This window comes from Archocentrus centrarchus, chromosome 11 (assembly GCF_007364275.1).
Source record: "Archocentrus centrarchus isolate MPI-CPG fArcCen1 chromosome 11, fArcCen1, whole genome shotgun sequence".
NCBI lineage: Eukaryota > Metazoa > Chordata > Actinopteri > Cichliformes > Cichlidae > Archocentrus > Archocentrus centrarchus.
Window position 1 is genome coordinate 7,550,558 of NC_044356.1, and position 66,984 is coordinate 7,617,541.

The 66,984-nt window shown below is 41.0% G+C and overlaps 4 protein-coding genes across 7 annotated transcripts in view; all 4 read right to left on the reverse strand.

The window, feature by feature from the left end:
- LOC115788211 (hepatic lectin-like) overlaps nt 1–595 on the reverse strand; it is a 15,722-nt gene extending 15,127 nt beyond the window's left edge. The window contains exon 1 of the mRNA XM_030741159.1: nt 541–595. Coding sequence (XP_030597019.1) covers nt 541–595 — 55 coding nt within the window. The remainder of the gene's footprint in view (nt 1–540) is intronic.
- A 10,276-nt stretch (nt 596–10,871) lies between these two features.
- LOC115788259 (major histocompatibility complex class I-related gene protein-like) lies at nt 10,872–22,755 on the reverse strand. Of its 3 annotated transcripts, none has more exons than XM_030741227.1 (8): nt 22,612–22,755; nt 19,509–19,775; nt 15,412–15,690; nt 15,004–15,306; nt 14,075–14,161; nt 13,341–13,358; nt 13,124–13,195; nt 10,872–10,908 (listed from the first exon to the last, which is right to left on the reverse strand). In XM_030741227.1, the coding sequence occupies exons 1-7, from the start codon at nt 22,664–22,666 to the stop codon at nt 13,149–13,151; spliced, it is 1,056 nt and encodes a 351-aa protein (XP_030597087.1). In that variant the 5' UTR covers nt 22,667–22,755; the 3' UTR covers nt 10,872–10,908; nt 13,124–13,148. The 3 variants fall into 3 exon arrangements, 2 of the variants coding, with proteins under 2 accessions (XP_030597087.1, XP_030597088.1); XR_004020575.1 differs by lacking the exon at nt 10,872–10,908 and adding an exon at nt 14,471–14,520 and having other exon boundaries at nt 13,158–13,195; XM_030741228.1 differs by lacking the exons at nt 10,872–10,908; nt 13,124–13,195; nt 13,341–13,358; nt 14,075–14,161 and adding an exon at nt 14,174–14,520.
- Nucleotides 22,756–35,235: 12,480 nt separating this feature from the next.
- LOC115788212 (hepatic lectin-like) lies at nt 35,236–42,049 on the reverse strand. The gene is made up of 6 exons (XM_030741160.1): nt 42,043–42,049; nt 41,043–41,210; nt 40,749–40,802; nt 40,227–40,378; nt 35,990–36,114; nt 35,236–35,899 (listed from the first exon to the last, which is right to left on the reverse strand). The coding sequence occupies exons 1-6, from the start codon at nt 42,047–42,049 to the stop codon at nt 35,497–35,499; spliced, it is 909 nt and encodes a 302-aa protein (XP_030597020.1). The 3' UTR covers nt 35,236–35,496.
- Nucleotides 42,050–45,129: 3,080 nt separating this feature from the next.
- LOC115788258 (major histocompatibility complex class I-related gene protein-like) lies at nt 45,130–55,224 on the reverse strand. Of its 2 annotated transcripts, XM_030741225.1 has the most exons (8): nt 55,097–55,224; nt 52,555–52,821; nt 50,014–50,292; nt 49,409–49,711; nt 48,593–48,688; nt 45,896–45,913; nt 45,676–45,747; nt 45,130–45,431 (listed from the first exon to the last, which is right to left on the reverse strand). In XM_030741225.1, the coding sequence occupies exons 1-7, from the start codon at nt 55,146–55,148 to the stop codon at nt 45,701–45,703; spliced, it is 1,062 nt and encodes a 353-aa protein (XP_030597085.1). In that variant the 5' UTR covers nt 55,149–55,224; the 3' UTR covers nt 45,130–45,431; nt 45,676–45,700. The 2 variants fall into 2 exon arrangements, with proteins under 2 accessions (XP_030597085.1, XP_030597086.1); XM_030741226.1 differs by lacking the exons at nt 45,130–45,431; nt 45,676–45,747; nt 45,896–45,913; nt 48,593–48,688 and adding an exon at nt 48,705–48,884.
- Nucleotides 55,225–66,984: the final 11,760 nt, after the last annotated feature.

Here is a 66,984-nt window from a genome sequence, read left to right on the forward strand (position 1 = left end):
GTGTCAGTGTCAGGATGCGGTGTTGTTGCTGTGGTGCTCTCCCTCTCTTTCCTTTTCCTCCAGGAGGCAGGCAGCATGGAGTTCCTCCGCCCCTCGAGGGTGGGACTGGTGGTCAGGGCTGTCACCTGTTTCTTGTTTGGTGGCCATCAGCGCAGTATTTAAGGCTCAGCCTGATTCCTCAGTCTCTTCCAGAGTGTCTGTGGTTGTGGGGTAGGAACTCCAGGCCTTCTTGAGGAGTTTTGCTCCTCTGCTCAAGCCTCTGTGTTTGTCTCACACCAATGCTGCTAGGTTCAACTCTGTTTGCATTCACCAGTGTTTTTGGATATTCCCACCTGCCTTACCTTCTGGACCACTAACCACTAACTTCTTTCTGGCAAACAATAACTTATCCTTCTCTCTCTCCTCTCTCCACCTGTGCGTTCCCTCGATGCTTGTTTCCAGTGAACGAACGCCCTACCAGAATCTCCCCTGGGATTCCCCACCACCACCTCTCATTGTGACTTAATTTTCTGACATTGTAAATAAACATTGTGCAGTTACCTCCTCCTGTCTTGTCCCAGTTTGCATTGGGGTCCTTCTTTTTGCCCTCTGCCATTAGCTGTGACAGTCAGATATTAACATTTATTTCACAATATAAAGATTTCAGGACTGTTTTTTTGCAACCCAATTTTTTGAAGCTTGTAAAACTACAGGAAAGTGCTGTCCACAACTGGTGGCTGCACCAACTGAGGCTCACAGATGTCAGGAATAATAATCAAAGCATCAGTATAAGGACTCACAAATGTCAGCAAATTTCTGGAGGGAGACTTCTGTCGGAATGGACGTGAGGAAATGAAGGAAGTGGAAAAACAGGGACAAATATGTTTGCAGCCAAAAAACTGAGCACCAAGAGCGAGGACCAAAAGAAGTCCCAGCTGGCACCGCAGCACATGACCACAAGAGAATTAACACACAGCTACACAAGCATAAATGCGGACATGAGGTCGGACACTTCTGTAAGGTTGTGTACAGAGGCTGCAAAGACCCTGGTCTTGTTAGGAGAGACGACATCCATCCCACTTTGGATGGAGCAGCTCTCATTTCTAGAAATCTGGCCAAATTTATTAACCCTAAAACCTGACTACCCAGGGTTGAGACCAGGAAGCAGAGTTGCAGTCTTACACGCCTCTCTGCAGCTTCTCTCCTCCTGCCATCCCCCCAAAACCCCATCCCCATAGAGTCGGTGCCTGCTCCCAGACCACCAAAAACCAAAGCTAAAATCAGCAAAAAGCTATTTAAGCATAAAAATTCAAAAACAATGAATAATACAGCTTCATCAACTGCACCAAAAAATAAAACAATTAAATGTGGATTGTTAAACATTAGGTCTCTCTCTTCCAAGTCCCTATTAGTAAATGATTTAATAATTGACCAACATTTTGATTTATTCTGCCTTACAGAAACCTGGTTACAGCAGGATGAATATGTTAGTTTAAATGAATCAACACCCCCGAGTCACAGTAACTGTCAGAATGCTCGGAGCACAGGTCGAGGAGGAGGATTAGCAGCAATCTTCAATTCCAGCTTATTAATTAATCAAAGACCCAGACAAAGTTTTAATTCTTTTGAAAGCCTGACTCTTAGTCTTGTCCATCCTAATTGGGAAACTCAAAAACCTGTTTTATTTGTTATTATCTATCGTCCACCTGGTCCTTACTCAGAGTTTCTGTCAGATTTCTCAGACTTTGTATCTGATTTAGTGCTCAGTTCAGATAAAATCATTATAGTGGGTGATTAACATCCATGTAGATGCTGAGAATGACAGCCTCAACACTGCATTTAATCTATTGTTAGATTCAATTGGCTTCTCTCAAAATGTAAAGGAGCCCACCCACCACTTTAATCATACTCTGGATCTTGTCCTGACATATGGCATAGAAACTGAAGACTTAACAATATTCCCTGAAAGCCCCCTCCTGTCTGATCATTTCTTAGTAACATTTACATTTACTTTAATGGATTACACAGCAGTGGGGAATACGTTTTATTACAGTAGAAGTCTTTCTGAAAGTGCTGTAACTAAGTTTAAGGATCTAATTCCTTCATTATTGTGTTCTTCAGTGCCAACACAGTGCAGAGCAGCTACCTAAACTCTGCTCCAGGGTTATTATAGTTAACAAAAATGAACAAAATAACGAAAACTGAAATTGAAAAAAACATTGTCGTTAACTGAAATAAATAAAAACTACAATTAAAAGGAAAAAACAATAACTAACTAAAACTGTATTGTGAGTTTAAAAAACTAACTAAAACTAACTGAAATTATTGTGGATTGATCATTTTTCCGCTCTCCAAGTTTAAGCTGGGAGCGCCGTCGGGCAGCTGTGTGCGTGCGTGTGCACGAGAAAGCGGCAGAGTCGCTCTGAACCAACTGGGTTCAGAGCGGGTCCACGCTGCCGCAACGCTGTGATTAACCTGTTCAGTCCTTGTGCGTTTCCGTCTACTTTATCGGTGAGAGAATAACAATCAGGAATAATAATCAAAGCATCAGTATAAGGACTCACAAATGTCAGCAAATTCCTGGAGGGAGACTGCTGTCGGAATGGACGTGAGGAAATGAAGGAAGTGGAAAAACAGGGACAAATATGTTTGCAGCCAAAAAACTGAGCACAAAGAGCGAGGACCAAAAAAAGTCCCAGCTGGCACCGCAGCACACGACCACAAGGTAATTAACACACACAACACACAGCTACACAAGCATAAATGCGGACATGAGGTCGGACACTTCTGTAGGTTGTGTACAGAGGCTGCAAAGACCCTGCAAGTCTAATCAGCGAGCATCTAACCAAGCTAACAGAAGAAGCTTCAGGTGGTGGAGAACATCAGGATGCAGCTGGATTTGAGCTTTGACTCCTTCAAAGAGTTTGTTTTTGTCAAACACCACATGTAAGTAAGTAAGTAAGTAAAACTTTATTTATATAGCACCGCTTGAGGCAGCTGCCACGAAGTGCTTCACAACAGTAAAACAAAGTACAAAGAAAACTTTAAGCAAATGCAATATTAAAAAGATGAGTTTTTAACTGTCATGTAGGTGTTGTTAATCAACTGCACTGACACTGGAGTTTATTGTAGAAGTTTTCTGAGTTTGGGAGTTCATATTTTTCTTTGTTTCTCCCTGTTGATGTTCATGTGTGTCCTAATTATTACACATTTAGCATGTAGAGCTGCTGTCTTGTGAACTGTTGGTTGTTGAATATATTTCTTTATGGTATCTTTTGTTGAGTTTTTATTACACAGTAGTCACTTTTGCACATTGAATCTTGCACCTGACAAAGTATGAAAATACTAAAACTTATACTGAAACTAACGAAACTAAACTAAAACTAAGCATTAAACCAAAAATAAAAACTAATAAAAACGAGCAAAACCACTCTGAAAACTAATTAAAACTAACTGAATTAGAGAAAAAAAAAGTAAAAACTAACTAAAACTAAACAATAATGTAAAATCCAAAACTATTATAACCCTGACCCTGATTGATTTTAGTTATATTCTTGTTTTCTATCTAGTATATTTATTATTTTGGCACCTGGGGGACAGCTCTAACAAAATGTCATTGTATTATGCAGTGACAATAAAGATATCTTAATAAACTTTATTTTATTCAGTAATAATGAAGCGCTGATATCAGAACAACAAAAACGACTCAAACAGTGAATTTATGTTCAGCTTGTAGTTTGTTATTTATAATATCTGTGCGCATATTGTTTAAATAGAAATGTTCACATACTGGTGAATGATACTGAATACATCACAGAGCAGGAGACTCAGTTTTTATGAAATGACACGTGGCTCAGTATATACAGTCTATACACCACAAAAATGATACATGCAGAAATCTGAACACACACCTGATGTTAAACACACATTAGTGGGCTTTAGTGATGAGTTATGAGAGAATTTTTTAGTTCCTGATGAAAATTAAAATGCTCACCCATTGGACAATAAATGGACAATAAATACAAATTTCTAACAGGGGGGTCAAAGTCATTTAGTTGATGGGCTGCAGGCGGTCCAGTTTAAAATGGACCAATCAGTAAAAACCTCTGCATAATAATGGACATGAGCTTTAGCAATCTGACAACACTCACGCCCTCATTTAATGAGCGACTCATTTACAGAAAGATGAACAGCCTGAGATGTTTTAGGAAATATAAGAGCAACAATATATCCAGTTTTTCCTCATTTATTAAGTTTACTGTTACACTGCAGTCAGTTTACAGTTTACACAAAGTTGATCTATGATGTCACACAATCATCACATACAGAGTTTTTAAAGTAAACAACAATTGTGTTTGGAGTCATTTGACTCCATGTGTTCACTGCTGTTCAGTAATGTCTGCATCACCACAGCACAAACAGCAGCAGTGCTTTTATTGGAAAATAATCACTCATTTCACACTAATTTTCACTTTGTTAAAGTAAAAACACAAAACACAAAGGTCAGGGTGTAAACGCTGGGTGAGGTAACTGATGACTTGTGAGTATTTTTAGTGATTCGAGCAAAACTTTAAGACTTTTCAACATTAATATCTGCAGATTTATTTCACATTTACAAACTGATACAGACACGGATCTGAACACGGACACACACAGAGACATGCTAAACATAGAGACATAGATAAAATACAAACAAAAACGCAGAGACAGACCAAAACACACATTCTTTTCCAGTAAGCCCTCTAGCATGTGGTTTTGTTGTTTCTCTACTATGCAGTTTTAGTTCTGTCTCCTGTGCAGTGTTATTTCAACAACTTCACCTTGTTGTGAAGATTAATGCTGTGATGTGCTACTTTATACTATAGTTCTATTTAAATTGTTATATTTATGGTATGTCTACTGTGCAGCTTATTTAAACTCTTTCCTTCATGAGCCGTGACAGAGTGCCATCCATGAGTACTAAACTGTACATATAGAAACCAAAATAGATAAAATACAAACAAAAACGTAGGTAAGGAAGAGTTATAAGGCTGACATTGTACAAGAGATGAATGCAAATTGCACTGATAAATAATATGTAATATACACTATAAATCAAAATATTCACAGAATCCATAAAACAGCAGAAAGAAGATATAATACTGAAATCTGTGTGTGGGATCTTATGTTCTGACAGGTGTGTTCACCTGTCACAGAAAGAAGAGCTAGTCTACAGTTTTACAGAGAACATTAGGAATGATTTCCTGAAGCGTCTTTATGGCAGTGAGGTTGAACCAGTCTGAGGAAGAAGGAGCTCTGCTGCCTCTGCAGTGTGGAGTGGAGTGGGTGAGACTGGTTGTTCATGATGGAGAACAGTTTGTTCAGGGACCTCATGTCCCTCACTGATGCCTCCAAATTCTGACCAATGATGGTTCCAGCTGTGAATCAGTTTGTTGATCCTGCTGGCATCTCTGGCACTGACCCCCAGCAGACAACAGCAAATTAGACCCACAACCACAGACTGGTAGGAGATCTCCAACATCTTGCTGCACACATTAAAGGACCTGAGCTTCCTGATCCTGAACCCAGTTTAACTCACACATTGGCTCATTTTTATTTAAACCTTTATTTATTTACCTTTATGGGTGGCAGTGACGCAGTGGGTAGGTGCTCACCTCGCAGCCGGAGGGTCGCTGGTTTAAGTCCCCATCTGAGCGCATGCTGTCTTTGTGTCCCTGGCACAAATTGGCAGCCACGCTTCTGTCGGACAGCCCCAGGGCAGCTGTGGCCACATTAGTAGCTTACCACCACCAAGCATGACTGAGGTGTGAATGAATAGTGCATGAAATTGTAAAGTGTCTTTGAGTACCATGAAAAGCACTATATAAGTCCAAGGCATTATTATTATTATTATTATTATTATTATTATTATTATTATTATTTTACCGGGTAAAATGTTTGAGAACCACTTCTCATTTGCAAATATGACCTGGCAAAGAGGCCCCAATAGAATCAGGTCCACTACATATAGATACACATAAACATAAACATTTAATATCTGGGCAGTATTCATGAAATCGTAGCTAAGTGCAGATTCTATAATGATCACAAAAGACAGAAATCTGGATTATTTGGGACTTTATTGAAAAGTGTGAAAAAGAGAGAAACAGCAGCTTTACTGATTTTCATTCATCAAACCAACAGCAGAAGCAATCTGAGCATCACTGATTAATTTATTAATGTTTACAGAGGAGTCAGAAAAAGCCTGAACTACGAGCAGATACACATTCATCAGTGTGTTAAAAACAACACACACAACACTTCAGGTAATATGTAATATACACTGTTGGAGCTATTTGTGGGTTATTTTGCTTTTTGGATTAAAGTGTTGAGTTTATTTTTGCTAAGGTTAAGTTTATTTTTTTTTCTTCTGGTAAATTTGGGTTGACTTTTTGGGTTTATGGCTAAGCAGGTGTACACTTAATTTACTTAAGTAGGTCAAGTGGGAGGGGTCAGCAGGCACCGGGTCATATGTTTTTTTACCAGGCGACAGAGAGGCTGCAGACCAAAGTGCTTATGTCTGTAAGTTTGCTGCGTAATGATAAACTGACCCAAATGCACTTTTGTATGGACATTGTGTTATTTTTAAGACTTTTTGACCTGCGTAATATCCAGTCCTGAGGTGCCTCAGTGGCCATTTGATTTGTTGGATTTTGATGTGGACAAATGGCCACTACAATCGGTGCGCCGCCTGCAAATGGTCCAAAATGCGGCAGTTCGTCTTTTAACTGGTACAACAAAACATGAACATATTACCCCGGTTTTACCATCCCTTCATTGGCTTCCTGTCCGTTTTAGAATAGATTTTAAGATTTTATTGCTCACTTTTAAACCTCTAAATGGACTAGCACCTTCGTATCTGTCCGAGCTAATCCATGAACACAAACCTCTAAGGGCTCTGAGGTCATCTAATCAACTATTCTTGCAAAGACCAAAAACTAGGCTGAAACTGAGAGGTGATCAAGTGTTTGCAGCGGCAGCACTAAACCTATGGAATAATCTTCCTTTCCATATTCGCTCAGCCCAGATGGTAGACTCGTTTAAATCCTTATTAAAGACACATCTGTTTTCCTTAGCATTTGGCTGCAATGTAACATCCTATTGACTTCTGATTGTGTTGTTTTAATTTATTTATTTATTATTGCCTTTTTACCCTGTTTATCTCTGTGCAGCACTTTGGTCAACCTTTGTTGTTTTTAAATGTGCTATATAAATAAATCTGTGACTTGATTATTCCTACTTCTGTTTATTTGCAACTAAACTGCTTTCTACACTGTAATAAATGCATATTGTGTGTCTAAAAGTTGTAGGAAGATTTGAGGCCTGTTTGAATTGCTCTTATTTGTGTTCAGGGCCCCAGAAGCTCAGCTACCCCACCACCACCACACCACCACAGCAGTCTGCTGTGGCCAAGCAGGCCCTCTCAGATCACTCTCAGAGCATACTCATCTTCTGCTGTGGCCCAGTGTTGAACCTGTTGCTCATTCAAATTCATGCTTAGGGGTCTCAGCTCATAAAACTGCTGTTTTTGGGTTCATGTATAGGACACCAGTCATCCTTTTTGCCCATTTTTCAATTTATACTGGTAATAGGGATAAATCTGTCCAGTAGGTTACCTTGCTTATGTAGCACAGCCAAAGATTTTGGAAATGCAAATCAAGAAAGTGTAAATCTGTCTATGCAACAAGTCTAGGGGCAAATTGGGCCCCACTTTCTCCCTCATATCTGGTCAGTGTAAGTGTGGGCAGCTGTAAATCCTTCTTAAGGAGTACCATAGGATGGTCACAAGGAGGTTGTTTCTGACAATTATTGTGATGAATTTTTCTTACTGTCTTGTTGATGTACTGAAGATGCTCCGGGATGTTTGTGCTCTTTTAGACAGTATGAGAAGATTAATGAGACCCCGTAATGAATGCTTACAAAGTGCAGACTCAGCACAAATCTTAGACAAAGAAAGGGAAAGCGTATAAATACCACGGTTAGAAGAGGAGAGAAGAGAAGATGCAGCCACTGTCTTTGTCTATGTTGTCCATTTTTCCAGCAACTACTAAGGCACAACCTCCCGGGAGGGCTTTCTGCTTTTACTTTTGGTCCTCTGTGTTTTTTGTGTTTGTATGTTTCTAAGTACTAGTAACTTTTTGCAACAGAGCTTGCTCATTGCCATGGATCATTTGGACAGTTTGATTTTATTTGGACTCATACTTAATCTCAGCACGGGCTCTCCTTGGTCAGAGGGTGTGATGAGGAAGCCGGGGCGTGATCAACAGGTTCTTCTTTTCTGTTACTCTGTGTGTGTATCTCAGTCTTCACTATGCTACTGTCTGTGTCTTTTTAACTATTTGTGTGCTACTAAGATGTCTAATAAACAGCCTGCATTGGAACCCGCTCAACCCTGTGATTTGTTGGTAAATATGGTTTTACTGGGTTTTAATTTGCAGTCAAAAAGGAACGTGGAGACCCCTAAAATGTATCCTACAGTGATATCTTCTGATTCTTTAGTTTATTAAATTTCTCAATTTTCTTAATTAAAGTGTTTCAGGTGTCTTCCTGACTGTCTTACTGGCTGTGGCTCAGGAGGCAGAGCAGGTCACCTACCAATCGGAAGGTTGGCAGTTTAATTCCTGGCTGCTCTGGGCTGCATACCAAAGTATCCTTGGGCAAGATACTGAACCCAAGTGCTCTCTGACACAAGTGTTGGAGTGTGAATGTTAGACAATAAAAGCACTTAGTTTAGATACTCATGGAGTGCTTGTATGAATGGGTAAATGTAAACGTGTTGTATGAGTGCTTTGCGTGCTCAGCAGGGTTAGAATAGTTTTGGATTTTACATTATAGTTTAATTTATTTAGTTTTCAGAGCGATTTTGTTCATTTTTATTATTTTTTATTTTTGGTTTGATGCTTAGTTTGATTTAGTTTCAGTATTAGTATTTTCATACCTAATCAGGTGCAAGATTCAAGGTGCAAAAGTGACTATTGTTTAATGAAAACTCAACAAAAAGACAAAAGATATCGTTTAAAGAAATATATTCAACAACCAACTGTTCACAGACAGCAGCACTACATGCTAAATGTGTGTAATATTAAGGACACTCACGAACATCAACAGGGAGAAACAAAGAAAAACATGAACTTCAAAACTCAATAAATTCTACAATAAACTCCCAATAAAGTTCAGTGTCAGTGCAGTAGATTAACAACACCTACATGTGGTGTTTGACAAAAACAAACTCTTTGAAGGAGTCAAAGGTCAAATCCAGCTGCATCCTGATGTTCTCACCACCTGATGCTGCTTCTGTTTTGGAGCTAGCTTGGTCAGATGCTCGCTAATTAGACTTGCAGGGTCTTTGCGGCCTCTGTACACAACGAAGTGTCCGACCTCATGTCTGCATTTATGCTTGTGTAGCTGGATTGTGTGTACCTTGTGGTAAGGTACCAAAGAGCTATTCTAATAAACCTTTGACATGATGTGCAGTGTGGAAATTTGTGGAAACTGAAAAGAATAAGTGGCTACATCAACAACTACAAGAGATGAACACAATCAGAGAGTCCTTTAAATACAAGAAAAAAATCCAGCAAATTTTACATTAAAAACTCTTTTTTCAGTTTTCAGTAAGAAGCACTGATCGACCTCTACAAAAAAACACATTCATTATTCTACCTGCCAGGAGACCCTTCCCACAGGAGATATTTGGACATGTAGTAGAATATATACATGCATATTCATGATGGGGGGGTTACTGTCATGAGTCAATAAGACACATGATGAACCCCAGTCTTCATTATGAACTGTTACTCATTGGCAGGATCAGTACGTTTCATAATGATCACAGTAGGACAGAAGTTTGGATTATTGGGGACTTTATTGAAAAGCAAAGAAACAGCAGTGCAGCTTTACTGATATTCATACATCAAACCAACAGCAGACCTGACCTGAGCATCACTGATTCATTTAATGTTCACAGAGAAAAACCCTGAAAAGACTACGAGCAACTACCCGTTCTTAAGCGTTTTGCCGGTTCATTGGGAACAGCACGAGCACTGACACACGAACCGGCTCCTCGGCAGTGGGAAAGTAGCAGTTGTGCTCCTTTGGACACACACATACCGATGGGTAACAAGTATTTTATGTCATTACTTCATGTATATTTTCTGTGAATTCAACAAACTCATAATAGAAACAAATGTGATTCCAAAGCGTTGCTGATGGATCCAATCAGCTTCCATCGTTTCCTGTTTCCTCCGGAGGACTCTGCTCTCTGAGAGTCGAGTCGGTCTCAGAGCACAAAGTTCATCATCACGTTTACAAAGTTTAACAAGTTATGAGGAAAATCTCAGATTATTTCTAATTAGAAATAATCTTCAGATTAGAAATAATCTCAGATTATTTCTAATCTGAGATTTTCAGATTGTTGCTGAGCTGCAGCTTCAAGAACTAAATGATCAGCAGCTGAATATCTATGAAGAGGAGAAAGCACGAATCACTACCTCTGTTTATGGATGTCCACATTTTTTTTATTATTGATGCATTGATTTATGAGGAAACCCCACACCAAGAACACTAAACTGTAAATATAGTGGATCTGTTTAAGATGATAAGATAATCTTTATTAGTAATGATCACTCACACAGGTTTAACTCTGTAGCTATAAAAATATTTTCATTATTGTTTAAAGTTGATTTTTTTTTTCCAGGTGTGCGCAGACATGATCCAGATATGATGTATTGTTAAACATTTGGGACTCAAACTTATTTCCCTTAAATATTGATTAATAATAATCATCTGCAACCAGATTTCCCAAAGTTCCATCATTTCCTGAATATTCGGTGATGTTCCAGTTTATGGAGAACGAGGGCTCCGCCTCGTGTTTCAGTGCATTTATCCATAAACCTGAAGAGAGAAAACATGATGTTTGCATTGTTCAGCTGCACAAACAACACAATTACATCATCATTAAAATATTCCAGTTCAGTCGAGGATTTAATTTATTTGATTAAACTGGTTTAATAAAAACATGCGAGACTCTCTGAATACAGGATATGGACACCTTTCCAGGATCAAATTCAAGCACCTTTTAAGCACTTTTAAAGGTCCATTTCAAGGTTTCCAGTACAATAAGGGTTCAATTCACAATTATCAACACTCTTTTTCAGTCCCCCCATCTCCCCCTAAAAAAAAAAAAGTGTACAAAGAAATTTGATCTTTTTTTTCATGACATTTAATTTCTCCTGGTTTCTATTTTAATGTAACAGGAAGTATTAAAAACACACTCCTGCTGTTGAAAAACTCTGGAAATCTTGGTATCAATATGCTCTTTCCTGTGTATTAAAAACATTGTACTGCACTGTATGTACGCAAAATGTACACACCACCACAGTGCAGTGGAGCATTTTGTCATCTGAAAGAGCCGGTCTGTTGCCAAAATGTGATGGTATTTACCAAAAAAATGATTGCTGGTATTGTTCATTTTTCACTCATTTTGAGTCATAAAGAAACATTCCTGTTGTCTCTATGACTTTTCAGACCTCCAGTGACTTTTTTCCCAAAAAGCGACTGTCAACAAATTTCATGACTTTTCCCGGTGTCATCAGGGACTGTTGGAGGGTTTTGGAGATAGGCTGATGTTGTGCAAAAAGTGATTTCTGATATTTGCCAAAAAAATGATTGGTTGTATTTAAATTACTGTAGATTCATTTTTGGCCTAAAATCTGTGAAACATATCTTAAACATCTCTCTCATGAATGATATTATATCATTTTGAGCAAGAAACAACACTCCTGTCACAGGTAGAAGCTGCAATCACTTCTTGGCAAAGTGACTTTCATATTTCATATATTCTTTATTAATGAGGGAAAAAGCTATCAGTGACATTAAAATGTCTTTTTTTCCTGAGAGATCTGGCTGAGAGGGGCTGCAGAAATTGCAACCAATATAACATTTAAGGTATATATAAAAAGTGGAAAACAGGGATTTTCCAAACAGGGCAAGGCAAAGGACCTGATCATCTGGCTTCTTTTCCTCGCCTGTGGAACGGATATGGGAGAAGATGCAGAGGGAGACCTGCACAGGTGAGCTGACAGTGCATCACTGCTCACACAGCAGGAGACGACTGCAGCAAAGTCCTGAGGACAGAACCTGCCATAATCACCGCAACACACACAGTGAACTTTATAAGAGGCAAGGCTGGAAATCCAGCAGCAGTTTCAGAGGAACAGCTTCTGAATTTGGTGACGGGCCTTATACACAGGTGCAAAGAGCTACTGAGGACATCTGTCAGTTCATGAAAAACTAAGTAAAAAACTCAGCAGGGCTCCGGGATGAAAGGTGGCTGTGTGAGTCGGCTTACTCTTGACTAATATATATATATATATATATTATATATATATATATATATATATATATATAAACATAATGGTTTAATCCCATGCCCCCTTGTGTGATTGGCTACATGGTGTGCCCATCAGTTTCTCCCATCCTCAGGTTTGTGAACAGAGCTAATGAGAAATCAGTGAGCTGGCTCTTTTGAGAATGACACATCAGTGCTCCTCTGTGTAAAGTTTCCTCATGAGAGCATGAACCTGCAGCATCGTGCAGCTGCTAAATTTACTCGAATTATGTTTTTTTTCCTCGCGTGACTTTTGACCTAAATATTATTCCATATTCATCTTATCCATAATTGGAATTTGCAGTTTTACAGTGAACACTCATTAAAACTGCAAACATGTCTTCAGGGAAGGGGCGGGGTCACAAACAGACTGACAGGTCACAGCAGACGTGCAGGCTGTGCATTAAAAATGATAATTTTAGACTTTCTGACTCATCTTATTTCTCCGTTTCATAAGCGAACTATTTAATCAGATAGTTATTTTTTATAAGCGGTTACATTTTCAAGCACTACATTCTAACTTCAAGCATTTTTCAAACCTTGAAAAGACAATAATAAAATCCAAACATTTTCAAGGATTTCAGCACCTGTATGAACATTGCTAATAGGGTTTAAACTTATATCAAAGCACTTCCCTCTGGTTGTGTATAAAAGGAGAGTTTACAACAGTCACAATATTGTACATGAGTTTTAAAAAATCAAAACTCTGCAGTGTCTCACTGAGTGCAGAGGAGCTGTTGGTCCTTCAGCCTGTAGGAAGCATTTGTTCCTGAACTTCAGGGTTCTCCACAGCTGCAGGTCACAAACACACAGTTAGAGCACATCCTGCTCTGAGTTACCTTTACAGGTAACACAGGCCTGAGGAGACTTTAGGTTCAAACACACAAACAATATTTCATGTAGAGACATCAGAGGAAACAGATGAAGTTGAACTTACGAGGCGGGGAACATTTGTCTGAAATAAAAAGAAAGAAATGCATAAACTTTTCTTTTCATAAATGATAAAAGTCATGAAACATAATTTAATAATTTAATTTTCAGAGTGGATAAAAAAACACTGATGTGTTCATGGATTCATGAAACGTGTTACATGTTAATCTGACTGAGTCAATATTAATTAATCAGATTCAAACTGTTTTATAATCAGCTGACTGACAAAATCATCTTTGTTCATAAGGAAACACATTAGGAAAAGTTCTGAAACAAAAACCTGCTGCAGAGGAGAAACTTTTTTTAAAGCAACTGAAACGATTTCTGAGGAGGAACCTCGAGCTCCAACTTTCTGCTGTGTGTGTGTGTGTGTGTGTGTGCGTGTGTGTTCTAATAACTGAGATGTTGTTTTGTTTCCTGACTCACAAACTGAGGCTCAGCTTAGAAAGAAGTTCTGACAAACACAACAGTGATTATTGGTTATTGGTTTTAATATTGTGAGGATGTAAAAATGAGCTCTGATCATTTTGTGTTTGAAGATTGTTCTTTGTGACTGAAAGAGTTCAAATATGATCTCTAATATAACCTGAAACTATTTGATTTATTTCTGTTACTAATTTAGTTCCACCTGTAAATAATAACTAATGAATTATTATTACTTATAATTACTATTATAATAATTCCCATCATTATTATTTGTTTGCAGTGTACAAACAGATCCAGGTAGTTCTGCTCTCTCACCTGTTTTCTTTTTGTAAATAATGAATCCGATCACAGCAAGAACGACCACAGCAACAACCACAGGGACGATAATGGCGAGGGAACCTCCTGCAGATCAACAGAAAACAATCGATCAGCTTCTTTATAGATACAAATGTTTGTTCCACTCATTTCTGTTTTCATCCCAACAATAAAAGTTCTGAGATATTTAAATTCATTTCAACACTTCACCAAAAAATGAATCTGATCTGTTAAAACATCCAGAACATGTGCACTAATATATAATTCTGTCTTCTTCCAAAACTCTCCATTACTTACATGAATTATTATCATTAACACACAGGAACATGGCTGAATGTGATGAAAAAAAAACAAATTTTTGTCTCTAGAGCACTAAAACACCGTCCATCCACTCACTTCTGCTTGTCCTGTTCAGGGTCACAGGGGGGGCGAGAGGCAGGGTACACCTGTACAGGTCACAGGGCCAACACAGACAGACAGACAACCATTCACATCTATGGGCAATTTAGAGTGACCAACTAACCTAACCCCAGTAACTGCATGTCTTTGGACTGTGGGAGGAAACCCACGCAGACACAGGGAGAACATGCAAGCTCCACACAGAGGGGCCCGGGCCACGGTGGAATCGAACCCAGTCCTTCTAGATGTCATTCTAGCTGTGAGGCAGCAGTGCTAACCACCGTGCCACCCAGCACTGAAACACAATAAAATAAAATAAATAAAGCTAGACTCAAATCTAACATTTGAAATAAAACTAATGTGTGTTCTGATCAGCAAAGAAAAAGTGTGGTGGAAACTTTGGGAAACATTATTAAACTGATGTCAATGATTCTGACAGAAACTAAAGGAAAACCTGTGAGCTGCAGGAGCGTTACAGGAAACTGTAAAATTCTGTTTGCCATGTTTGTCTCCTCTGATTTCAGTCTCACCTTCATTGCTCCTGATTCCTGCTTTGTCCAGTTTGGTGGTGATGTCCTCGTTCACACCTAAGAGCTGAAACACACAGCTGTACCTGTCCCAGTCCTCAGATCCAACTGCTGAAAGGTTCAGATCAACACTCATCTGGAAGGTCCCGTCATGGTTGGGGAAGATCTCTCCTTTGTGCACACCTTCATGAAGCTCCTCCTCATCTTTCTTCCAGAACATCTCGGCTCTGTGAGGATAGAAACCTGTAGAGTGGCAGGTGATGGGAGAGGAGGAAGACCTCTGGAGGAGAGACACTGAGGGAAGGACTGAGGAATAAAGTAAATCAGAAACTGAGAAATATGATTTATTATTATTATCACCCTAACTCTGCTCATATGAACTCAATTGAATTGAATTGAATTGAATTGAACCTGTTCTCATCAGAGAGCTCCTCCCATAGTTCAGGAGCTTCTTGCCCCACTCAGGACAGATATGGGTGAGGTAGATCTTCCTCTGTGCAGTGATAACCTTGTTACTCTCCCAGCTGTGTTTGGTGTTGACAGCCTGCTGATTAGAAGCGATCCACGTCTCTCTCTTCAAGTCAAATGATATGAAGTCCTCTCCATCATAACCAAACTGCTCATAGCCGTTCAGTTCATTATTCTCTTCTTCCCACTCACAGCCGGACGTCAGCTGAAAAGTGTGAGCACCTGATAGAGATAGAGAAGACTCTGCAGTGAACCAGAGACAGCCTGCAGATTAGGAGCGATGAACATCTGTGTCTCCAGGTCAAATGATATGAAGTCCTCTCCATCATAACCAATCTGCCAATATCCAGCTTATCAGTCTCTTCATCCCACTCACAGCTGTACATCTGCTGGTTAATGTGAACACCTGACAGAGAAACAGAGACTCTGCAGTGAACCACAGACAGCCTGCAGCAGTGTTACTGACACAGACACACACAGAGGAGCTGCATTAGCTGCTGCTGTCGGCTCAGTGGAAGGTTTTTACAGCCAATCATGATCAATAATGCAGATTTTAGAGAGACTGCAGGTCAGGTCAGATGTCTGAAGCTGCAGTTTGATTAATAACTCCTCAGATATCACAGACTTTGTTTTAGAAAACATCTCAGCTGACGACAGCATCTGTGTTTGGTGTTCAGGTCAGAGGTCACACCGACAGGTGTCAGGTCTGCTGCTGCAGCATATCTAATACCCTCCACCCTCCATGTTCCTCCCCGTCTCTTGCTACTCATGTCTGCAGTCAGTTCCTGTTGGAGTTTCAGGGAAAAAGGAGCTGAAGCAACCTGAGGAGTTCCAGCAGGGGGCAGCATCAGCAGCTGTGTGAGGTGCAGCAGGTCTGTGGGAGCAGGAAGCAGATCCACTGGTTTCCTGTCCTCACAGGTATCAGTGCAGCGCACCTTGTATTGGTATCCATATTTATGGTTCCTGTGGGAGCTGCAGCCTCTGTGGGTCTGTATGCGTTATAATAACAGTGATGATCATAACAGGTGATTCTGCTCACAGTGATCGGCTCTGCTGGGACTGCAGTCTGTGAGAATCACGCAGACGATGTTCAAGCTTCATGTTTGGTCCCTCAGCTCGTTACTGAACTTATTTGATTCTGTCCATCAGTTTTTCTGATCACCTGCTCACATCAGGAGCTTTCAGGAATTCTCACTGTACTCACACACTTCTGTCAATAAAGCTTTGATTGGACCATAAAGAAAAGATTGATTGACGTGTCCAGCGGGGACACAAACAGGAGCCTTGGAGGAAGTGATGCAATGCTTCCTTACTTCCTGTTCTGTGTTAGAAACTCTGTAAATGTTTCAGTATCGTCTCAGCGAGCCGGGGGAAGCGAGGGGGAAGCGGAGGAGGAGATGCAGCTTTGGTGGAGCTGCTGATCTGGGTGGGTGTGGTATGAAGCATGCACAGAACTGAACTCCTTCACAAGTCCCACCCCCCTGTAAAATAATGGTATGATCCTTCTGACATCATTAATGAGACGGTGACATCATCAGGGTGATGTCAGCAGGTTGTGAGCTTCTCTCAGAGACATTTGTGTTATTTTTGTGCCCCTGTGGCTCTCAGGTTCTCTCAGTTAAAAAGTTTTTGTGGTTATGAAGCACAAAAATGTCTAAACTGAATGATGTGTGCAGCCCTGCAACCAGGGTTATTCTAGTTAACGAAAACGAACGAAATAACGAAAACTGAAACTGAAAAAACATTGTCGTTAACTGAAATAAATGAAAACTAAAATCAAAAGGAAAAAACGATAACTAACTAAAACTGTATTGTGAGTTTAAAAAACTAACTAAAATTATAGATAAAATTACCTTCCTTTTCTTGTTTGTCATTTTATTTAAAAGCCTTGTGGGCTGATCTTTTTCCGCTCTCCCAGTTGAAGCTGGGAGTGCCGTCGGGCAGCTGTGTGCCTGCCTGCTGCGCTCACCGAGCTGGTCCTCAAAGTAATGTCAGCGGTCTGCCGAGAAAGCGGCAGAGTCCCGTATGGCGTTTCTTTGAGTCCGATAATACAGATAGAAGAGTGTCTTGTTGTGAATGATGAAAAATGTATGGAACACATCTCAGTGAGAAAAAACAGCAACGTCAAAGTCCACCTGAGAAGCCACGCAAGGCAGCTACGGAAACCGACGTGATCTGGCGTTCACCTCCGAAGAAATGTGACTACTCCTCGCTGCCACTCAGCTGCAACGTTGTGATGAACCTGTTCCGTCCTTGTGCGTTTCCGGCCACTTTATCAGTGAGAGAATAACAATCAGGAACAATCAATATAAGGAATCGAGGGAATGAAGAAAGTGAAAAAACAGGGACAAATATGTTTGCAGCCAAAAAACTGAGCACAAAGAGCGAAGACCAAAAGAAGTCCCAGCCAGCACCGCATATAAAACACCAGCACACGACCGTAAGGCAACGAACACACACACAATCCAGCTACACAAGCAGAAATGCGAAATGAGGTCGGCCACATATGCAGCATCTAACCAAGCTAGCTCCAAAACAGAAGCTGTTGTTAATCTGCTGCACTGACGCTGAACTTTATTGTAGTTTATTGTAGAATTTATTGAGTTTGGGGAGTTCATGTTTTTGTTTCTCCCTGTTGATGTTCATGTGTGTCCTTAATATTACACACATTACACACACAGTAGTGCTGCTGTCTGTGAACAGTTAGTTGTTGAATATATTTCTTTAAACGGGATCTTTGGTTGAGTTTTTATTACAGAAGAGTTACTCTTGTACCTTGAATCTTGCACCTGACAAAGTATGAAAAACTAAAACTAATACTGAAACTAACGAAACTAAACTAAAACTAAGCATTAAACCAAAAATAAAAACTAATAAAAACGACCAAAACCGCTCTGAAAACTAATTAAAACTAACTGAATTAGAGAAAAAAAAGTAAAAACTAACTAAAACTAAACGATAATGTAAAATCCAAAACTATTATAACCCTGCCTGCAACACATGAACAACAGCTCAGCACAAACTCTGCACTGCGACACATTTCCTGACAGACACACACAGAGTTCAGACCAGAGGAAACGTGAAGACACTGATGGAAACTTTACCAGCAACACTTTGACTTATTCATCACGTCTCAGGTTCATCAGCCTGTTATCACTGATCCCTGATAGATGCAGATTTTTACAGTCTCCATCAATGTGTGTCCAAGTGAATCTGAAATATTATTGAGCCAAATGTTATTAAACTGTGACATCGCAGCACATCTGCAGTGAAATGATGATAAATGATTTCATCATCAGCTGCACTGGATCTTTTTTTATAACCTGTGATTATTTGTAAGGATGTTTAAACTGAGGTCACAGGAATGTGACCAGAAACTTCCTGTAAACATAAATACTCTGATTACACGTTTCAGAAATATCACAAAAAAATAACTTTAAACATTCAGATGGAAAAAGTGTTTCTGTAAATGTCCCATCGAAAAGCTTTGAAGTTTAATCTTGTGTGACCTTTGTGACGCACAAACAGCTGATTGTGAGTGTGTGTGTTTGAGCTGCTGAGCCATAATTAATGTTCAGCATCTTCAGACGGAGGTCATGCGCAGCTGCAGCGTCAGGATCATCATTCATTTATTTTAGTTAGAGAAACTTTATTAAAGGCAGGAAAATATTAGCAGCTGATCTGAGTGTGATGAACGTTTATAGTTTATAGATTCATTTTCATTAAACTGCCAAATTTTCATTTTCATTAAACTGTAAAAATGCACCGAGTAGGTTTTTTATTCTTCTGAATCTTTATTTTATTAACAAATTTCAGGCTGGCGACCTGTTCAGGGTGCACCCTGCCTCTCGCCCTATGACAAATTCTATAAAACTATGACCTTTAAATATGATTTATTTAATTTAAATTACATCATTACATATAAACGTGTAATAATGTAAATCTGTGATCTGAATAAAACTTTGAATGTGAATCTGATTAATACTGACAAATAAAACATGTAAAGAGGAAGAATCAGAGAAAATGAAACAGAAACAAACCTCCAGTTTGGTTGAAGCGACGCTTTAAAGTGTCAATGCTGGCTTTGAAAAACTGCTGGGTACCCAGAAAATTTCCAGTGTTGCTCTCCAAGTACTGTAGATCCTCTGCTGTGACTTTATTCATCCAGTCCTGTTTGGGCTCCACTTTCTGCGTGTCGCTGTCATAGTAAAACATCTGAACATCATCAACCAGCCCAATAACCACAAACTCTGGGAAGTTTGGTACTTGAGAGGATCCAGTGAAGAAATACTTCATAGAGTGGGTCACTGTGGGAACAGTTAATGTGAGATCAGATTTATATTTTTAATGAACAATAAAAAAAACTAGAACTCATTAAAGACATCTTATAATAATCCTGCTGTCCCCTCAATAAATCCCAAATAGATTTATGAGTAAATACTCTGCTTCATATTCTGATGATTTTTCCTTAAAGTTTTAATTCTGTATTTAACAGAATCAGTTTTTATAAAAATATTTTCAGTTCAGTTTTCATCATTAATGCTTTCACTCTCCTCATCAGGACTTTTTATTGCTTCTGTGGGTTATTAATTCATAATTGTGTTTGAATATGAAGCAGATCCAGTTTCTTTGTTCTGACTCAGCCTCACGTCTGTTTTCTTTTCAATCTTTGATATTATTGATTATATTAACTGATTTACTTCCTTTAATGTGACATCCAGCTTTTGGTTATGGAGCCTTTTTCTAAACCAGCCGTCAAAAAATGAATGATAAAAAATCCAGACCATCATTTTCATGTAAACATGAAGGACTGTTGTTAAAGGTTTTTGTCCCAGAAATCTGTGACGGATCAAATTATCGATGAAACCAGAGCAGATGTGAAAATATTACTTTAACCAAATATTGATTTTATTTTGTGATCAGGTTTGAGGCTGAGTTTGACAAAATACCAATCAAAGTATTTTACTGAGGGTGCTATGAAGGATCATTTGTTCTTTCAGTTCTCAACACACACAGACACGAGCTATTTTCTTGGGGGTGCTATGACTTTTCCAGGGGGAGCTATAGCACCCCCTAGCGCCCGCCTGGCGCCACCACTGCACGGCTGAATCATTTTTTTATAACATCACAGAGCGGGAGACTCCAGGCTGATGGGAACTTTATACAGAGTCTATAGAACAAAAATTAAATATCCAAAATCTGAACAAACCCTTTATGTTAAACATACCTCAGTGCATTTCAGTTTTAATGTGAAATTAAAATGTTTAAAATAATAGTTTTGGTCATAAAGTTAACAAAAACTGATCTGAGTTTATCTGTTGGATCTTTTGGAGACAAAAATGCGTCAAAAACAATTTAAAGAGTGAAAATGCAGAAAATATCACAGCTGTGGGCAGGATCGATTTTAATCTGTGCTTTATTTATTTATTTCTTACCTAAACTTTATTTTTTGTCTACACTTCAGTGCTGATTATTAAAAATTAAATATATATACAGACGTGATTTAATTGTGCAAAATGATGGATTCATCCAAGGGTGTGACTTTGGGTCCAACATTGGGGGGGTTAAGGTCTCTGCCTATTTATTTTTTTATTAAATTATTTATTTTTCTAAAAAGATTCAGGAGATTTTGGGTTTAGAAATACACTGTAATGCTTTTACTATGTATTTATTTAACTTTCTTTGTATTTACTCTGCACCTTCAACAATTAAGAAAAGGCTTACATTTTTCACATTTATTCCAACAGTAACAAATATCTTTCATGAACCTGTTTTGTTTTACTACCAATTTTGCAGCCCCTCATTCCACTTTTAAAGAAACTGTTTTAATTTGTTCAAATATAATAAATAAAATATTTTACAGCAGTCTGTTCTCCACTGAGCATGTGAGAGTTTAATGCAATCTTTACTATTAAACACGTTCTGCAGAGAAAAAGGTTTTAACTTGATGTGTTTAAAACTCTCATCTTCAGTCCTGTTATCAGTACTAATATTAGTTATTATTAATTAAATACATAAAATGTTATGTGTGTATTCACTTGAGTAAAACTGCAGTGTATCACAAAAGTGAGTACACCCCTCACATGTCTGCAGATATGTAAGTATATCTTTTCATGGGACAACACTGACAAAATGACACTTTGACACAATGAAAAGTAGTCTGTGTGCAGCTTATAACAGTGTAAATTTACTCTTCCCTCAAAATAACTCAATATACAGCCATTAATGTCTAAACCAGCCACAACAAAAGTGAGTACACCCCTAAGAGACTACACCCGTAAATGTCCAAATTGAGCACTGCTTGTCATTTCCCCTCCAAAATGTCATGTGACTCGTTAGTGTTACCAGGTCTCAGGTGTGCATAGGGAGCAGGTGTGTATATCCTTGTGTAATGAGTTTAGTTTATTACATATTACAGGTATTTTACTGTGCCGCGTGTGCACAAATAACCACTTTTATCTTCTTTTTCTTTTGACTCATTGTCAGATTGGGAGGAGCAGGTCTAACGGAGCTAAAATACCTGAACCGGTATTCATAGTGTGTCTGATGCACAGCGGCATAGTTATTAAATCATTTACCTCATTTTGATTTTTCTGCTTTTTACACAGGGGTGTTGTCGACCAACAATGAAAAATTGTTGGTTGTCCGCTTTTTGTCCTCTTTTCATTTTTTCTAACTGCACCCCCTCCCCAGCAGCTGTTTCCACAAGCAAACGATGAACGCGGCTGCTTGGTAGAGAAAGCGGGTTGGGTGATACCAAGTTTTTGTGATGAGAGGGGGGGGGGTTAAATTACCAAATGATTAAACATGCTAGTATTTTACCCAAAATTGATTATGAATAAAGAAAATTAACATGTTATTCATGAAAGATGTTTTTGTAAATCGAAATGATGTGACTTTATTGGGGGGGGGGGGTTATAGTGATTGGATCAGATTATTGGGGGTGGGTGGTCATAACCCCCCTATCCCCCCCACAAATTACGCACATGGATTCACCTAATCTATTCGGATCCAATACAGATAAATATTTAGCGCACTGCAGCTCTCTGAGGATCAAACATCCATCTGGTTTTATTTCAAATGGTACAAATTTAACAATAACACAGAAACATAAAAAGACCAAAGCATAAACTCCAAATTGACCTGCTGCCGCCTCCTGTATTCCCAGGATCATCAGGATCATCAGGACCTTCATCATGACCTCCGGGATCAGAACCTTTAACACTCAAACGCTTGGCTGTCCACAAAAACTGACTCTCCGCTTCCAGCTCAGAGATCAAACCTGAAATAGGAGAGCCAGGAGTGACGTCACCATCACCCTCTATCAGAGCCTATAGGAATTTAGCCTGAGAGCAAACATCACCTAAATCTGGGTTAAACTCACACAGTGAGGTTATTAACGAAAGTGAAATTAAAAGGTCCTCAGTTGAACCCGTTTTTTTTTTTTTTTTTTTGGGGGGGGGGCGGCGTCCGGTGTGGATGATGAAGAATATCAAATATGACTTCACTGAGTTTCACTTAGTTTCTGCTGTGGGGCTCCGTCCAGTGGAGTGATTAATATGTGCACTCATACAGTTTTATCATTAAGTCATATTGATCCTGTGTTTATCTGTGAGTATTTTCAGGTACAGTTTCAGTACAGGCCTGATACCTTTTGGTATAATGAACTCTTTACTGACCCTGAGAGGTCAAACACACTGTAACCTTGGAAACACCAAGAAATAATTAAATAAATGAATAAACAAATAAAACAGCAAAAGCCCACAAACCACAGCAGAAGTGATTTAGGAGACACAATAATGTGACGGAGCAGGTTAAAAGTAAAGGACTAATACAGTGGCGGCGTCGGGGGGGCTAGGGAGTGCTATAGCTCTCCCTGGAAAAGTCATAACACCCCCGTAGCCCCCCCCAAGAAAATAGCTTGCGTCTGTTGGGAACTGAAGGAACAAATGGTCCTTCATAGCACCCTCACCAAAATGCTTAGTTCCCCCTTAGCACCTGCAGAAAAATATTTCTGGAGCCGCCACTGGACTAATATCAAACATGTCTCTCATAAATGTATCCAGAGTTGATATGAATCATGTGATTAGAACACATTATTTGGCATCTTTATCTCCCTCACAGCTGCTGAATCACTTCTGCTGTGTTCTGTGTGCTTATGTAGCTTTATTTATTTATTCATTTATTTATTTCCTGGTGTTTCCTAGGTTACAGTGTTTGACCTCTCAGGGAAACCATATTTAACCCCTCTGTGTGATCCTCTAAAATGTAATGAAACCCAGAGAAATAAAAGTAAACAGAAAGGGTTGATCAAACACAAACTTTAGATCCCAGCAGCTCGATGCTGCAGGTCAGATGATGACGTGCTGATATGAATGTTGCAGAAACTGTTTCATAATTTGCTTTGGTCAGTTTATATTTGACTTCTCACATTTGAATCAGTTTGTTACACAGTTTAAAACTGATGCACAGCATCGCTGTGTCTCTCAGATCTCATGCTAACACTGGGGTTTGAACTTCCTGCTTGTTGAATACCTGAATTTACAGAGAAACAGTGTGACAGCGCCCCTGCTGACCTGTAAAGTGAGTTTAAACTGTTCAACAGTGAAAAAGGCAGAATTTGGATAGTTATTAAATATTATTAAATATGATCTATATTGCTCAAAAACAATTTTCACTTGCACTGACAGTAATTTTTCTAAATTTCCTAAAACATTTGCAAACCAACTTTTCTAAGAAGAATGAGAAATCAGAGACATGAGTCACTGAGCTGAAGATTTTACATGTTTAAAAAACATGTGAGAGGATGTTAAACTAACGTTAATCATTAAACTGCAGTCACGTCACATTTATTACAGCTAACAGCCTCACTGCTCCAGAGACCTGTAAAAAAAATCATAATTTTAATTCTGTTATTATTGCTCAAACTGAGACAAAGAAGTCTCAGCAGATTCAGTTCAATTCAATTCAGTTTTACTTATTTAGTGCCAAATAACAACAAACAGTCACCTCAAGGTGCTTTGTATTGTGGGTAAAGAATCTACAATAATACAGAGATAATTACTAACCTGGAGGTTGCTGGTTTGAATCCCTGTTTAAATGCTGGCATCTGTGTTTTTGTACATGATGACTGAAAATTAAGAATAATAAACAACTTGGTGCCCTGCTGCACACCGGTGACCTGTCCAGGGAGCCCTAGGTTTAATTAATTATTAACTGATTAGATTAAGTCCATATGAAGCAGCTGTGTGATGCTAAAAATGCTAAAGAAGAGGAATCAGTGCAGGAATCTGCACATGTAAATCAAACTGTACTCAGAAGAGAAACAACATAAAATTAAAAATAAATAAAAATCTTTGATTGTGTGAAACGCTCACAGACAGAAAAAAGTTTCATCAGAGAAAATTCTGAGTTTCTTTGGATCATTTGTGCAAACTCATCAAATTTTAAGGATGTTGGTAAAAAAGTATCATGGTGTGGTGAACAGCAAGGACGCATGTAGACTGAATATTTATTTAATACTAATAAACGTCTTGTATTTCTATATGAAATCAGCTGAACTGGGATAATGTGACAGCACACAAGAGCAGAGATGATCCCATCATGACTGTTCAGATCCTCCTCTTCACTCTTCCTCTAGAGCATCATGGCTCTCTGAAGGTGGAAGCATCAGCGCTGTGACCCAGCTATCAAAGACCTTCTGCAGGGTCATCCACCTTCACTCTTTTCCCACGTTCATGTCACTTTCCTTTCCAATAAAGGCAACAATGCCCAGAATAAATGCTTACACAACACATTTATCCTTGAAGCAGACAGGCTGCAGCAGCAGGAGACCACACAGGCTGCTGCTCTCATCATCATCATCATCATCATCATCATCAGAACAGGAAACTGAGGCTACAGTTCACACAGGCTCACCAGAACTGGACAACAGAAGACCGACTTGTTCTGCGAATCTCAATTTCTGCTGCAACATTTGGATGGAAGGATCTGACTTTGGGGTGAACAGCATGAAAACATGGATCTGTCCTGCCGTGTATCATTGGTTCAGGATGCTGCTGGTGTGATGGTGTAGGTCAGGGGCAGGGCTGGACTGGTAATCGGGCGTACCGGGCATTTGCCCGGTGAGCCGACCGTCCTCAGGGGCCGATGCTGTTGGGGTTTTTTTTCTTCCCTCTTTTTTTTTTTTTTTTTTTAGAGACCGGCCCCACAATTTAGAAGGTTGGCCCATCTTCAGTAAAGACAGTGGATGGAACCAATCAGGATATAGGATGAAAGCGGCCCCACCCTTTCTCTGCATGGTGCCCTGTAACTCCCGCTAGTAGTTTCAGTGTTGAATGCGTGTGTTAAAGGAGAGGGAACATGGAGAAACCGAAGAGGCAGAAAGGAGGTGCAGAGAAGTTACGTGCGACGAAATTGAAGAGTGTCACTGTAGATGCTACAAAAAGTGTAAAGATCACAGACATGTTCACTGCTGTAGCCTCCATGTCCAGTGGCGGCTCCAGAAATATTTTTCTGCAGGTGCTAAGGGGGGACTAAGCATTTTACTGAGGGTGCTATGAAGGATCATTTGTTCTTTCAGTTCTCAACACAAGCTATTTTCTTGGGGGTGCTACGGGGGTGGTATGACTTTTCCAGGGGGAGATATAGCACCCCCTAGTGCACCCCCCCCCCCCCCCCCCCCCCGGCGCCACCACTGTCCACATTCTCTGTAACAGCAATGCTCCAGCAACAGCAGGATGTAGGGAGAGCCGGCCAGAGGCATAGGCGACATATGTGGCTGACCACCAGGGGGCCCCCAAGGTCACCCACATTTGTCATGAAACCTTTTTGGTTTGTTTTAAATTTTTACAAATGCCAAGTTCCTAAAAGAAAGAAGAGACTATTCTAACTGTCCAGATTTGTACACTTGTAACAACACTAATTTAATGAGTAGGCTACACGCTAATATTTCTGTCTCAGGCTGATGCTGAAAAGCTAATTCATGCATTTATTACTTCTGAGTTGGACTATAGTAATTCATTATTATCAGGCTGTCCTAAAAGCTCTGAAAAGCCTTCAGCTGATCCAAAATGCTGCAGCTAGAGTGCTGACAGGGACTAGAAAGAGAGAGCAGATTTCTCACATATTGGCTTCTCTTCATTGTCTCATAGTTCTCAGACTGCTGGCTTACTTGTGCTTCCTCAGATACTTAAGAGTAGAATGGGAGGCAGAGCCTTCAGCTTTCAGGCCCCTCTTCTGTGGAACCAGCTCCTAGTTTGGATTCAGGAGACAGACACCCTCTCTATCTTTAAGATTAGGATGACTGTTGGGTTTATTCTGTAATTATTGTAGGGTCTTTACCTTACAGTATAAAGTGCCTTGAGGTGCCTGTTTGTTGTGAGTTTGTGCTGTATAAATAAAATTGAATTGAAAAGGCTGAAACAGTAATGCATCCTAAAAGAATTAATAATCAACTTTAACCCTCCAGCATTAATAACGGTTAAGTTCAGGGGACAAGGAAATGGTATGAAGGGGGCCCCAAATCAAATCTTGCTTCAAGGCTTGGGCCCCTCTGCTGTAGGTGAAGACAGCAGCAGCAGCAGGAAGAGGAGCAGCCAGAGATGAAGTCTTTGGAAACCGAGGGACAGAGTGAGCGGGACAGTGTAGTACATGAGCAGGTAGTAACATTAGGATAATACAGGGACTTTGAGCTGATGGAGGTAACTGTCATGTCCTGGGCCGTTTGCCCAGCATTTTGTGTTTATAAGTTTATTTCCTAAGTTTGTCCTCCCAGTATGTTTGATGTCTTGTTCCCAGTGTTGTGTGTGTCTCTCTGTATTCTGTGTCAGGTTGGCGTCTCTGTTCCCTTGTCATACTTCCTGTTTTATTTTGATATCCATCTGGCCCCTGTCTGTCGTATTCAGTTTTGCTTCCCCCTGGTCTCGTCTTGGTTATCAGTGTCACCTGTGTTCCCACCTGTTTCCTCTTCCCTCATCAGCCCTTCTGTGTATTTAAGTCCTGCGTTTTCTCTGCCTGTTGTCGCGTCGTTGACGTTATTGTGCCTGTGTGTGATGTTTCTGCTTCAGTGTTCCCTCGCTGTGTGTCTCCCTGCTCCTCCTCGGGTTTTGGTTTAGCTTCTTCCCAGTATAGGTTTGTTTTTGTATTCTGTCATTTCCCAATAAATCACTTTAAGTTCACCCTCTCCTGAGTCCTGCATTTTGGGGTCTACCCGCTCCAGCCACACAGCCAACCATGACAGTAACGTTAGCTCTATTACATAAGAATGATGAGCAATGGCGATTGATTAGTATCAATATTATTGGTATTTGCATACTTCCCAAAATCTGGCAGCCACGGCACTTTAATCTGATAAAATAGCAAACGGTCAAGGCCGAGAAGTGTTGGATGAGCAGCAAATGTCCATTTTAGCCTACATCATATCATTTTAGATATTTAGGTTTAAGGCGTGTTGAAAGGCTGCACAGTAGTTTGAATCTGTAGCTTCTGTGCTGGTTAAACATGTTTTAAAAACACTCAAACGGGTGAAATAACAGATTTTAAAAAAATAAGTAAAAGCTTTTAATTTAAACATTACTAAAGTAAGTGTAAAAAAAGGGTAAAAGTATTATTAGCAAAAGGTATGCCCACATTGAATAAGAGTAAGACAGTGTCAAATGGTTTTAAGACATAGTTGCGGGCCGGTCTAAGCCAAAAATGCCAGGGCTGATTTTTTTTGTCCCAGACCATGAACTGCAGCTCTTTAAGACTGAGCTCTTTTTGAATAACATGTAACTGTTAATGTTTCTGTATTTGTGAGTCTGAAAGCTGATCGGACCAACAGGAAACACTGACACAGTTTCAGAGGTGACTTCCTCATTTTGTCATTTTCTGTGACGCATTTTAAAGTCTTAAAAAAATTATTTTTTTCTGTCTCTGCATTTTTGTCCTCCTGAATAAACTTAAATAAGATTTTATCCATCCATCCATTCTCTTCCGCTTATCCGGGGCCGGGTCACGGGGGCAGGACCCTAAGCAGAGAAGCCCAGGGAAGCCTGGGCTTCTCTGCTTAGGCCCGGTGTTTCAGATCTTAAACTGTATATTTTGCAAATTTGCTGAGTATCGATACAATAAAACACTGCATGCTGTTTCAAGCTACTTCTTAAATTATATTCAGATTCATGTTAATTTGTACTGAAAGCAGCTCAGTACAGACCGGAGAGTCTGATTCAGCTTCCTGTTCATTCATGTTCTCAGCTTCATCACAGCTCTGTGGACAGCTCGTCCTGCTGAATCTTCAGGAGTTAGTCCACCTGTCTCTGAATCCCAAAAAAACCTGAAAGCAGACTCACTGTAAACGTGTCCTCGTTCTTCTCTTCAACAGGAACTTTTTCATGATTCATGAAATGTAAAAAAAAAACAAAAAAACCTTCCTGTTCAGTTAAAGGATAGGGAGGAATTCCTCATGCTTGATGTAATTTATTTCTACTTACAAAAAAGGATAAAAATATTTTATTTTAAACTGGTGTATTTATTTTATTCCATATTCATTGATGTCATGTTGAATATTGTATTCATGTGCGTTTGTGCTGTGATACATTTAATTTTCAGACCTTCAGTGTGTTGCAGAAACTGATTCTTGAGCAGTGAAATAAAAGAAAAGCAAAAAGAGTCACGACGTCCGCTGAAACACAGACGTGAATAATCTTTATCTACGCTGTCTATCTCCATGGAAACATGTTACAGTACTGAAACTGAGACATAAACAAGTCGGAGCAGAATATTCATAATAAAAACAACGTGGCTCGTAAATCAGACTTTTGTATTTACAGATTTAAAGGTTTGATCGCTGCTGTATCCAGTCTTTGTTAGTTTGTTACATTAGGACCATGTACAGGTGCAGAGATGGGACCTCCTCCCTCTGTTTCACTGCCAGCCTGCTTCACATTTACAGCTTTAAAGAGATCAGGCGCGATGCTGGGATTAGCCCCTGATCATATCATCATACATACACTGCATACATACACTATTATTAACAATATAATAATAGTTAACAAATGACTTTTAATACTGTGAGTTTGATGCACAAACTTTCTTCTTTTTGTGAAAATGAATGAATGGAATATGATGCTTAATTCAGGGTCGCTTCAGATCTTCACTTCACTGCAGAGGTGGGAAGTAACCAAGTGCGAATACTTCATTACTGCACTTAATTAAATTTTTCAGGTATCTGTACTTTACTTGAGTATTTATTTTTCTGACTACTTTTTACTTTTACTCCCTACATTTTTACACAAATATCTGTACTTTCTACTTCTTACATTTTCAAACAGACTCGTTACTTTATGTTTCAGACGTCTGAGAAAAGTTTGCATTTCCAGTCACTGAACTGTCAAATGACCTGAGCCTAAACACAGGAACACATGAGGCAATCCCACTGGAGTATCCTCCATCATGCTTATTGCATGCAAACAGGTTAAAGAGGCAAAACCATATAATTTATGTATCATTTATAGCGCTATAATCAGGGGTTACAGGGGGCCACAGTACTTCAGCATTTTAGCTAGCACTGCTGAAGAGGAACTTAAAATACTGCAGTTTAATGCATGATAAACAGGTCAGCTTGTTTACAGTAAAGCTCTGTGTTGGTGCACAGAGGCTGTGTTCATGGTCAGAGTTACAGGTTACATCAGTGCAGCAGAGATGAGTTTGAATCCAAGCTGCTGATGCTGAGATTCATTCACTGAATCCAACATTTATACAACCTGATACTTTTACTTTATTACTTTGAGTGCATTTCAGAGCCTTTTTTTACTTTTACTTAAGTAAAAAAGTTGAACCAGTACTTCAACTTTTACCAAAGTAGGTTTTAACACAAGTACTTGTACTTTAACTTAAGTACCGAATGTCTGTATTTTTGCCACCTCTGCTTAAATGTGGCGTAAAGAGACGATGAAGCCCAAAATTAAAAACTGAACAAACTAAAGAAGGAACATCAGCTCCTCACTGATATGAACACAGGATAAAAATTAACATTAGTTCATATTCTTGAGTGATCATTTTTGATACTGTTTAGAGAACAAATGCACACAAGTAGACCGTAACGAGCCTGTATTATTAGAGCTGTTTGCATGTTTGCTAATGTTTCTGGTAAAGTAGGTTTTGAATCTGCACTGATTTATGTCTTAAATACAGGCCTGCAGCAGGAGCATTACCAGGTCACCTGAGGTCACCTCTGTGTGAGTGGGCTGCAACGTCATCACATTAAAACCTGTTTGTGATCCAACCAGAACCATCTCACAAGTTAGCAAAATATAATATTAGAAGATGGTGACAGAAAATAACAGTGATAAGCAACATTAATACCACTTTCAGTGTACTGTAGTTATTTTAGAGGTGCTTGAGCACACCTAAAAATGGTCTAAACTCACTTATGGTCTATGAATATGCACTCGCTCACACACACACACACACACACACGCACACTGAAAAAAGTATTTGCCTCCTGTACAGGTCAGAGAACACCGCTGTACTCTACAGGAAAGGCCAGAGCAGACTCTCCCTGCTCAGCATTCTGCATTCTTTTGTGACCTCCTGATGGGTTGTTGATGCACTCTCGGAGTAATTGTGGTGGCCGGCCGCTCCTGGGAAGGTTCACCACTGTTCCAAGTTTTCTCCATCTGTGGATAACGGCTCTCACTGTGGTTCCCTGGAATCCTGAAGCTGCAGCCTTTTCCAGACTCATGGATGCCACTGCCTTTATTACTCATCTGTGTCTTCTTCAAGATGGCGCCGGTGAGGTCAGCAGCCGTCGTACCTGCTCCTACGCTTTGTTTGTATATATTAGGTTTAGCTCTAATTCTGGACTTTATAATTCCGCCTGCTCTGTGTCATATCACGTATGACAGACAGACTCTTTTTAATATCAGAATACAGCACTCTGGCTGTACTCTGACACCTTTTTCTCCCCACCCGACTTGGCCTCGGGAGATACTGCGTTTCCAGTGGGCCAGCTCAAACAAAGGACCCAGGTCACGGACAAGGCCCCGAGGGAAAAGAGCCGGCGTAAGAGAGAGGCTGAGGCGCAGAACGCACCAAACGCCACTGCCGAGCATCCTGTTGGCTAATGTCCAGTCACTGGATAACAAGCTGGACGGACTCAGGGCCAGGATACAGTTTCAGAGGGACATAAGGGACTGCAACATCATCTGTCTCACGGAGACATGGCTGACCCCCCTCATACCGGACCACGCCGTACAGCCGTCGGAGTTCTTCAGTGTTCATCGCACGGACAGAACGAGTGAGTCTGGAAAATCAAGAGGAGGAGGTGTGTGCCTAATGATTAATAACAACTGGTGTGACAGTAGGAATGTTGTCCCCCTGAAACAATCATGTTCACCTAACCTGGAGCTCCTAACCCTGAAATGCCGTCCCCACTACCTGCCCCGCGAGTTCACTTCGGTCATCTTCAGCGCCGTCTATATTCCACCTCAGGCGGCCACACACACTGCACTATCCGAGCTACATGAGGCTATTTCCACCTATCAGGCTAACCAGCGTGATGCGGCTCTCATCATAGCCGGGGACTTTAACACTGCAAACTTGAAAAAGGTGATACCGGAATTGATTCAACACATCGACTGCCCCACCAGAGGAGAGAGGACCCTAGACCACTGCTACTCTCCATTCAAAGAGGGCTACAAAGCAAAGCCTCTTCCGCCTTTTGGGAAGTCTGACCACACCTCTGTCCTTCTCATGCCGAAATACAAACAACGGCTCAGGCAGGAACCCCCTGCTGTGAGAGAAGTGACACGGTGGTCTGATCAAACAGAGGCCGCTCTGCAGGGTGCGTTGGATTCAACCGACTGGGACATGTTTCGCAGTAGCGCGGGCGGAGACATCGAGGAGTTTACGGAAACTGTTGTGGGATTTATTGGGAAAGTTGTTGAAGACACTTCACTTAGGAGGACCATCAGGACTTTTCCCAACCAGAAGCCGTGGGTGGATAAATCTGTCCGCGACGCCCTGAGGTCCCGCACCGTTGCCTACAACTCCGGCCTCGCCTCTGGGAACATGGAGGACTACAAGGTTGCATCATACAACGTCCGCAGAGCGGTGAAAGAGGCTAAACATCGCTACGGCCGCAGACTGGAACAGCAACTACAACAGTCTGACCCCAGGGGACTGTGGCAGGGACTACGCACCATCACGGACTACAAAGCACCACACACACACCCGGTGAGTGCCGACGCTTCTCTGGCTGATGAACTCAACATCTTCTTTGCGCGCTTTGAGTCGGGAAGCCGACAGCCCGCTGTGCTCCCGGCCGGAGGGGCGGAGACACTCACTGTGACGGAGCACGACGTGAGGAGGGCGTTTAGACGTGTAAACACCAGGAAAGCGGCTGGACCAGACGGTATTAGTGGACGTGTCCTTAAGACCTGCGCTGACCAGCTGGCACCTGTGTTTACACTGATATTCAACCTCTCACTGAAACTGTGTGTGATTCCCACCTGCTTTAAAAAGTCCATCATAGTCCCTGTCCCAAAGAAACCACACCCCAGCAGCCCCAATGACTTCAGGCCCATAGCACTCACCTCTGTGGTGATGAAGTGTTTTGAGAGACTCATCAAGACATTCATCACCTCCTCACTGCCCACCACCCTCGACCTACTACAGTTTGCATACCGGCCAGACAGATCCACAGATGACGCCATATCCTTCCTTCTCCACAAGACCCTTTCACACATAGACACTGGTAAGGGGAACTATGTGAGAGTGCTGTTTGTAGATTACAGCTCAGCATTCAACACCATAGTTCCCTCCAGGCTGGTCTCTAAGCTGCTGGACCTGGGCCTGGGCCCATCCCTGTGCAGGTGGGTTCACAGCTTCCTGACCAGCAGACCACAGGTGGTACGAGTGGGTCACCTCACCTCATCCTCCCTCACCCTCAACACTGGATCCCCCCAAGGCTGTGTGCTCAGCCCTCTGCTGTACTCACTGTACACCCATGACTGCGAGGCCACGTCAGAGTCCAACGTCATCATCAAGTTTGCTGACGACACTGCTGTTGTGGGACTAATCTCTCACAATGAGGAGACAGCCTACAGGAGAGAGGTCTCCCGCCTGGAGAACTGGTGCCAGGAGAACCACCTCCTGCTCAACGTCAGCAAAACAAAGGAACTGATCGTGGACTTCAGCAGGAAGCAACAGAGGGACTACCATCCACTTGTCATCAGTGGTGCTGAGGTGGAAAGAGTGGACACTTTCAAATACCGGGGAGTGACCATCTCACAGGACCTGTCCTGGACTCATCACATAAACATCACTGTGAAGAAGGCCAGACAGCGTCTCTACCTCCTCAGGCGGCTGAGAGACTTCAAGCTCCCACTCAAGGTGCTCAGGAACTTTTACACCTGCACCATCGAGAGCATCATGCGTGGGAGCATCACCACCTGGATGGGAAACTGCACCAAGCAGGACTTCATGGCCCTAAAAAGGGTGGTTCGTTCAGCTGAACGGACCATCAGAACCACCCTCCCCAACCTGCAGGACATTTACACCAAGCAGTGCAGGCTGAGGGCCATGAAGATCCTAAAACAGCCCAGCCACCCCGGACACTCTCTCTTCTCCCTGCTCCCATCAGGCCGGCGTTACCGCTGCCTGAGGGCTAAGACTGAAAGGTTGAAGAAGAGTTTTTACCCACAAGCCATCCGTCTGCTCAACTCTGAGCCCTAACTGGACCATTATTGCACAATGTAAATATTATAATCTATAATTCCATGTAAAAGTGTGTATAGTGTATAGTATATAGAGTATAGTGTGAATTACTTTTTTTTTTTTTTTATTCTTCTTATTTATATGTGTGTGTATATATGGTTGCAGGTACAAAATACATTTCACTGTGCATTGTACTGTGTATAACTGTGCATGTGACAAATAAACACTATCTTAATCTTAATCTTAATCTTAATCTTAATCTTTAGATGGCATGATGTGTTACACCCACACTCTTTCACACTTAGACTCACCCACACACACACACTTCAGTGGGTGGCTGCTTGCTGTCACCACTGGATCCTCTTTGTGAAACATGTTCTCACAGCTAAGCTTAGATATGTTTGCTCTAATTTTCCCTGACATAACTGAGAACATTTATGTTTATTTAACAGTTCTAACAGTTCTGCTTAGCATCAGACCAATCAGGTGTATCCAGTTATTGAACACTGTAACTGTCACTTCCTCTTTTTATTCACACTGACATCTATCACTTAACCTTTCCTGCTTCCTTTCGTTTTCGTGTGTTATTGTCTTTTTCTGTGTTATGGGTTATTTTCCCATAACATGAGCCCTTGTGTATTTATGTCCAAGTCTAAGATGAGCTCAAGTTTTAAGTGAGTTTAGGTTTCTGCTGCTGGTAGTGATGGTGTGATGAGGCCCTGTGAATGTGTCAAATCTTTCCGGCCAGCTGATTCACCGAAAGCCTGGAAGCCCCTTTTAACGGCTCATTTAGGAGTGCTGACATTTGATGATGTTCAGCATTCCTGCTGTTATGTTACATGTTAGCTGGCAGATCTTTTAGCATAATTGTGCAAATATGAGGTATTGTAAAACCAGATTAAATCAATCTATGTTGATTGTGGTATATCTCAGTATCAATAGATCAGTTGTGGTATATCACTAAAGTATTGCATATGGTCTGTGTGTGGTGTGTGTGGATAAAGAGTTACAGGAAGTGCTTGGATGGAGGTGGAAGTACTTTATTGATTTTTATTCACAGATGAAAAAAATTGACAGTGTTGGATCAGGTGATTCCTTCTTTTTGTAATAAGCCTGAGAAAACACTCACAGAGGACTGAAGAAGCAGTGAAGCTGAAGTTCTAACGTGTACAGGTGAGGATCCAGGTGCTTCTCATTATGCCGCTATAACAGTGGATCACACTCACATCAGCTCATCCACAACACTTCCTCTATTTCTTTTTCAGCAACTTGAATCACATAATCAGGCAGTCACCTGATTTCAGAAAATGGGGACTTGTTTCACTTTTGTCACGTTACGTTCTGAAAAACGATGTGGGCCTTGACCCAGGCTTGATCTGGACACGCCCAGGAGGCTCGACACAGGCCTCGGGACTTTAGTATCAGATGTAACATCTCTAGCTGCTGGCACCTGACCTGCTCTGTTAATGCCCATCGCACCAAAAGGGCTGAAGCCTGGGTTTGGCTCTGGCCACCTGAATCCTGCATTTGGGATCCCCCGCCTGCCTGCCGCAGAGATACTTGACAGTTCTCCTGCTTTCTCACAAACACTTCTGAGCAGAATGTATCAAACCAACACTTCAGATCTTCAGCTCCACCTTTTTCTCCCATCCTCACACAGTCCTCTCCATCAGGATGTTCCCCTTTTGTCCCTCTCCAGTCATCTGGCTCACCTTTGCTCCAAAACGTCAAACTAAGAGATGAAGAACAGAAAGAACTGGTTCAGTAAAAACTGGAAACTTTGATTCTGGAAATGAATAAAGATATTTTACAACAATCAAACCTTTCAGTCAGTGGTGTGTTGTCCACCCACATCCATCTGCCCTCTGCTGCTGAGTCTGTCAGTCCGATCCAGAACTTGTCCTCAGCTTCATTCATTAAGCCTCTCAGTTTTCCATCCAGAAACCTCTGAACAGAAACAGATGATGAAAATGACCTTGTTAGACTTTTCTGTGCTGACATAAGATAAGATAAGATAAGATAAGATAAGATAAGATAAGATAAGATAGTGTTTATTTGTCACATGCACAGTTATACACAGTACAATGCACAGTGAAATGTATTTTGTACCTGCAACCTTATATACACACACATATAAATAAGAAGAATAAAAATAAAAAAAAGTAATTCACACTATACACTATACTCTATATACTATACACTATACACACTTTTTAAATTATAATATTTACACTGTGCAATAATGGTCCAGTTAGGGCTCAGAGTTGAGCAGATGGATGGCTTGTGGGTAAAAACTCTTCTTCAACCTTTCAGTCTTAGCCCTCAGGCAGCGGTAACGCCGGCCTGATGGGAGCAGGGAGAAGAGAGAGTGTCCGGGGTGGCTGGGCTGTTTTAGGATCTTCATGGCCCTCAGCCTGCACTGCTTGGTGTAAATGTCCTGCAGGTTGGGGAGGGTGGTTCTGATGGTCCGTTCAGCTGAACGAACCACCCTTTTTAGGGCCATGAAGTCCTGCTTGGTGCAGTTTCCCATCCAGGTGGTGATGCTCCCACGCATGATGCTCTCGATGGTGCAGGTGTAAAAGTTCCTGAGCGGGCTGCTCTCGGGCGCTTGGGGCCTCGGGGGCCGCATGCCTGGCTCGTGCTGGGGGTGCCGGCCTGCCGGGGGGGGTGGGCTGCCCGTCGTCTCTGGCTCTCTGGACTCTAGCCCCTGGATTGTGGGGGTTCCGTCTGTAGCCTCCCTCCTTCCTCTTCTGGGGAGTGTACGCGGTTGCCATCGGGATGTGTGGCCCCAAGTCTTCTGAGCTCCTGTGCTGTGGATGGCCTGGGTCCCCGGGGTCCTTCCCTATCTGCCTCTGGATCGCGGGGGGCATGGTTGCAGTTTCTCGCCCTCATTATCGAATACATTGCATGACAAAGGCGCATACACACACATTACTACAAACAATAAACTTGTGTGTGTGTGTTTGTGTGTGTGTGTATATGTAGGTACATATGGGTGTGTGTATGGATGTGTGTGTGTGTGTGTGTGTGTGTGTGAGTATATCAACCCCTTTTATTTTTTTTATTTTTTTATTTTTTTCTATCTCCTTTCTTCCTTTTCTCCCCCCCCCCCCCCCCTTTTTCTCCCCCCCACCTCTTGTTCTTGCCCCTTCCTTGTTGCCTGTCAGACTTGGCATGAATAACTAAATAAAAAGATAAATAAATAAAAATAAAATTGCAAACATTAACAAGAAGAGCCTATAGGAAACATATAGAGCTGTTCTTGTCAAAGCAAATATGTTTGGTACATCAGTGCATTCGGATCATCATTCCAATTGTGAAAGATGCCAGACATGACAGGCTAAAAAAAAAAAAAAAAAAAAAAAAAAAGTTCCTGAGCACCTTGAGTGGGAGCTTGAAGTCTCTCAGCCGCCTGAGGAGGTAGAGACGCTGTCTGGCCTTCTTCACAGTGATGTTTATGTGATGAGTCCAGGACAGGTCCTGTGAGATGGTCACTCCCAGGTATTTGAAGGTGTCCACTCTTTCCACCTCAGCACCACTGATGACAAGTGGATGGTAGTCCCTCTGCTGCTTCCTGCTGAAGTCCACAATCAGTTCCTTTGTTTTGCTGACGTTGAGCAGGAGGTGGTTCTCCTGGCACCAGTTCTCCAGGCGGGAGACCTCTCTCCTGTAGGCTGTCTCCTCATTGTGGGAGATTAGTCCCACAACAGCAGTGTCGTCAGCAAACTTGATGATGACGTTGGACTCTGACGTGGCCTCGCAGTCATGGGTGTACAGTGAGTACAGCAGAGGGCTGAGCACACAGCCTTGGGGGGATCCAGTGTTGAGGGTGAGGGAGGATGAGGTGAGGTGACCCACTCGTACCACCTGTGGTCTGCTGGTCAGGAAGCTGTGAACCCACCTGCACAGGGATGGGCCCAGGCCCAGGTCCAGCAGCTTAGAGACCAGCCTGGAGGGAACTATGGTGTTGAATGCTGAGCTGTAATCTACAAACAGCACTCTCACATAGTTCCCCTTACCGGTGTCTATGTGTGAAAGGGTCTTGTGGAGGAGGAAGGATATGGCGTCATCTGTGGATCTGTCTGGCCGGTATGCAAACTGTAGTGGGTCGAGGGTGGTGGGCAGTGAGGAGGTGATGAATGTCTTGATGAGTCTCTCAAAACACTTCATCACCACAGAGGTGAGCGCTATGGGCCTGAAGTCATTGGGGCTGCTGGGGTGTGGTTTCTTTGGGACAGGGACTATGATGGACTTTTTAAAGCAGGTGGGAATCACACACAGTTTCAGTGAGAGGTTGAATATCAGTGTAAACACAGGTGCCAGCTGGTCAGCGCAGGTCTTAAGGACACGTCCGCTAATACCGTCTGGTCCAGCCACTTTCCTGGTGTTTACACGTCTAAACGCCCTCCTCACGTCGTGCTCCGTCACAGTGAGTGTCTCCGCCCCTCCGGCCGGGAGCGCAGCGGGCTGTCGGCTTCCCGACTCAAAGCGCGCAAAGAAGATGTTGAGTTCATCAGCCAGAGAAGCGTCGGCACTCACCGGGTGTGTGTGTGGTGCTTTGTAGTCCGTGATGGTGCGTAGTCCCTGCCACAGTCCCCTGGGGTCAGACTGTTGTAGTTGCTGTTCCAGTCTGCGGCCGTAGCGATGTTTTGCCTCTTTCACCGCTCTGCGGACGTTGTATGATGCAACCTTGTAGTCCTCCATGTTCCCAGAGGCGAGGCCGGAGTTGTAGGCAACGGTGCGGGACCTCAGGGCGTCGCGGACAGATTTATCCACCCACGGCTTCTGGTTGGGAAAAGTCCTGATGGTCCTCCTAAGTGAAGTGTCTTCAACAACTTTCCCAATAAATCCCACAACAGTTTCCGTAAACTCCTCGATGTCTCCGCCCGCGCTGCTGCGAAACATGTCCCAGTCGGTTGAATCCAACGCACCCTGCAGAGCGGCCTCTGTTTGATCAGACCACCGTGTCACTTCTCTCACAGCAGGGGGTTCCTGCCTGAGCCGTTGTTTGTATTTCGGCATGAGAAGGACAGAGGTGTGGTCAGACTTCCCAAAAGGCGGAAGAGGCTTTGCTTTGTAGCCCTCTTTGAATGGAGAGTAGCAGTGGTCTAGGGTCCTCTCTCCTCTGGTGGGGCAGTCGATGTGTTGAATCAATTCCGGTATCAGCTTTTTCAAGTTTGCACTGTTAAAGTCCCCGGCTACGATGAGAGCCGCATCACGCTGGTTAGCCTGATAGGTGGAAATCGCCTCATGTAGCTCGGATAGTGCAGTGTTTGTGTCCGCCTGAGGTGGAATATAGACGGCGCTGAAGATGACCGACGTCAACTCGCGGGGCAGGTAGTGGGGACGGCATTTCAGGGTTAGGAGCTCCGGGTTAGGGGAACATGATTGTTTCAGGGGGACAACATTCCTACTGTCACACCAGTTGTTATTAATCATTAGGCACACACCTCCTCCTCTTGATTTTCCAGACTCACTCGTTCTGTCCGTGCGATGAACACTGAAGAACTCCGACGGCTGTACGGCGTGGTCCGGTATGAGGGGGGTCAGCCATGTCTCCGTGAGACAGATGATGTTGCAGTCCCTTATGTCCCTCTGAAACTGTATCCTGGCCCTGAGTCCGTCCAGCTTGTTATCCAGTGACTGGACATTAGCCAACAGGATGCTCGGCAGTGGCGTTTGGTGCGCTCTGCGCCTCAGCCTCTCTCTTACGCCGGCTCTTTTCCCTCGGGGCCTTGTCCGTGACCTGGGTCCTTTGTTTGAGCTGGCCCACTGGAAACGCAGTATCTCCTGGGGCCAAGTCGGGTCGGGAGAAAAAGGTGTCAGAATACAGCCAGAGTGCTGTATTCTGATATTAAAAAGAGTCTGTCTGTCATACGTGATATGACACAGAGCAGGCGGAATTATAAAGTCCAAAATTAGAGCTAAACCTAATATATACAAACAAAGCGTAGGAGCAGGTACGACGGCTGCCGACCTCACCGGCGCCATCTTGGATGATGAAACATAAAGATGTGATCAAACATGTGAGAACATGAAGCTGCAGCAGTGTTTCATACCTGCTCCTCCCTGCTGTCTATCTTAACCAGGTCTCCTCCTTCAGCTCTACATTCAGCTCTGCTCTGGTTCCAGGAGGATTTACTGATGGAGAAATGATAGCACTTTCCTCCATGATGCTCCCAGCCTGCTTTACATCTATCACAGGGTCCATCTTTGAAGAGATTACAGCAAAGCCTTCAGTCAGATTGAAGAAATCACTCTTCACGTTTGTGTGATCTGCAGGCAGCAGGAGGCTAACTTATATGTTTTATTGTAGGACATGTAGGCTGCTGCATGCTTCTGTTTCTGTTATTAAAATAAAGAAAATGATCCATCATCACTTTGTGTTTCATTAGGATTCTCACTTTTATAATCTAAGTAGAAAAAAATGACAAAAACCTTTCATTCTTTTAAAAACTATTGATTAAAATCAGTGAACAAGGTGGGAAATTAATGTGAAGTCAATGTTTAAATTACAGTGTAGAGGGTCAGTGAATCAGTGAACCCAAGTTTAAGTCTGTAACATAAAGTTTGAACCTTACTTCTGAGCTCTTCTTGTTTCTTGAGCTCTTCTTTGTTCCTCAGGTTTTCAGACACTGATCAGAACACAGAAACAAACAAATCTCTGAGTAACATTTATGGCGTTTCACTGAAACAGGACAAAGAGTTTCTGGATTCATTCAGATTTTTCTGGATTTTACAAAAGTGCTGAAAAAAGGTCAAAAAGTCAGTTTGAGAAAAACACATAAAAATAATTCTTTTACGTTTTTATTTTAATAAAACATCATTTTGTTTCCTGTTGACTTTTAATCAGAAAAAGCATTGCACCCACTCACCGGTAACACCAAGAGCAGCAACAGCAGCAGCCAGGAGAGCACCGAGGACCAGCAGGCCCACTCTCTCCCAGGTGACCTTTGACCTTCTGCTCAATGACTTGACTTGTTGGGACCCCTCTGAACAGTTAGCAGAGACAGGGATGTCACAGAGATGTGAAGTAAGCTCCGCTAACAACACTTAATAAATAATCATATAAATATTTTGGGGCTTCAGATGCAGATTTTTTAGATGAACTTTAAATATAGTTATATATGCTTCAGTTTATTTTTTATAATTAAATCAGTCTGAAAATCAGGCTAACATGACGCCCCTCCTTCAAATTATCTATACACTCAGTTACTTGGTACTTTAATTAAAGTAAAGCAGTACTTGACTTAATTACTCCCCAGAAAAAGAAATGATTTGTTCTTTTTTTCTGTTGCTGCATATTTACAGCATTAGGAGGAGACACTGGTCTCCTAATGTTCTCATGCTTCATGTTTGTTTAGGATGCTGTAAATATTTGTAATCACACTGATAACCCAAAGAAAGGGAGAAGAAACTCCTGACATGGTTAAAGTTGTAAAGAGACATATTTGACCCTAAACTATGATTTTATTACTCTTAGTGACCAAACATCCACCTGTCTCCTTATATGGTCTTCATCTGGAACCTGTTAATTACAGAGAAAATGACTTTAACCCAAACTGTAACTGACACTGAAGGTGACCTGAAACAAAGCAAGGAGCCAAAATGTTCCTTAAATGACGACTTGAGGCAAGTCGAGCCCAATTTTTACAACCTCATACAGAAATAAGTTTTAGTCTCTGTTGCTCATTTCAGTAGAGTTTAATTTTTCTATGAGGGCTAAGCTGCTTTTATCAGCGCTTGTTAACACCAGAGGATGCTGTTGCATCAGCAGTTTCTCTGGAAAGTCGATGTTTGGAGCTGTTTGCTTGGTAACCAGAAGTGTCATCTTCAGGAAGCTCGTTTCTGCCAAAGAAAAAATATTTTTCTGACCTTTCATAAGTCAAAATTTGGGGATTTCATCTGTTTGGTTTCATCTCATGAACTCAAACTTCTGAGAAAATAACTTGAAATTTGATCTAAAATGGATGTCAAAATAATATTTATTTATTTCAGTATTGGAAACGAGCTTCCATAACATCTACCTTCATATCAGAGTGGATGGACCTGCTTATCTAAGCAGCTGGTTCCACGTTAGCTGGTAACACCTCAGCCTTTAAATATGGTCACACCTGTTTTATTGTTTGTCTGCCTGTTTAATTTTAAGAAAGAAAGAAAGAAAGAAAGAAAGAAAGAAAGAAAGAAAGAAGGTTGAAATGCAGAACTTGAAAACATGGAGTCTACAGACCACATGCTGACTTCATTAAATCCCAGAGTTCAGTAGTTCCCTAAACGCCTCACAGATTATTAGAAAGGCTCATAAACTTTTAGCTGAGGATTATTGAAGCTTAAACTTCCTGCCGCCCTTCCTCTTCAGCTGCATGCTCACCAAGTGTGAAGTAGATATTTTTAAGAAGTGCAAAGGAAATGACTCTGAAAAGAGTCCTGCAACAAATTTAGACCTAATGAAGAGTAAAATGTGCTCATGCATTACAGTCGCTGTAATTGCTGAAATGGAAACATGAAGCTTTGCGCCTCAGAAAACAAAGAATAGAGAAAGTGAGAGGTCTGCAGCGCCGACTCCCAGAGCTACAAACTGTCTTCAGCAGTGAAGCCCGTCTGAAGCAGCAGCAGTGTGTGAGGAACGCTAACACGGGCGAGGAAGTGTTACTGATTTGAGAACAGCGTTAAGAGTGAAGAGAACTCCTGATGTGATGGAGAAAATCTGTCAGTGCGACTCTTTTTTTTTTTTTGAAAATTAACTTATTACTTTTTTGGTCATACAAAAAGGAATAGGAACACACAACTGAACATTTAAGCAAACCAAACAAAGCACATCTGTATAGATTATAAACCTCAATAAAAAAATAAACAGGCATAATTGACAGTTACAAAAAACCTACATATCCTGGCACGGTGAAGTTCACAAAGTTGCTAAAGGCTACAATTTCTCGCCTTTAATGTATTTCAGAAGAGAGTCCCATGTCTGATCAAACTCTGGTCCTCTATCTTCATTATACAGTCTTAATCTCTGCAATATGTTGAACATTTCTCCCGTCCACAGATCAAACGTCGGGACTGAATTCTGCTTCCACATACGTAAAATTTATTTTTTTGCTATCACCATCCCAAAAAGAAGAGCACTTTTCTCGTACTTATTAATTAAAGAAAGAGCATTAACATCTCCCAAAATTGCTACCAGAGGGTTTGGCAACACATTTTTCCCAAAAGAATCAGAAAAACATTGAAATATAGATTTCCGCTATGGTTGAATGTTTTTGCAAAGCCAAAAGGAATGTGCTAGATTACCAGTCATAGATTTACAACGGATACATAATTGCGAGACATCTGGAAAGAGTTTATGTAGCTTTTCTTGTGAAAAGTAAAGTCTGTGGATCATTTTAAATTGTATGAGATTATGTCTGGCATTAACAGAACATTTATGAATATTTCTTAAACATTCTTCCCATATTCCATCACTCAATTCTATGTTAAGCTCATCTGCCCAGGACTGTTTCTGATTCTCAGTGTTATATAAAACATTGTTATGGATGTTTGGCTGTTCCTGATCCAACACACCTGAATCACATATAGAAGTCATTAGCAGGACTCTGGAGAACTTGACTGCATACTGAGGAGGTAATTCAGCCATTTGATTCAGGTGTGTTGGATCAGGGACACATCTAAAACCTGCAGGACACTGGACCTCGAGGCCTGGAGTTGCCCACCCCTGGTTTAGACTCTTTGGCTGCAGTTGATCTTTCAGAGTTAACTTCAATAGTTACTTCCTTCAAACCAGCAACATGTTTATTAGATCCCATTCCTACTAGACTGTTCAAAGACGTCTTTCTAATTATTGATGCTTCAATCTTAAAAATGATCAATCAGTCTTTATTAGTTGGCTATGTACCACAGACCTTCAAGGTGGCTGTAATTAAACCTCTACTTAAAAAGCCATCACTGACCCAGCTGTCTTAGCTAATTATAGGCCAATCTCCAACCTTCCTTTTCTCTCAAAGATTCTTGAAAGAGTAGTTGTAAAACAGCTAACTGATCATCTGCAGAGGAACGGTTTATTTGAAGAGTTTCAGTCAGGTTTCAGAATTCATCACAGTACAGAAACAGTATTAGTGAAGGTTACAAATGATCTTCTTTGAGCCTCTGACAGTGGACTCATCTCTGTTCTTGTCCTGTTGGACCTCAGTGCAGCTTTGATACTGTTGACCATAACATTTTATTACAGAGATTAGAGCATACTATAGGTATTAAAGGTACTGCACTGCAGTGGTTTGAATCATATTTATCTCATAGACTCCAATTTGTTCATGTAAATGGGGAGTCTTCTTCACACACTAAGGTTAATTATGGAGTTCCACAGGGTTCTGTGCTAGGACCAATTCTATTTACATTATACATGCTTCCCTTAGGCAGTATTATTAGAAAGCACTGCATCAGTTTTCATTGTTATGCAGGTGATACTCAGCTTTACCTATCAATGAAGCCAGATGACACACATTAATTAGTTAAACTGCAGGAATGTCTTAAAGACATTAAGGCCTGGATGACCTCTAATTTCCTGCTCTAAACATGGTGTCAAACCAGATATTTACTCTGGATGGCATTACTTTGGCCTCCAGTAACACTGTGAGAAATCTTGGGGTCATTTTTGACCAGGATATGTCCTTCAATGCACATATTAAACAAATATGTAGGACCGCTTTTTTGTATTTGTGCAATGTTTCTAAAATTAGAAACATCCTTTCTCAGAGTGATGCTGAAAAGCCTTCAGCTTTTCAGCCTTCAGCTTTCAGGCCCCTCTTCTGTGGAACCAGCTTCCAGATTGGATTCAGGAGACAGAAACCCTCTCTATTTTTAAGATTAGGCTTAAAACTTTCCTTTATGATCAAGCTTATAGTTAGGGCTGGATCAGGTGACCCTAAACCCTCCCTTAGTTATGCTGCTAGGACTAGGCTGCTGGGGGGTTCCCACATTAGATTGTTTCTTTTCATTCACCTTATTTACTTTGTTTATACTCCACTCTGCATTTAACCATTAATTGTTATTAATCTCTTATTTTATGTTATTAATTTTTTTTCTCCACACGGGCACAGAAATGATCCAGTTATGATGTTTTTGTTAAACATTTGTGACTCATGTTCAAAGTTAAATATTGATTAATAATCATCTACGACCAGATTCCCTAAAGTTCCATCATTTCATGAATAATCCATGAGGTTCCAATTTAGGCTCCGCCTCTTGTTTGAGTGCATTTATCCATAAACCTGAAGAGAGAAAAACAATGAATGTTTGCATTGTTCAGCTGCACAAACAACATATTTACATCATCATTAAAATATTCCAGTTCAGTCGGGTATCTGCCTCACATGCTTCTGCAGGACACTGACACATATGATTTAAACTTTATCACTCTGGTTATGTATAAAAGGGAGAGTTTGCTGCAGTCACAATATCTTCCATGAGTTTTAAAATGAAATATTAAACATGATAAACTCTGCAGTGACTCACTGAGTGCAGAGGAGCTGTTGGTCCTTCAGGCTGTAGGAACCATTTGTTCCTGAACTTCAGGGTTCTCCACAGCTGCAGGTCAGAAACACACAGTTAGAGCACATCCTGCTCTGAGCGCACACTTTAACAGGTAACACAGGCCTGAGGAGACTTTAGGTTCAAACACACAAACAATATTTCATGTAGAGACATCAAAGGAAACAGATGAAGTTGAACTTACAAGGCGGGGAACGTTTGTCTGAAATAAAATGAGAGAAATACATAATTTTAGCAGTTCAATTATAAATTTCACACATTATTTCATTTTACACATGATACAAGTCATGAAACACAATTTAATAGTTTAATTTTGCAATCTGGATAAAAACATGAACTTAATGTACCACTGACAACAGACTCACTAACATGTTCATAGCTGTTACACACAAATGTGACATTAAAGTCAGATTGATAAAACGTGTGTTCTGGTTAATCTCACTCTCACCACTGAGAGTAAATATTAATGAATCAAGTTTTTATAATCAGCTGACTGACAAAACACATTTTTGTTTATAAGGAAACAAATTTAGGAAAAGTTCGGAAACACAAACCTGCTGCAAGTGTGTGTGTGTGTGTGTGTGTGTGTGTGTGTGTGTGTGTGTGTGTAGAGCTGAGTTGGTGGTTGTTTTGCTTTCTGACTCACAAACTGAGGCTCAGATTAGAAATAAATAAGTTATGACAAACAGCTCCAATAATTAATGAATGTGGTTTTAATATTCTGAGGGTTTCAATCTGAGCTCTGATCATTTTGTGAAGTTTTGTTTGTGTCATGTTCTGGGTTTCCGACAGTGTTTTTGAGTCATGGATTTTTTGAGGTTCTGTTCTGTCAGTCTATTATCACTGGTTTTGCTTTTTGTTTTGTTTTTTAAGTATTGTTTATCATGGCACTAGTTAATTCCTCTCTTGTGTTTTCATATGCTTGCCTCCCAGTGTTAAGTTTGCATTTGTTTCCCTGTTTGTTCACTTCCTGTTTTATTTCTTCCTGTTATCCAGTTTTCCTCTTGTGTGTATCCCTGTATTTATTCTTCAGTTTTCCCTTTGCCCCTTGTCACGTGTTCCCTCCTGGCTGTGTTTCTTCTGGTGTATGTTGTACTGTTTACTATTTCCATCCATCCATCCATTCTCTTCTGCTTATCCAGGGCCAGTTCACGGGGGCCTAAGCAGAGAAGCCCAGGCTTCCCTCTCCCCAGCCACCTCCACCAGCTCATCCAGAGGGACCCCAAGGCGTTCCCAGGCCAGCTGAGAGATGTAATCTCTCCAGCTTGTCCTGGGTCTACCCCGGGGCCTCCTCCTGGTGGGACATGCCCAGAACACCTCACCCAAGAGCCACCCAGGAGGCATCCTAATCAGATGCTCGACCCACCAAACTGGCTCCTTTCGATATGGAGGAGAAGCGGCTCATCATCTGCAAAGAGCAGAGATGATATTCTGAGGCCACCGAGGAAGAAGCCTTCCACCACCTGGCTGTGCCTAGAAATTCTGTCCATAAAAATTATGAACAGAATCGGTGACAAAGGGCAGTCCTGATGGCGTCCAACACCCACAGGAAACGGATCAGACTTATTACCGGCTATACGGACCAAGCTCTCACTGCGGTTGTACAGGGACTGAACGGCCCACAACAACGGGCCAGACACCCCATACTCCCGCAGGACCTCCCACAGGATACCCCGAGGGACACGGTCGAATGCCTTCTCCAAGTCCACAAAACACATGTAGACTGGTTGGCCAAACTCCCACGCACACTCAAATATCCTTGAGAGGATAAAGAGCTGGTCCAGCATTCCACAACCAGGACAAAAACCGCATTGTTCCTCCTGGATCTGAAGTTCAACTAACACGGTGGACCCTCCTTTCCAGCACCCTGGCATAGACCTTACCGGGGAGGCTGAGGAGTGTGATCCCCAGAAAGTTGGAGCACACCCTCTGGTCCCTTCTTAAACACCACCCCAGTCTGCCAATCCAGTGGCATTGCCCCAGATCTCCACACGATGTTGCAGAGGCATGTCAACCAAGACAGCCCTACAACATCCAGAGCCTTCAGGAACTCAGGGTGAATCTCGTCCACCCCAGGGGCCCTGCCACCAAGGAGTTGTTTAACCACCTCAACTTTCTAGTTATTACCTCCGCCAAGGAGGTTATGTTTTCGGTCGCATTGGTTTGTTTGTCTGTTTGTCAGCAGGATTACTCCAAAAGTTATCAACGGATTTTGATGAAATTTTGTGGAGTGGTTGGAAATGACAAGAGGAAGAAGTGATTGAATTTTGGCGGTGATCCAGATCACCATCTGGATGCAGAAATTTTTTTAATGATTCTTCACTATTGCGGGATAGGCGGTTATTGTTGTCTGGGAAAGATGAAGATTATTTCACAGTATTTAGATACACGTATTACAGCGTCAGTGACACTATGGCCTTGGCGGAGGTTTGCGCTCTCTGAGTGCTTCTAGTTTATCTATTTATTTATTGTTTGTTTCACTTATAAATTTATTTATATATATTTTTTATTGTATTTATGTATTTATATTTTATTTGTATATTCTCTATTTTATTTTCAATTTAGTATTTATTTTCATGAGATTGTAGAAGTGCACTAGATTTCAGGTTTGTTGTTCTTTAAGGGCAACAAATGCAGATTGTTTCCAATGTCAGTGAGTAATCATGTTAAATAATCATGATTATGATTTTGTTCCATAATCGAGCAGCCCTGCTACACTGTTTTTGGCTATTTGATTTATTTCTCTGTTGTTACTAATTTAGCTCTATGTGAATTATTTATTTTCCTTTGTGAACTGTAAACAATGACTGTGATGAATTATTACCATCATTATTATTTGTTTGCAGTGTACAAACAGATCCAGGTAGTTCTGCTCTCTCACCTGTTCTCTTTTTGTAAATAATGAATCCGATCACAGCGACGGCAGCGAGAACGACAACAGCAACAACCACAGCAATGATCACAGAGAGGGAACCTCCTGCAGATCAATAGAAAACAATCGATCAGCTGCTTTAGTCACTAATGTTTGAACCACTAATTTCTCTTTTTCATCCCTACAACAAAAGTTCTGACATCCATCCTCCACTTATCCTGTTCAGGGTCCCGGGGCCTATCCGAGTTGTCGTGGGGCGAGAGGCAGGTACACCTGTACAGGTCACCAGCCTGTTGCAGGGCTAACACAGAGAGACAGACAACCATTCATACCTATGGGCAATTTAGAGTGACCAACAAACCTAACCCCACTAACTGCATGTCTTTGGACTGTGGGAGGAAACCCACACAGACACAAGGTGGTAGCTGGACCCGGCCAAGGTGGAATCGAACCTAGTCCTTCTAGATGTGAGGCAACAGCGCTAACCACCACACCGCTGCCTCCAGGTTAAACATGAAGAAAAAAAAAATTTGTCTCTAGAGCACTAAAACACATTAATAAAATAAATCTGTTAGTTCAAATCTAACATTTCAAAGAAAACTAACGTGTGCTCTGGTCAGCAAAGAAAAACTGAGGGGAAAACTTTGGGACACATTATTGATCTAAACTGATGCAGGCTTTAAAATGATGCTGACAGAAACTCACAGACACACCAAGGAAACAGGATTTATCATCCAGCACATAAAAACCTGTGAGCTGCAGGAGCGTTACAGGAAACTGTAAAAGTCTGTTTCCCATGTTTGTCTCCTCTGATCTCAGTCTCACCTTCATTGCTCCTGATTTCTGCTTTGTCCAGTTTGGTGGTGATGTCCTTGTTCACACCTGAGAGCTGAAACACACAGCTGTACCTGTCCCAGTTTTCAGATCCAACTGCTGAAAGGTCCAGATCAACACTCATCTGGAAGGTCCCATCATGGTTGGGGAGGATCTCTCCTTTGTGCACACCTTCATGAAGCTCCTCTCCATCTTTCTTCCAGACCAGCTCAGCTCTGTGAGGATAGAAACCTGTAGAGTGGCAGGTGATGGGAGAGGAGGAAGACCTCTGGAGGAGAGACACTGAGGGAAGAACTGAGGAATAAAAAGAAACACGGTTTATGGTTTCTTCATTCTTCTTCTTATTATTATTATTAACAGCAGAGTAATTTCTTTGTGATATGATGCAGTTTGTGAGCCTCAGATTAATAGAAATGCTGTGAAGTGTAGTTAAAACAGTGAGTTATAAAGTGATGATAACACTGTGACACACATGCAGGAACCGAGGAAACCAGACTGATGAGGTGGAAAAAGAGTCAGACACATTTTAATGTGGCAGTAAATCAGAAATATGATTTATTATTATTATCACTCTAACTCTGCTCATATGAACTCACCTGTTCTCATCAGAGAGCTCCTCCCATAGTTCAGGAGCACCTTGAGCATCTCAGGAAAGATCTGGGTGAGGAAGGTCTTCGCCTCTGCATTGCCAGCTTTGTCACTGTCCAACTTGGTTTTTATGATGACAGCCTGCTGATTAGAAGCGATCCACGTCTCTGTCTTCAGGTCAAATGATATGAAGTCCTCTCCATCATAACCGACCTGAATAAATCCATTCAGCTCATCAGTCTCTTCATCCCAGTCACAGCCAGAGATCTCCTGATAAGAGTGAACACCTGACAGAGAAACAGAGACTCTGCAGTGAACCACTGACAGCCTGCAGCAGTGTTACTGACACAGACACACACAGAGGAGCTGCATTAGCTGCTGCTGTCGGCTCAGTGGAAGGTTTTTACAGCCAATCAGGATCAATAATGCAGATTTTAGAGAGACTGCAGGAAACACAGTTCATGTTCTCTCTTTTTTTTTAGCCTGTCATGTCTGGCAGGTTTTGCAGCCAGAATTGTGATCTGAATGTTGTTCCAGACATATTTACTCTTCCAAGATGAGCTCTATAGATTCTCTATAGGCTCCTCTAATTAATGTTTGTCCTTTTATTTATTTGTGTTATTTTCCCATACATATACATGTGTCCTTGTAATGCCAGAGTCGACAGGCTGAGAGAGAAGAGAAGAAAAAAGAGAGAAAGGGGAGAAAATAGGAAAATGAGAGCAGAGCACAAGCAAATAAACCACAACAGTTCATCAACTGCTGCAGTTATAAAAGAAGAAAAGACAAAAAACAAATTCTGGAAAAATACATTTATGAGTAAAAACAAAAGAGAAACAAAGCATGACTGCACAAACCAACAATCCTGCTCTGCTGTGCCTGCATGAGTAAGTGTGTGTGTGTGTCTGTGTGTGTCTGTGTCCATGTCATGACATGTTCTTACTAACGAGGGCAGAAAGCTGCAGCTCCGCCCACCAGAAGCCCGAGACAGATAGAGAAAGATCCAGGACACCCGGACTGTCCACAACCCATCAAGAGCTCTGAAGACCCACGGCCACAGCCACATGCCCACCCCAGCAGAGGGGAGAGGGAGGTCCCAGATGAAGCCCCCCCATCCTCCAAACCTGTGCAGCCGGTTATCAGTCCAGCTCCTGTGAGGAGCTACACAGCAGCCTGTGCTGAGCTTCTTCTAGAAGCTTCAGTCCAGGATTAATGAGCAGATCCAGCTGCTCAGCCAGGACAGAGTCCTGTTCAGCAGGGAGTTACTGCCACTGGTCCCAGTAACCCAGAGACCAGCAGGACCAGTATGGACTCTGAGTCCTCATCTGATCTGCAGGTCTGCAGGATTTATTTAGACATTAAACTCATCTTTAATTATTCAGTGACTTTTTTCAAATTCAGTCAATAGATTAAAAAAATCAGAGTCCTGAAACTTGAACCAGCAGAAATCACTGCTGCCTCACAGACAGGAGTTTGCATGTTCTACCCGTGTCTGCGTGAGTTTCCTCCCACAGTCCAAAGACATGCAGTGAGTGGGGTTAAGTTAGTTGGCCACTCTAAATTGCCCATAGTTGTAAATGGTTGTTTGTCTCTCTGTGTTAGCCCTGTGACAGGTTGGCCACCTGTACAGGTGTACCTGCCTCTCGCCCTATGACAGCTGGGATATGCTCCCCCACCCCACCCCACCCCACCCCCGTTTGAACATGGAAGAAAATGGATGGAAAAGATATAAACCTAATTCAATCATCAGAGTTGTTGATGATTATTGATTTATTACTTCAACATGAGTCCTATATGTGTGTTTATTTGGGCACAGACACACTGTGTTCATACAAAGTTAATCTGATCTGTAGTTACTGCATATTTCAGACTCACAATCAAAGATAAATGAAGATTTTGAGTTAAAATAATCAAAGTGAATTTAATTTTTACCATAATTCATTTTGCAGTATTTGTAACCAGTTTATGTGCAGCTGTACTGCAGCCTTCAGGATTATCATTCATTTATTTTACTGTAGTTACAGAAACTATTAAGGCAGCAAAATATTAGCAGCTAATCTCAGTGAGACGAACGTTTCACTTTATAGTTTATAGATTAATTTCCATTAAACTGTCAGACTGTGATACATATTGTATAAAAAAGTAGGTTTTTTATACATTTGAATCTTTGTTTTTATTAATAAACAAATTTCAGTTCACAGTTTTTCTAATGCAAACTAGTTCTTATTGTTCCTGAAGATTTTCTGAAGATTGTTTTTGGTTCATTAATGAAAAAAATAATCATCAAAGTTTCAAACAGGAACCTGTAAATATCATTGATTTATCTTATTTTGATCAACTTTCAGTCAGCTGACAGATTATATCAGTACATATAAACATGTTTATGAGGTGTTCCAGACTGTAGTTCTACTTTACAGTCATTCTGAATTATTCTGGTAATAATCTAAATCTGTGATCTGAATGAAACTCTTTAATGTGAATCTGTTTCCTACTGAAACATAAAAACACATTAACAGGAAGAATCAGAGAGAAATGAAACAGTAACAAACCTTCAGTGTGGTTGAAGAGCTGCTTTACACCTTCAAAGCCTGCTTTTAACTCCTGCTGGTGAACCAGAGCAAATGCAGTCCGACCCTCCCACTCCTGTGGATGATCTTCTTTGAGTTTGACCGCCCAGTCCTGTGTGGGCTCTGCTTTCTGCGTGTCCCTGTCATAGTGACCTATCTGAACATCATCAACCATCCCAACACCCACAAACTCTGGGAGGTTTGGGACTCCAGAGGATGCAGTTGATAAAAACTTCAGAGAGTGGATCACTGTGGGAACAGTTAATGTGACATCACAGATTTATATTTTTAATGAACACAATAAAAAAAAACTAGAGCACATTAAAGTCATCTTATAATAATCCTGCTGTCCCTTCAATAAATACAAATAGATTTATGAGTAATGTTCTGCTCCAGAATTTATTCTGATTATTGATGATTTTTCTTTAAAACTGTTATTGTGAATTTAACAGAATCAGTTATGAACCTGGTTTTCACAGAAAGCTGTTGTTTGGTTTAGTTTCAGTTTTCTTCATTATGTTTACAGTCTATGATTTTCATTTTATTCTCAGAGTTCAACAAATACACTTCTTTCCTTCTTCTGTCACACTCCTGCATGTTACACTATAAACTAGATTTATTCATTCTGAGCTTTTGAATCAGGTGTGCTGTGACTTCTATAGTGGGTTGTTTTCTTTTCTATAACCATCTTTGATATTAAATATTAATTGATTTCATTTTTTTAATGTGAGTGTCCAGGTTTTGGTGTTGGAGGGTTTTTGTTTCAGATTTTCAGTAACAGGTTTTCTAAACCAGCAACCAAGAAAAAACTTTATCCAGACAGCTTTATTGTTTATATAATCTTCATAGATTTTCTTGATACATATAAACTGAAAAGTATTGTTAAAAGTTTTCCCCTTAATATCTCTGATAGATAAAACCAAAGCTGATATTAGGGGACTATTTAAAAATATTATTTTAAGCAAATATGTATTTTATCTTTTATTTTGTAATCAGGTTTTCAGGTGAGTATTTCTAATTATCAATCAGATTATGGTTCATGAAAATCATGTAAGTCACATTTATGGACTTTAAAGTTCTGTGCATTAATCGGTTTGTGTTACAGACTAAGGTTAAACGTCTCTCATTATTTTTCAATTACAAAATGCATTTTTCAGCTGCAGCATCTTCTTACTGATCCTCCAGCACTGATACCAATATTAGCAAATACTGATATGTAAAGTGTAGATGATCAAAGTATCTATCAGCATCTAATAATGTTTCTGCTCACTGTAAATATCAGATCCTGATTGATTTTAGTTATAGTCTTATTTTCTATCTAGTATATTTATTATTTTGGCACCTGGGGGACGGCTCTAACAAAATGTCATTGTATTATGCAGTGACAATAAAGATATCTTAATAAACTTTATTTTATTCAGTAATAATGAAGCGCTGATATCAGAACAACAAAAACAACTCAAACAGTGAATTTATGTTCAGCTTGTAGTTTGTTATTTATAATATCTGTGCGCATATTGTTTAAATAGAAATGTTCACATACTAGTGAATGATACTGAATACATCACAGAGCAGGAGACTCAGTTTTTATGAACCCACTGAATGACACGTGGCTCAGTATATACAGTCTATACAACACAAAAATGATACATGCAGAAATCTGAACACACACCTGATGTTAAACACACATTAGTGGGCTTTAGTGATGAGTTATGAGAGAATGTTTTAGCTCCTGATGAAAATTAAAATGCTCACCCATTGGACAATAAATGGACAATAAATACAAATTTCTAACAGGGGGGTCAAAGTCATTTAGTTGATGGGCTGCAGGCGGTCCAGTTTAAAATGGACCAATCAGTAAAAACCTCTGCATAATAATGGACATGATCTTTAACAATCTGACAACACTCACGTCCTCATTTAATGAGCGACTCAGCAACAATATATCCAGTTTCTCCTCATTTATTAAGTTTACTGTTACACTGCAGTCAGTTTACAGTTTACACAAAGTTGATCTATGATGTCACACAATCATCACATACAGAGTTTTTAAAGTAAACAACAATTGTGTTTGAAGTCATTTTGACTCCATGTGTTCACTGCTGTTCAGTAATGTCTGCATCACCACAGCACAAACAGCAGCAGTGCTTTTATTGGAAAATAATCACTCATTTCACACTAATGTTCACACTTTGTTAAAGTAAAAACACAAAACACAAAGGTCAGGGTGTAAACGCTGGGTGAGGTAACTGATGACTTGTGAGTATTTTTAGTGATTTGAGCAAAACTTTAAGACTTTTCAACATTAATATCTGCAGATTTATTTCACATTTACAAACTGATACAGACACGGATCTGAACACGGACACACACACACAGAGGCACGCGGCTGGAGTTACACAAATGTGTTGCTACAATAACAGCCCCATATCTGTGAACCACACCATCCATACATGTGTATTTCAGATGGTATGAATTTAACAACAACAACAGTGTCATATAAAAACATGAATTCCTAACTGACCTGCCGCCGCCTCCTGTACTCCCAGGAGAAACAGGATCATCAGGATCTTCATTGTGACTTCCAGGATCCAAACTTTTAACAAACTTTATGCTCACAGAAACGAACTGCGCTTCAAAAATAAAGGAAGCGAAACAGGAACGGCGTCAGGCTGATGGTGACGTTTGTTCTCAGGAATTCATCCAGAGAGCAAACGTGTCATAATGTTCAGTGAACGGGTGGGACTCAAAAATGCTGAAACTGTTGAAACTTATAAATACAGTGTTGAACTTTCAGTACGAGTCTGCATTGTGAGTCAACTTGTTTGCTGAGCCATGATAATCAGAGTGCCAATGATGAGTACTAAACTATACATATAGAAACCGAAATAGATAAAGTACAAAAAAAAACGTAGGTAAGGAAGAGTTATATTAAGGCTGACATTGTACAAGAGATTAATGCAAATTGCATTGATAAATAATATGTAATATATACACTATAAATCAAAATATTCACAGAATCCAGAAAACAGCAGCAAGAAGATATAATACTGAAATCTGTGTGTGGGATCTTATGTTCTGACAGGTGTGTTCACCTGTCACAGAAAGAAGAGCTAGTCTACAGTTTTACAGAGAACGTAGGAATGATTTCCTGAAGCGTCTTTATGGCAGTGAGGTTGAACCAGTCTGAGGGAGAAGGAGCTCTGCTGCTTCTGCAGTGTGGAGTGGAGTGGGTGAGACTGGTTGTCCATGATGGAGAGCAGTTTGTTCAGTGACCTCATGCCCCTCACTGATGCCTCCAAATTCTGACCAATGATGGTTCCAGCTGTGAATCAGTTTGTTGATCCTGCTGGCATCTCTGGCACTGACCCCCAGCAGACAACAGCAAAGTAGACCCACGACCACAGACTGGTAGGAGATCTCCAACATCTTGCTGCACACATTAAAGGACCTGAGCTTCCTGATCTTAAACCTAGTTTAACTCACACGTGTGTCTTGTGTCTTGCTAATTGCCAATAATTTCCACCTGTTGTCTATTCCATTTGCACAACAGCATGTGAAATTGATTGTCAATCAGTGTTGCTTCCTAAGTGGACAGTTTGATTTCACAGAAGTTTGATTTACTTGGAGTTAAATTGTGTTGTTTAAGTGTTCCCTTTATTTTTTTGAGCGGTATATAAATGTTCCAGTCTCACTGACCCCACAAAGTGTTGTACAGGACCCACATACACAGAATCAACAGTTAACCTGCATGCATGAGTTTGGACTGAGGCTCAGGGAGAACATGCAGACAAAGCACCAGGAACATGAACACAGAACCTTCCCAGCATCACTAAACACATGCTCCACCCTGCCAACCTAGTTTAATCCAGGTAATGTTGTTTGGTTCCAGGATACACTCTTTGTTTTATGAATAAGACTTCTGTTCAGATTGGTGTTTGTCTGATGGTGATTCCTCAGATCTGACTGAAGCTCCCTCATTTTCAGCTTCCTGTTGAAGTAACTTCACATTAATGTGCTTCATTTTTATGTGGCTCTGTGGTCAGTTTAAGATGATCAAATCAGCTTGAATTTACTTTTAGTTGAAGCCTGTCTGAAATTTGTGCCCATTCTTCTTTGCAAAACAGCTCAAGCTCAGTCAGATTAGATGGAGAGCGTCTGTGAACAGCAGTTTTCAGATCTTGCCACAAATTCTCGATTGGGTTTAGGTCTGGACTTTGACTGGGCCGTTCTAACACATGAATATGTTTGGTTTTAAACCATTCCATTGTAGCCCTGGCTTTATGTTTAGGGTCGTTGTCCTGCTGGAAGGTGAACCTCCGCCCCAGTCTCAAGTCTTTTGCAGACTCCAACAGGTTTTCTTCCAAGATTGTCCTGTATTTGGCTCCATCCATCTTCCCATCAACTCTGACCAACTTCCCTGTCCCTGCTGAAGAGAAGCAGCCCCAGAGCATGATGCTGCCACCACCATATTTGACAGTGGGGATGGTGTGTTCAGAGTGATGTGCAGTGTTAATTCTCTGCTACACATAGCGTTTTGCATTTTGGCCAAAAAGTTCAATTTTGGTCTCACCTGACCAAAGCACCTTGTTCCACATGTTTGCTGTGTCCCCAACATGGCTTCTGGCAAACTGCAAACGGGACTTTTTATGGTTTTCTTTTAACAATGGCTTTCTTCTTGCCACTCTTCTTTAAAGACCACATGTGTGCAGTGCACGACTAATAGTTGTCCTGTGGACAGATTCTGAGCTGTGGATCTCTGCATTTCGTCCACAGTCACCATGGGCCTCTTGGCTGCATCTCTGACCGGTGCTCTCCTTGTTCGGCCTGTAAGTTTAGGTGGACGGCCTTGTCTTGGTAGGTTTACGGTTGTGCCGTACTCTTTCCATTTCCAGATGATGGATTGAACAGTGCTCCGTGAGATGTTCAAAGCTTGAGAAATCTTTTTATAGCCTAAGCCTGCTTTAAACTTCCCCACAACCTTATTCCTGACCTGTCTGCTGTGTTCTTTGGACTTCATGATGCTGTTTACTCCCCAATATTCTCTTAACCAACCTCTGAGGCCGTCACGGAGCAGCTGTATTTGTACTGAGATTAGATTACACACAGGTGGACTCTTTTTAGTCATTGGCAGTCATCAGGAAACTTCTGAATGCAATTGGTTGCACTCAGAGAAAAGGGGGCTGAATACTTTTGCACACCACACTTTTTAGTTTTTATTTGTAAAAAATGTTTTGAATCATGTATAATTTTCTTTCCACTTCACAATTGTAACCACCTTGTGTTGGTCTTTCACATTAAATTCCAGTGAAATATATTTATGTTCGTGGTTGTAATGTGACAAAATATGGAAAAGTTCAAGGGGTATGAATACTTTTGCAAGCCACTGTATTTGTAGCTCCAATAATTCAAACTCTTCAAATTACATCCCATGATTCATGTGCAGCTCCATCAGCTGTTCATGACTGTTATAAACTACACCTTCAAAGTGGAGCAGATCATATAGAACTTAATTAGTCATGACTTCATGCTAGAACCTGTTATAATATCTGTAATTTAATCAGCAGGCTGTTAAACAAATGAACTGCTGTGAGATAATTAACTTCATGCTGAGGTTCTGCCTTCTGTGAAGAATCTATATTTTTATAAGCTCTCTAAATCCAGATTATGAACTATATTAATGTCATTAAGGTTTGCTACATTAAGTTTACATTAGTCACGCCTGTTACTGTTGGTGTTATCATGGGTTGGGTGGTGGTCAGCCATGAAGTCCTGAATATGAAAGTATGTAGAAGAATAAATGTGAGACCAACAGAACCACGATCCCAGACACACATCAGCAAAGAGAACGGCTGAAAAACCTGAACCTGCCAGGGTTGAGAGCAGGAAGCAGAGTCTCTGCAGCTCCTCCCCCTAAAACCCCATCCTCATAGGCTTGAAGTGGATTAAATGAAAATGTATTTCCTCACTTCAGTATTGCTGGAAATCATTAAGCTTATCCACATTAAAATAAACTGAAAGCTGTTACTCAAACACGAGGAACTCGACGGCAGATAAAGTCTCCGCCCCCTCTCACAATTCAAAAGGAAGTTGAGAAACATGAAGAAGAAGAGGTGCAATATTTCATTTGATGGAGACCTTCCTGTTAGAAAGGACGGTGCTGTGGCAGTTTGTTCCATGTCTCATCAAGAACCTTCTGTGTTCTGGATTATTTGCCTCGTTTCGTCCTGGAAGGATTTCTGCTCTTTGGTTTTGTCCCAGCAATAAAATCCATTTTAGTTTACACCTGATTACAGAGTCCTGCTTCTGGGTCCTAATCTGACAGGCACGAGACCCTGTGGATGTTTCCTTCACTCTGACTCTGTTTGTGATCCTCCTTCAGTCTGAATGAAGCAGCTCAGCTTTGGTTCTCTCAGCCTGTTCTTTATCAGTGTAACTGATCTAGTGAGGGGGAGGGATGGATATGGATAGTGGCAGCTCACTGACTTTTAATAATGTCTGAGTTACTGTTGGGATTTCTGATCATTTATAGTGATGCTGATCCTCTACGGTCCACCAGCACATGGAACATAAAATCCATCACACCACATAAAACATCGCTACACATTATATCCACAGCACATTATACTTGTTATATTAATTTAGTTTTTGTGTATGCAGGAATTATGGTTATTAATCCCCATATTAATGTCAGGGCTACATAACGTATTTTATCCACTGTGTTTAATGTTGATTTTATTCTCACAGGTGCAACATTTGCAGGAAACACTGATGTTTGCTCGCTGCCTTTAGTTTGTCTTTATCTTCTTCTCAGTTTTTAATCTTTTATAAAAGCATTTCATTTTTATACCTTTTTCCATCTTTCTTATCAGCAGAGTTTTTTCAGAGCAGAAATATTGATAAAAAAATAAATGAATAATTCCTCAGGTGCTCCCACTTTGTTGTAAATAATAATCAGATCAGAAGAAGAAAACCTTCCAGATGTAAAATATTCATTTAATTTGATGAAGGTTGATTTTTCTCTCTGTGACATCACCTCTAAAAGTTGCTGTTTCACAGGCTGAACTGGATGCAGATGATGAAAGCCCTCTGCAGGCCACAGGGAAATATCATAACTGCTGATTTGGGGCTGATCAGTTTTACAGGAGCTAACAGCACATATGTAATAATAAATGATCATATCAGACTGCAGTGCAGCTGAGCGCAGATACAACAACATTTATGTGTCTGTCAGTTATAACAGCTCAGCGTGGTGTCAGACCAATCAGGTGTTAAACACAGTAAAGGTCCAGTTTTATTCACACTGACATCCATTACTCCTGTAAAGGTGATGATACTTCATAGTTTTTTGATGTGTTCACTGATTCACTGGATCCAAAATGATTTATGATTATTTTAATTGTTTAAAAGTTACAAAAAGATGAGGATTCACTGTTTAATAAATTTCACAAGCTGTCCCACATTTGTATCACATAATCAGATCAATAATATCTGATACATAACATTTCATATTTATTATATTTGTTTGTTTGGGGGGGGGTTGTGAAATTACTTTAAAAACTGCAACTCAGTGTTCAGCAGGCTAACATGGATTAACCCTTAGGAGGTATTGGGGACATTTTGTGTTTTTTTGTTTTTTTTTTAATTTGCCTGCCATTTTGTCTGTGCTGATTGAACATAACTCAAATTTGCCAAAGGGTAATCATTTTCAACAAATTTTAGAACTGTCAAATCAGTTTTTAAAAATAGCCTAAATTAGCTTAGCAATTCAAAAAGTCACACTCGTGATCTTAGGGACACAAAATGTCCCATTCAAAACCATTGAAAATTGCATTTTTGATCACACATTTATCTTCACATAAACCAATGCAATCTTTTTCATTAAGATTTTATTTTGGACTACTGACTTTGAATTTTTATTTTTTATATTTGTCCACCAGGTGGCGCTACTATCTTACCATTCAATGCATGCATCAAAATTACACACTTTTTATAAACCTAATTCAAGAATAATAAACAATGAGGGACCTTTCAGTGCTTCAAAGAGGCCTCAGCAGCAAGAACCAAAACAAAATTGAACATGGTTCTATTTCTCGCTCAGGTAGATTATGCACCTGCGCTGCAGCCATGGCTATAAGCATGAACAGTAGTGCAGAATTAGCCCTTTTGGAGATGACAAGATTTTACACTCCCACCCTGTCTGTCTCTCACCCTCTTTCTATTTTGCTCTATATTTTTACAGCAGTTTTTGAGAAGGTGACATTTTTTGTCCTCAGAACCTCAAGTATGATTTTTTTTATTTGTCACTGCAGGAAAAACAAAAAAAATACATGAAAAAAATATTGCTGCCAATCATTTACCATCTCATGGCCTAATAAAAATCAAATATTCCATTCATTTGGTTCCATTTATCCAATTCTGTGTCACAGCGGGTCTGGAGCCTATCCCAGCTGCCATAGGGCGAGAGGGAGGGTACACCCTGCACAGGTCACCATCCTGTCACAGGGCCAAGACAGAGAGACAGATAACCATTCACCTCGATGGGCAATTCAGAATCACCAAATGACTTATCCCTACAAATTGAATGTCTTTGGACTGTGGTAGGAAGCTGGACTGCCCTAAGAGAACCCACACAGACATATGGATATCATGAAAACCCACCCAATAAGGCCCCAAGCAGAAGCTGGTTTTGAACCCTGGACCTTCTTATCTTCTTGGTGTGTGCCAACAGTGCTAACATTTGCACCGCCATGTTCCTCTCCTCCGTAAAATGTATTTTATGTAAATGATTTTAGTTGTTTGATGTTTGATAAAAAACAGTGGCTGTATGTAAGAATACTGGCCTTTAAAGTCTGACAACCCTGTTCTGCTCATTAACCAAAAACAGCACGTATGTATGTTTCTGATCATTTTGCCTCTATGAAAAGAATCACAAGCTAAAAATGAAGAAAAATATAAATAGTTAGGCAGAATGAATGAAAAATAAAACTGGATCAAATGCAAAAATTACAGTAGATGGCTACCTGACAGTGCTGTGCTGAAATTTAGGGTTAACCATTTATTTCAACTTTTAATTAAACAAGTATTTCTCCACTATTTTCTTCTACTTCTTCTTCTATGTCAGTTAACAGCTAACTGATCATCTGCAGAGGAACGGTTTATTTGAAGAGTTTCAGTCAGGTTTCAGAATTCATCACAGAACAGAAACAGCATTAGTGAAGGTTACAAATGATCTTCTTACAGCCTCTGACAGTGGACTCATCTCTGTGCTTGTCCTCTTGGACCTTTGATACTGTTGACCATAACATATTATTACAGAGATTAGAGCATAGCACAGATGATGCAGGCTATGCTGTGACGCAAGAATTCAATGAGAATCTCGGCAGTTTTAACATTGCAGCGCACCACCGACTACAAAAGACTCTGCTATCTTATTATTAGACAGTGTCATAGGTACTGAAGAATTTCTAGGCATTTTTTTCATTAACTTTAACACTCTGAAGCAGGGAAAAGACAATCTGGATAGTTTACAGTTCTATGTTGGTGAGTGTTTTGAGCGAATCGTCATGGGCAAACCGGACAAGACATCGACTCCCTCCAGCATCGACTCCCCCGAAGCGACTTCTCCACAAACCAGCACCATGGTGGACATTCTGGAGTCCATAAATAACAAACTGTCCAGCTTTGACGCCCGCCTGGCCCAAGTGGAAATCCTCCACAGAGTTTCAGGCCTTGCGGGAGTCTGTAGAGTTCAGCCAGCAGCAGGTGGAAATACTGACTGCAGAAAACACCATCCTCAGAGTCGGTGAAATCCCTCACAGTGGGAATGACCCGGTTCTTGGAAGAAAATAAAAAAATTGAAGAAACTCTCCTCTCTTCCTCCAGACTCTGGGACCTTGATTTCCAAAGGAAATGCAGAATTGACTTTGCTCAGAGAACATAACTTTGGAGCACTCAGCAGCAGTCCAGTCCTTTCTGTCTTTAGCCCAGGCGAGACGCTTCTGACGCCGTCTCTGTTCAACAGTTTTGTGTTTACAGTTTAGAGACGTGGACGGATGGTTTCAAGAAATTTGTCCTGGCAATTGAGGAAAACTGTAAAACAAAACACTAGTATATATATCAAATTAAATTATAATATAAGTGAGAAGTTTGACAGCAGGGGCTGTATTATTATTCTTAAGATTTACAAAATAATGAAACCTTTTTTTTTTTAATGCATTCTCATTTGGACGAGATTTTGTGAAACGACATTTATGAATGTAAAACTTGTCATGGCTGACTGTGTCGGCAGGATTAGACCCCAGGATGTGGACGCCGAGACAGAAATGAGTTTAACAGGTGTTTATTAAGGAAATGACCTGAAATACTAAATACAGTAACACCAGAGAATCAACACAACAAGGAACAGAGAGACTGAGGACTTAAATACACACCTGAGGGAATCAGGGGACAGACAGCAGGTGAGAGGCACAGCTGAACAAACGAGACGAAGGGAAGCAAAACTGAACACAAAGCACAAGGAACAAGTGACTAACAAAGTCAAACAGGAAACACACAGACACGGGATACTGACACAGACTAGTCACAACACTGGGAACAAAACTCAATACAAAAACACAGGAGGCCAGAGACAAATGGACAAAACAGACACAAGAACACAGACGCAGGGAGAAATCTGAGAATCAAAATGTAAACAATAACCGCTAACAAGACAGGAACTAAGATGAAAAACAAACTGGGAACATAACAAAACTCAGTGAAAACAGAACCTAAACACAAGACACTGGGCACACGGCGCAGGACCATGACAAAACATAACAATATAATATTTATCAAACATTCAACTTTTTTATTCCTTATTAATATTCCGTATTTGATCCCTTTCCAGGAAAAAGAATCTATGGTAACGCTTTCTTTTACAGTCCACCCTTAGACTGTAACTATGTGTAATTTACAGGGATTTACCCTGTAAGTAAATTTAAGTGTGATTAGGCTGCACTATTTTTAATAAGGCTGTAATTATTTTGACTAAGGCTGTAATTACTGTCACTGAGATGGTACTACTTTGATCAAGGCTGTACTATGTTGAATAAGGCTGTAATTATTTTGACTAAGGCTGTACTATTTTGAATAAATGTTTTTTTTCTGCTAAATTCCCCTAAATTATGCAGTTTTCATTTATTTAAGTGATACTTCAATTCACTTACAGGGTATTTAAATTAAATTTACTTACAGGGTAACTACATTTACTCAAACAGTGGTTATGTTGTATGATGAGAAAGTGGTTTTTTTTCTCTAAATAACACAGAATTGTACTTAGAGGGTACATCCCTGTAAAATACTTAGTCAAAGTAGTACAACCTAATTCAAAATAGTTACAGCCTTATTAAAAGTGGTACAGCCTAATTATACATAACTTAAACTGTTCCCACAGAGTTGGAGCATCAAATTGTCCCAAATGTCTTGGTCTGCTGAAGCATTAAGAGTTCCTTTCACTGGAACTAAGGGGCCGAGCCCAACTCCTGAGAAACACCCCCACACCATAACCCCCCCTCCACCAAACTTTACACAGTCAGACAGGTGCCGTTCCCCTGGCAACCACCAAACCCAGACCCCTCCCTCAGATTGGCAGATGGAGAAGTGTGATTCATCCCTCCAGAGAACTCGTCTCCACTGCTCTAGAGTCCAGTGGCGGCGTGCTTTACACCACTGCATCAACGCTTTGCATTGAGCTTGGTGATGTAAGGCTTGGATGCAGCTGCCATGGAAACCGATTCATGAAGCTCTCACTGTTCTTGAGCTGATCTGAAGGTCACGTGAAGGTTGGAGGGCTGTAGTGACTGACTCTGCAGAAAGTTGGTGACCTCTGTGCACTATGACCCTCAGCATCCTCTGACCCCACTCTGTGATTTTACGTGGCCTACCACTTTGTTATAATCCCATAACAGCTGACTGTGGAATATTTAGTAGTGACTGGACTTGTTGCACAGGTATCATCCTATCACGGTACCACACTGGAACTCACTGAGCTCCTGAGAGCGACCCATTCTTTCACTGATGTTTGTAGAAGCAGTCTGCATGCTTAGGTGCTGGTTTATACACCTGTGGAAGTGACTGGAACACCTGGATTCAATGATATTGATGGTGAGTGGATACTTTGTTTCATTCACACTGTGCTGCCAAGTCAAATACATGTAAATAACATTTTGTAATTCTTTTTGTGATTAGCTTTAATAACAATATTCTGCAGAGTTGACTTCTGTGAATTGAATCATTTTCAGCTTTAATTTGTCTTGTTTGGTCATTTAAAAATAAAACAAAATATAAAAACATTTCCTTGGAAGAGTTTGATCCAGCCTGGGGGTTCACTCAGTGACACGTTTTAGGAGTTTGAGGTCAAGTTTATCTTCAAAGTACTGAGAAAATGATCTTATTTCACAACTTTTGCTGCTTCTTACAGGCTTCAACTAAAGTAAATTCAAGCTGATTTAAGCATCTTAAACTGACCACAGAGCCACATAAAAATGAAGCACATTAATGTGATGTTACTTCAACAGGAAGCTGAAAACGAGGGAGCTTCAGTCAGATCTGAGGAATCACCATCAGACAAACACCAATCTGAGCAGAAGTCTTATTCATAAAACAAAGAGTGTATCCTGGAACCAAACAACATTATCTGGATTAAACTAGGTTTATTGTTTATGTATTGTTTATTTATTTGTGATCAATCTATCTAACCTGGGTGATCCTTCCTATTTTATTTTAATTTTTACTTATTTTTTTACTTTACCCTTCTTTTTTTTTTGTTTGTTTGTTTTGTTAATTGTATGTATGTGCACTTATGTGCATATATGTGTGTATGTGTGTGTGGAACGCAGGTGGGATGTGTAGAATGTTCTTGCACTGTTTCCTTTCTGTTTACATATATTTATATGTTCCATAGGTTTCGTTCATGTTTTTTTTTTTTTTTTTTTTTGCCTGTCGTGTCTGGCAGATCTTGCAAACAGAACTGTGATCTGAATGCATTGTTGTGCCAAACATATTTGCTATTTCAAGATGAGCTCTATAGGTTCTCTATAGGCTCCTCTTGTTACTGTGTAACCCTTTATTTTATTTGAATTATTTTAACATGCTATTTATCAAATTGTGCCAGAAATGACAGGCTTAAGAAATAGAAAAGAGAAGAGAAAGAAAAGAGAAAGGGAAAGAGGAAGAAGAAGAAAGGGGAAAAAAAAGGAGAGAAAATAGAAAAAAGAAACAGGAAAGAGTGCAAGTAAGTAAACCAAATAGTTAGCCACTTGTTAAACTTAAGATATTGACAATATCTGCAAAATTAAAGATTGTGTGGGGAAAAAATAAATAAATAAATAAATAAAAATAAAAGAAGAATAGTTATACAAACCAACCATTTTGTGTCATTATGTGGGTATATGTGTTTGTGTCATGAAATGTACTTACCAATGAAGGCAGAAAGCCGCAGCCCCGCCCATCAGAACCCAGAGGCAGGCAAAGAGAATCCCAGGAAGCCCAGGCCACCAGCAGCCCATCAAGACCTACGAAGACCCGCGGCCACTCATTCCAAAGACAACCGTACGCCCCTCCCAGCAGACGGAGGACGGAGGTCTCAGATGGAGTCCCAGCAGCCAAGGAGCAAGGGCACCAGAGCATTCGAGGCAACGAGAAGCCAGCCCCGCCCCAGCGGCCAGCCCCCCGCACGGCCGGCAGCAGGGCCCCAGGGCCCCCGGCACCCAAGGGCCGCCCGAGCCCCCACAGGGCCCCCCCCCACGCCGAAGAAGCCAACGCAGCCCCGCGCCGCAGCCCCCAGGGGAGCAGGTCACCACCCACATCAGAACATCCAGCCCCACCCAGGAACCAGGAGGTACCCACACCCCAGGGGGGCAGGGGGGGGAGAGGCAACCAGCAAGGAGCGGTCAGGAGGCAAGCCACCGGCCCAGACCCAGGTCCAGCCAAACATACAACCACACGCACACCGGCAAGCACACCCATGTACACATTTATACACAAACACACTCTCCCACACACATATAAACATAGATACACCATATTCACTCGCCCACCCATACTCACGAAGACTGTGACAAATACAAAGACACACATTCATCCATAGCTACCCACTCTCTGAAGGATGGGAGCAGAAACCACCCCAGGGCCAACAGTGACCCCAAGATGCCACCAGCCCGGTCCCCAAGGAACCACCCGACCCCGACCCCGGGCGAGGCATAAGAAATCGGGGTGTGAGATGGCCCACCCCCCCCTCCCCCCGGCCCACTTATAAGTGTATGTGTTTATGTTGTGAATGAATGAGTTGTATAGGGTGCAGTTAAAATTGAGGGGGCAGTTGTGCCACAAGCACCAACTGCTGGATGTCAGTGCTCGCCCACACTGCCCCCC

Bases quoted from the DNA above. Each gene is read 5' to 3' on its own strand.
- LOC115788259 (XM_030741227.1), bottom strand. From the start codon at position 22,666: ATGATGAAGGTCCTGATGATCCTGATGATCCTGGGAATACAGGAGGCG. The intron at 15,691-19,508 runs GTTTGTTTCTGT...TATCTCTATCAG, and splicing joins TCGCTTCAACCAAACTGGAG to GTGCTCACACTTTTCAGCTG. The intron at 15,307-15,411 runs GTTCAATTCAAT...TTTATTCCTCAG, and splicing joins GAGCTCTCTGATGAGAACAG to TCCTTCCCTCAGTGTCTCTC.
- LOC115788212 (XM_030741160.1), bottom strand. The intron at 40,379-40,748 runs GTAAGGTTCAAA...ATCTCTTCAAAG, and splicing joins GAAACAAGAAGAGCTCAGAA to ATGGACCCTGTGATAGATGT. The intron at 36,115-40,226 runs GTATGAAACACT...GTTTCTGTTCAG, and splicing joins TAGACAGCAGGGAGGAGCAG to AGGTTTCTGGATGGAAAACT.
- LOC115788258 (XM_030741225.1), bottom strand. From the start codon at position 55,148: ATGAAGATCCTGATGATCCTGTTTCTCCTGGGAGTACAGGAGGCGGCG. The intron at 49,712-50,013 runs GTGAGTTCATAT...TTTATTCCTCAG, and splicing joins GAGCTCTCTGATGAGAACAG to TTCTTCCCTCAGTGTCTCTC. The intron at 48,689-49,408 runs GTGAGACTGAGA...ATTGATCTGCAG, and splicing joins AGAAATCAGGAGCAATGAAG to GAGGTTCCCTCTCTGTGATC.